This window comes from Homo sapiens, chromosome 9, assembly GCF_000001405.40.
Source record: "Homo sapiens chromosome 9, GRCh38.p14 Primary Assembly".
NCBI classification, from domain to species: Eukaryota; Metazoa; Chordata; class Mammalia; order Primates; family Hominidae; genus Homo; species Homo sapiens.
The window spans coordinates 103,670,409-103,742,497 of NC_000009.12; the positions used below are offsets into that span (position 1 = coordinate 103,670,409).

General features: G+C 36.1%; 1 pseudogene, besides 1 other annotated feature; it reads right to left on the minus strand.

Annotated features, from left to right (window-relative positions):
- On the minus strand, positions 19,065-19,169 carry RNA5SP291 (RNA, 5S ribosomal pseudogene 291; annotated as a pseudogene).
- Positions 44,373-44,962: an enhancer, noted in NCBI's record as "OCT4-NANOG hESC enhancer chr9:106477063-106477652 (GRCh37/hg19 assembly coordinates)". NCBI's record gives its function as "activates a minimal SCP1, AML or CMV promoter by ChIP-STARR-seq in primed H9 embryonic stem cells {active_cell/tissue: H9 hESC(primed)}" and the evidence as "EXISTENCE:reporter gene assay evidence [ECO:0000049][PMID:30033119]".

Genomic DNA, 72,089 nt, shown 5'->3' on the forward strand with positions numbered 1-72,089 from the left:
TATATATATATATATATACATAAACATGTATATGGCATTCTGTAAATGCATATAAGGATGTTTTCAACTCTAATTCCGAAACTTAAAAAATCAAGTACATAAAGTTTCTTAAAGTAACTACAATATAGCTTATAACCCTCCATTTTGTATAAGTGAAAGCAGTTACTAGTTGAGGCTATATACTTTCTAGCCTCCTTTTCTGATAATAATCATGATCCTTATATCAAGTAACACTTATTGACGACTTTCAATGCCACAGACACTTAGACATTCTAAGCATTTAACATGCATTAACTCTATTATTCTGTATAACAAAGCTACAAATTAGAAACTACAATTTTCCTTCATTTTATAGATGAAAGATCCGATATATGAAGTGGCCAAGTAACTTATCCAAGATTACACAGCAAGTGACAGGGCCAGGATATCCAACCCCCCAAAATAATTCCAGAGTATTATGGTAACAACCTGTTTTTATTTAAAAATAAATAAAAAATCAAAAACAAAAAAACTTTATTTTAAATATTCACTACAGATATAGTAATTGGTTTATTTAATCTAAAACCAATGTATGCTATGGCCTGTAATGCTATTATGAAAAGGAAAAAGGAGAATAAATAGGCAAATGGAATAAGGTTTATATTTCTCGATAAAGTATCCATGCAGCAAGCACATAGAGAAAAGAAAATGCGAGTGTTTGGGAGCAAATTTTTTAGATACAGACATTATTTTAAATTTAGTAAAGTATTTCTAATCATTTTCTGCTTTGTGTTGTATATATTTATAATCCTTTATTGCACTGATGTATTATTATAAGATATGGAAAAAAATTCTTTAGATGCTTCTTTACTTTTTTTTCTATCGATAGAATTCCAAAATCTATCTTACATTTTGGTCTGTTAGTATGTCGCAAGGTAAAAATATTTATAGTCATGTAAGCAATTATACTTCTCCTGATCTGGTTAATCTGTTCTGTATCTTTTTTTTTTTAATAAATTTCTTATTTTTCACTTTCTGGTCTTTTTCCTTTCTTCATCAAGTCCCGTGCCTTGTATTTAATTTCATAATTGGAAGTCAAATTCCAAGGGCATTTTCCACCACAAAATAAGCTCCTAAAAGATATTAGTTATTGTTTCATAATTGTTTTGGCCTGAAAAGGAAAACATTGGGTAACAAGGGTAACTGCTGGATCAGTTCTCTAAATTGCAACTAGAGAACGCTAAATATGTTTTGTGCATGTTGATAATTGACACATTGTAGGCAGGTGTAGCTAAGGAGCCGGAAGGGAAGAAGCAAAATGAGGAAACAGTGAGAGCACAACTGGGGTGCAGAATGACAGTGCCAGGAAGCAACAAGGAAGCATTATTGGGGAGAATCTGTTTTATGGGCCAATTTGTAGTTGTCAAAAATAGAGCCGCGTATTAGTAATAGCAGAGCATAACAAAAGGACTCTGGCTTCCTGGAATAAAGCCTGCCTCCTTTCTCTCCATTTTGAAAACAGTGATTCAGACAATGTTAATGAGATTTTGAAGACTTTTAGCCTGGGTGCATGATCTATGAGCTTTAATGTTTGCTCAGTATCAGCTGTATTGAATTATTCTTCTTGCTTCAACTTTATCCAACAAAATAATACAAATTCCTAGGGGTGCTAGACATGCTCTGCCCCCCCCCCAAAAAAGCACATTTTTCTAAGCAATAGAGACCTTTCATCAACAGGAATGTTCATAATTACCTATGAATTCCCATGTACAAAAAAATATTTTCAAGAAATGGTCACTCGGCCACTGTTATTTCCTCTACCATCCTGTAGTACAGAAGAAACAAGTTGCCTTACAGTAGTGCTTTTCAACTTATTAAAGACTTATTCTTGTAATCCCAGGACTTTGGGAGGCCGAGGTGGGTGGATCACTTGAGGTCAGGAGTTCAAGACCAGCCTGGCCAACATGGCGAAACCCCGTCTCTACTAAAAATACAAAAATTAGCCAGGCATAGTGGCGTGCACCTGTAATCCCAGCTACTAGGAAGGCTGAGGCAGGAGAATCGCTTGAACCAGGGAGGTGGAGGGTTCAGTGAGCCAAGATCGCACCACTGCACTCCAGCCTGGGCAACAGAGCAATACTCTGTCTCAAGAAAAGAAAAAAAACGTATTATTACATCACAATTGGTGGGGCCACTCCTGGAGTTTCTGATTCAGGAAGTCTGGGATAGAGCCTGAGAATTTACATGTTAACAAGTTTCTAGGTAATAGCAATGATGATGCTAGTCACTGGATCATATGTTTTGCATCACTGCCCTGCAGGCTGTTCTGTGACAAGCAGTTCAATCAATTAAAGCAGCAGTCTGATGAAGCTTAATCACAGGTTTCTAAAAATCATCGGGGAGCAGGAATTCTAAATCTTGTTCTTTATTTAACAGATGAGGGTCATTGGTTATAAAGTTGAGCTACAGAGTGTGGCAGACAATTATCAGTCAATAACCATTATTTTAAAAAGGACTCAGAGCACATGCTCTATAATTATGAATCAATTGTATCATCTTCACATAGAAAAGGTTGCACATTATAGTGAATGAACCCCATGGGGCACTAATGCCCAATTGTTGGCTGAACTATTATGGTTTATTTTTCAATTATTTTTCCCTAATCTTGGAAAAAGAAATATTTTCTTTCTCCATATTAAGGAAAAGGGCTTTGACATTTTGGCATTTCCGTATTTTCTGTATCACTGTGCTTTCTCCACTTTAATTAAAATAATCTAAAAGTATTCATAGTATACCTTATAAATTTTTCACAATCATAAATCTCACTTATATTCTTAGCAAGTATTTAATAAGTTCATATAATTATCTTGAAAACTAGGTGGTTGTTTTTGTCATTATTTAATGGTAGGTTTTACCGTGTCTCTCTTTCCTTGTTTCCCCAACACACAAGCCCAGAGTTCAGTTTAATCTTATTTATTCTATATTCTAGACTGTTGTCAGGTCCTATTTATCCTTTTTCAGTTGATCTATAATATTTTATTTTTCTTCTATTTTCTCCAAACCTTCTCACTCTTATCTAAAATTGTGCATATTGGAACTCCTTTACCCAATTCTTGATAAGTTTAGCAACAAAATAAAAATAAAGATGGTACCAGTGTTTCATGTTCCCCCAGATTTGATCTTTGGTAGAGAGAAATGCCTATCACATTATTAATTAGTTTCATGTAGCAAACAGATTTTTTTGGCCTTTCATTTTAACCTTTTTTTGGCTGACATTGAGAATACAACTGTTTCTTTAGTTGGATTGAATTGGCCAATCCATTTGCAAGTAAAATTGTGCATAAGAAGGCAAAACCTTATTCCAGTGCTAAATCATTGAAACATGTTTTCATTTCCAGTTGTCTAGGGTAAACTTCAAGCTATGACTTCTACATTTTAAATGTTAACTCTTTGATTCTAGTAACAACTATTTCAAAATATAGTTTTTAATCACAAAGCCCAGAAGCTAAAACAAGATAGTTCATACATATACACATTTATCTTTATTTTACTGCCTAGAAATCTGCCCCATGGAAAGCAATATTTGCTGATTTATTTTATCATTTTGTTATAAAAAATTGCCTGGTTTATCCAATCTGTCTTATGAATACTTTATCCCAAAAAATACAAAAGTAATGAAATACCACAGAAGTTATTTTTAATAAAGCAGTAGGTTATTGTATTAACTTGTTTTTATAATTTATTTTGAAATAATTTCAAAGATTCAGAATAATTTTAAGAACTGCACACATTTTCCCATATGTCTCTAAGTTCCCTAATTGTTAATATGTTACCGTCTCTCTCCCCTCATTCCCATTATTGAGCTGTAAATATATTGTCCATTTGTTCACAAGCACACTGAAATGTATCTCCCATAAACAAGGACACTCTTATTTGTTACATCTCTTCAGTGATACCAATCAGGACATCATCTTCAATAGCCACACTGCCATCCAGATCAGGAAAGCCAATTAAAGTCACCAACTGTCATGCATTCTATCAGGTTGTCATGTCTCTTCAGTCTAGTCTCCTTCAATCCTGAACAGATCTTCAGCCTTTTCCTGTCTTTCATAATGTAGACAGTTGTGAAGAATACAGACATTTAATTATGTAAGATGATCATCAATCAGGGTCTATCCAATACTGCCTTATGACCAGGCTCAGGCTGTGTCTTGGACTGGAGCATCATTGAAGTGGTATGTTCTCAGGACATCACATCAGGAGGCAAATTATATTGAACCATCCCCTTGCTGGTTATGTTAACCTTGATCGTCTGGTCAAGTTATTCTTTGCCAGGTTTCTCTAAAGTGGCTGTTTCCCTTTTTAATTATTTTGTGAGGTAATACTGTAAAACTATGTCAATATTCTGTTCTTAATTATATCCATCCTCCAGTCCTAGCATCTGCTAGCAACTCCTGCATATCATCACAATCATGGTTGGCAAATGGTAAAGCGCATTTTGATGGTCAAATTTCCCCAGATTTGACCAGTGGATTCTCTTCAAAACGGCTCCTATGTTGTTCTGGCATGTTCTCATCTTCTTTGAACATTTCCTTATGTTTGCCACAAAATGCTCCAGGCTCATCCTGTACTTTTCTTAACCCGGCTCTGGAGTCAACCACTTTTCTAAGGAGCTCTGGTTTTTTTCAGTGGAGGATGGTATTTAGAAACAAAGATCTTAATACTCAGTGTGCTCATTCCTACTACAGCAATATTACTACTAGGCCATATCAGTAGAGAGAAGTAAGGAAAAAATTTTATATATATATATATATATATATATATATTTATATTTATATATATAATACATAATTTTATATATATGTATATAAGAGTGATGAATTCCATTGTATCCATGAATATGTACTAAAAAAAATCTGTTCACGCCTTTTCCTCCAATTCCAATTCACTACTTCAGTGTTATTTCTGTACTTGTAAATCTACTCCTGATATCCATGATTCTCAATGTATTTACTCGTTTATCTCCTGCCATCCCACTGACACCTACTTTCTTGTTAAGTACTCTGCAGACTTTCTTGACCCTACCCCCACCTCCACTGCCATCAGACCTGCAGCCAACTCTGCTGCCATTTTCTTGTTTTTAGGACATGTTGTCACCTCCCCCCATAGCCATCCTTCACCCCACCCTATCACTGCTTTCTCAGACATTAGGATGCCATCATCTCTGTGTACCCCTCCCCTCATCCTTTTTAATGACTTGACAGCCACTGTTTTAATCTTCTGTATAGGAAAGAATACTCACTTACTGTGAAAAATAAGCTTACATTATGAGTATTGCCAAGGCAGATGTTACTTCAGTAGCCTGAGAAATTAAAGATGACTTAAAGATGATAACATTTCAGATGATAAGATTTCAAATGAAATTGGAAACTTTAGGACATTTGGTTTCTGCCGCTAACATCTCCAAAGTTAGCAATTATCTTGTTACTCTATTTCATGTGCATACTTCGTTGATTGCCTGTCAACAGCATTCAACAGTGCTAACCACTCTTCCATGGGAAAATACCTTTCTATTGCCTTTTATGCTACTACTTTTGACGAGTAAAGAAAAAAAGATTTTTTCCACCACATTACAGCATCACGAGGAAGGTGGCAGCATGCTGCAGATGATAAAGTGATTCACATTAACTTAATTAATCCCAAAGACGCAGGAACTTGAAGTCAGAGAGAATAAGGGAAGACATATCCTTCAAGATTTTATTTGATAGATTTGGAGAAACTCTATGCATATGATTGTGATTTTTGTCAATTTAATTTGATATCTTTTTTGTTTTTAACTTTATGTCTGTAAAGTGTATTTCTTGTAAATAACAGATATTGGGCTCATCTTCTACCAAATTTGATCATCTTTGCTTTTTACTTAAGGTGCTTAGTCCATTTGCATTTAATATAGCTATTCATATGTTTAAATTTAAGTCTACCCTCTTGGAGTTTAATTTATGTTAACCACTGTCTTTGTCCCTTTTCTCCTTTCCTCACCGTTTTCAGTAATTTTTTTTTTTTTGTAATTCTACTCTTATCTCCTATTAACTTTGTAGTTACATCACTTTATGGGATTCATTAGTGATTGCTCAACAGACTGCAAAACATACCTTTAAGTTATTACTATCTGTCTTTAACAGTGTTATACCTGTTCAAAGCAATGTAAGAAACTTATAACACTACACATCCAAATACCATCCTCCCACCATTTGAAATCTTGTCACATATTTTATATTTTGAAATCTTGTACTATTTTGTTTATAGCTTACCTTTGTGTACTATAAACTACACTAAGCATCATATTTTCTTCCTCTTTCAGGTTTCTCATATTTCTTTTGAGCATAAAAATATGATATAACATTAGAGGTTGAAGTAAATAACATTTATGCCCAGAGGCAGATGCGCCTCTTTTTCTAGGCTGTAAATGGTATCTGTGTATGGCAGGGAGCAAGGAGGTGGGGTAGATAATTTATTCTGGTTTGCATAGAGCTGGTAGTGAGCTTTGTGATAGCTTTAGTTAAGTTCAATTTACAATAAACTTCAAACTTTTTGATGACAAAATCAGAACCTTTCCCGTGACAGGGATTGGGTTCTGGGTGCCTTGAGGGATTTTTTTTTTTTATTTCTCCTACTTTTCTCTCAGTCTTCACCAGATCTGTGTGCTTACTCCTTGGAAATATCTCTATCAGTTATCTTGACTGCTCCACCCCAAACTTGCTGCCCTCGCCCCCACCCCACCACAACAGAAATAGCCAGCTGTTGCCTCATATTATACAAGATATGGAATGCTTGGAGAATTTCTCTAAACTCTCTTACTCTGCCCTCTGACTTATTCAGGCCTCTATTAGTTTACTAGTGCTCCTAAAGAAAAACAACAACAAAAACTACCACAATCTTAAGTGGCTTAAAATAATACAAATTTAATATTTTACAGTTTGAAGGTCATAAACAAGTGAATCTCTGCATAGGTCTTACTGGGCTAAAATTAAGGTGTCAACAGGACTACATTCCTTCTTGGGGCACCAAGGGAAAACCACATTTCTTTTTTCAGCTTCTAGAGGCCACCTGCATTCCTTAGCTCATAATCCCCTTCCATCTTCAGACCCCAAAATTGCATCAACACAAACCTCTGCTTGTCTTATCTCCTCAGACTCTGACATTTCCTGCCTCCATCTTTCACTTATTAGGACTCTTGTGATGACGTTGGACATGAGTGAACATAATACAGGACACTTTCTCAGTCTCAATATTCTTAACCTAATTACATCCGCAAAGTCTCTTTTCCTATGTAAGATAGTATATTCATAGGTTCTGAAGATTAGGACTTGGACAGCTTTAGGAGACCATTATTCTGCCAACCACCGTCCCTCTGTGCCTACACTTCAGGAAGATCTCGCTCAGCTTTCTGGCTCTTCCCCAAGTTACAGAAGTCCTGCTGCAACATATTCACTGTAAATATCAAGGTGCCTATGCGTTTTCTCAATTATCATGCCTGACTTTAGATTCTAGTAAGTTCCACATACCTGTGCCTCAAAGGGTTCTTACTCAATTCCCTGCCAGTCTTCACCTGCACATAACCACTGCCTCATATTCAGCGTAAAATCCACAAATGCTTCTAAGTTTCTTCTCCATTTAACTGTGCAAGTTTCAGACATCACAGGCAGTGTGTTTCTGGGCCACACCGGGGAGTTCCTGACAGCTCCTCTGTCACATCATCAGCCACAGGTGACCACCGTTTTACTCTCTCTCAGGGCCCAGAGAGCTCGTGGAGTTCTATTCATTCAGCTCCAACTTCAGCCCATCTGATACACATGTGCCGTAGAGAGTTAGAAATTTAAAAATTTAAATATCAGAAATGTAAAAATTTCTCTAATGAAATTTTTTAAATTGTCATTTTTTAGGTTTTCCTAGTGTATCTCATCAGTAGAGTTGGGGCAATAATCTGCTTTGTCTATACACACATTATAAGTAGAAGCATAAGTCTTTCCATTTAAATGGAACCTTGAAAGGCAGAATAAACCCATCTAACAAATCATATCATATATATATTATATATATATATGTATATCTGAGAAAGAACCCTTGGAGGAGGATAGACTTCCACTGTAGCTATACCAGTGAAGGAATGATAAGACTTTCCTGCCTTCAGTATTTTATATGTGTACTTAGTTAAGGCCCACTGGAAAGAGTTACAGGTATATAGAGATTCTCCTTGCTCTTTGGCATGGTTCACAGACATGCCAGCACACACCCAATCTTTCAAAAAGTTCTTCTGTCATCTTCTTGCCTTTACAATAGCAGCACGCTTGTCCCCCTGCCTTTTCACCAATGATGAAAGCAGTATGCATCTAATTTTTCCCAAAGCGTGTCCACACCTCTGAATTTTAGTTTATTAGGTTTCTTTGTAAGCTCAGTTGTCTAAAGAAATTTTTTAAATTGTAATTTTTTAGGTTTTCCTAATGTGTGTCATCAGTAGAGTGGGGGCAATAATCTGCTTTGTCTATACACACATTATAAGTAGAAGCATTAGTTTTTCGGTTTAAATGGAACCTAAGAAAGCAGAAAAAAAACTGTCTAACATGTGAGTTACAAATTGGGCTTGTCCAGGATTAGTTTAAACTCCCAATGTTAAATCCATCTGCATCTCAGTCTAAATTACTACCTAATATTTGATTCAATATTTTATCCTCAAAAATCACTGTTAAATTATGGCACGATAGGTGAAGGAAAGACTAAATTTACACAATATGGATTGTACTGATCCACTGAATAATACCACAAAATCAAAAGAAAGTTTTTGCTTTCTTAGCTGGGCCTTAAAGCTCTTATCTTTGCTGTTCTCGATCAGAAGTTCCTTAAAGCCTTTTTCTTTGCTATTCTTGATAGGAAGTTCCAGATGGAAAGCCTGCTAGTATTTATAGTTGCTTAGAGTAATTGTAATTAATTCCAAAAATTTCCTAAAATAGAAGAAGAAAGAACTATGAAACCTGATATAAAAGTATTATTCATTGACACAGACTTTTTCTTAAAATCAAAGTGTTTGCAGGAAGGGGATGTAAAGTCTTTGATCAGGACTTCGGGCCTGTTCAGAGATACATATTTTTATTTATCTGAGAAAGAACCCCTGGAGGAGGATACACTTCTATTGCAGCTAAACCAGCGAATCAACTATGAGACTACTGGGAGAGACCACATGCCATCTGAAACTGAGGATAATCTTAGCAACTGCATTGCCAGAAAATAATGGCTGAACCATGCCACACCTCAGGGATGTTGTGATACTGAGCAGACTATGAGTTAGAACAGTAAAAAAGGCTGGCAAGGAGCCTCTCTCGGGTCTTAGATGCTGTTTGTAGCATTAAAACAGCAAATGCTTCAGGGTGTGGGGCTAGCTGCTGAACAGCAACCAAATGAGCATGCAGTAACGTGGAGAGCAGCTGGTGTGTACACAAATTTTAACCCACAGAAGAAAAAAAAAAATCTTCATAGGTATTAAAAATGTGAGAGGTGTTTGCAAAGAGCTGTGTACAGAGCTGCCGTGGCGAAAAGTGGGTTTGACAAGAACAAACAATGAGACTATTTAGAGTAAAACCCTGCTGGAAATCTCAGCACTTTGATAGGCCAAGGCAGGTGGATCACCTGAGGTCAGGAATTCAAGACCAGCCTGGCCAACATGGCGAAACCCTGTCTCTACTAAAAATACAAAAATTAGCTGGGCAGGTGGTGCAGGCCTGTGGTCCCAGCGACTTGGGAGGCTGAGGTGGGAGGATCACTTGAGCTTGGGAGGCGGAGGTTGCAGTGAACCGAGATTGTGCCACTGCATTCCAGCCTGGGTGACAAATTGAGACCCTGTTGAAGGGAAGGGAAGGGAAGAAGGAAAGGGAAGGGAGGGAAGGAAAGAAGGAAAAGGAAGGGAAGGGAAGGGAAGGGAAGAGAAGGGAAGGGAAACCTGCTACAAAACCTCATTTGGCGTAGGAGATCTGCAGGAATCCATCTAACCTTCAATTCTACCTGTTTGTAGGGAAAGGAAGAGAAAGAGGTAGCACTGGCTGCTTTTAAGGAACAGTCCAGGACAGAAGAACCCTTTAAGATAGATCCAACTCAGAACTAGAGCATGGAAGTGAATGCCTATATGACATAATTCAAATATGTTATGTTTAAAACTTCAGAGGAGTAAAGACAGGAGCCTCCCTCCTAGAAAAGCTCCCAGAGAAGACATGCAGCTCTGACAGGAAATTAATTCTACTAATGTGCTACTGAGGTGGCAGATGGTCACAAACAAGATAGCTGTAACAAATCAACAAATTATCTCCTGGGACATCAAATTTAGCATGCCTGAAGCTGACCCAGGAAAAAGTTCTAGCAATGTGACTCTGCTGCCAAGGACCAAATGATTTGAGCATGATCCCAGATACAACTGAGGATGTCTCCTAGCAGAGAGGCTAGATAGTGCTTGATACAAAATGCTCATGGGACTGGACTACATTCTCAGCATACTATAAAATACATTCTCAGCATACTCAGTTTACAATTACTCAATAAAGTGTTGCCTATGGGAAAATGGATGTTACTTGTCAAATTTCACTAGGAGCTGCAGTGATGGGCTAATTAAGAAATGCTTGGAAAGGATTGAAAAAATTAAGAGATAAACCTTTCTAAACATATGTTGCCCACTCGCATCTGATAAGGAGAGACTCCGGAGTCAGAGGATGAGAGAGTATGCAGGATTAGGGAAACTAACATCACCTGGGATTCAGAAGGTGGAAAAAATGTGACAGAGCAGTGATTCTCAAACGTTAATATTTATGTGAATCACCTGAGGATCTTGTTAAAAATGTAGATTCTGATTTTGCGTTTCTCACATGTTTTCAAGTGAGGCAGATGCTGCTATCTCGGGACAACATTACAAGGAACATGACAATGGAGTTTCAGGCAGAGAAAATAATCTTATGCTCCTAGCTAAACCTGAGCCTCACACTGCGAATTTTTGGTTTTGTTTTGTTTTGTTCTTAAGGAAAGCAATCTCTTTAAAGAAACAAACTGATATGATTTAGCTCTGTGTCCCCACCCAAATCTCATCTCCAATTGTAATCCCCACGTGTCAGGGGAGGGGTCTGCTGGGAGGTGATTGAATCATGGGGGTGGATTTCCCTGCTTTGTTCTCGTGATAGTAGTGAATGAGTTCTCATGCGATCTGGTTGCCTGAGAGTGTGTGGCACCTCCCTCTTCACTCTCGCTCCTGCTCCGCCCTGGTAAAGATGTGCTTGCTTCCCCTTCTGTCATGATTGTACGTTTCCTGAGGCCTCCCAGTCATGGTTCCTGTTATGCCTGCAGAACTGTGAGTCAATTAAACCTCTTTTCTTCATAAATTACCAAGTCTCAGATAGTGCTTTATAGCAGTGTTGGAATGAACTAATGCACAAACAAAAAACCCATTTTGAAAGAAAAGAATCATCTCCTTGATTCCCTCATGGTTTATTTTCTGCTGATACTCTTCCTCTGCTGTCTTTAGTGCTCTTGGAACACAAACAGCCAGGTTCTTCATTCCCACCCGGCATCCCTAGCACTAAAGTTTCCCTAAGACTATAATAAGAAGAGATATAGAACCGTGAACAGGAATAGATGAGACTTGAACCTCTCTGTTATCACTATGAGGTTGTGACAAAAGTCTTATATTCTGAGTGCTGACTTATGTGGGTTTTTGCAAACAGATCATATTGATAAACATCATATATTAAAATGTTTATTCTTACTCTTATTATATTCATGAAGCCATGTCTTCCTAAATGGTGACAATTTTAATATGAAAACTTGATAAGAAAATAGCATATGAGATGTGATATATTCCTCCATAAGACTGAATTTGTACAAAATGGAAAGTTGATGCTGACCTGACGTATTATGTAGATATATGGTAAACTGTCATAGATGCCAACATCTATCTGAATGTAAAGGTGGCTCCTCCAGATGCTACTTTCAGCAGGTGCATCAAAAAGGCTGCAGGTTTTCCCCAGACTATTCCTTGAGCAGGTGTTATTATACAACATCTGCTATTTTCCTGCTCATAAACCTTTAATTGAAGTCCTCTCCACACTAACAGTCTAGTTATCTGATACTTATTTGGGTCAGGTTTGTTTGAAGCCCTTAAAAAAAGGCGGGGGGGCATACACCATCTTAAGATTCATAGCCATTCCTCCTGAGAAATGGTGAGTAACCAGGCAACTATTATAAATTGCTACCTTTAGAGAAGATGTCCTTCTTTGGTTTTGGGATTTGTTTGTCTCATTTGCAGTCAAATAATCTTTTTAAACTAGTCTTCGGTGCAAAAATGGAGAGGCAGGCTTATGATGTGTAATATAGGCTGAAATATTAGTAAGTTTTTCTCACTCATTTTTTAAATTATCTGTAACTTAGGTTACAGCAAGATTCCCAGACTTTAGAATTTATGGATCAATATAATTTTAAAATAAATAAAAATTGAGGAACTAGGATAGGGCTGCAGCATTCATGTTGCCAATTAAGTGTTTCTAAAGAAGGAAAAAGTAGTCTCAACCACTATCTGCTATGAGCACAATTTCATAAAATGAAAACTACATGAACCATGAGATAGAGTAAATAGGAGGGATAGTCTTTCAGAATAAAAGCAATTTTAAGCCAAATAAACTTAGCTTTACGGAAATTTCACTTTCTATTGTATTTCTTCTTTCTGTTGTGAATTCTTCACTTATGTTAACTCTCACGCCATATTTCTCTTTTGCCTCCTTGCTCATATGTACCACACATATTTTAAATCTGAGCATTTATCTAATGGTTATCCACTAATAGAGGGTGAATTCAAACCTAGGACTATTTGATTTTAACTTTGCCATATAACCTCCTGGTAACAACCTCAAAGCAAACCCCTCTCTTCCATATTTTTGTTATTTTTCTCTTCAGTTTGATTTTTTCCCTCTGTCCTGAAAAAATATTGGCAAATTATTGCTTCTCGGTTATTCTAATTTAAGTCAAATGCTCATCGTTTCTAATCTGTTATCTTAAAATTGTCCTATAATTTGCTTCTATAAACTCAGTCTGTATTTGAATATGTATTAGTCAAGATTCTCCAGAGAATCCATATCTGTGTCTATATCTACCTATTGACACAGATATGGATATAAATATACAAATGGAGCTTTATTGTGGGAATTCACTCATGCAATTAGAGAGGTCAGTAAGTCACCTGATATGTTGTCTGTAAGACAGAGAACCAGGAAAGTCAATGGTGTAATTCAGTCTGACTTTGAAGGTGTGAGAACCAGGAGCTCCAATATCTGAAGTCAGGAGTTGTTTCGGCTCAAGAAGAGAGAGAAGACACACACCTGGCCTACTTCATTCAGCCCTTTTGTTCTATTTGGGCCCTCAATGGGCTGGATAATACCCATTCTCATTGTCGAGGGTGGATATTGTTTTACAGTCCACTGATTGAAATGCTAGTCTCTTCCAGAAACACCTTCACACACACCTCAAAATAATGTTTTACCAGCCATCTGGGTATCTTTTAACCCAGTCAAGTTAACAAATAAATCTAACTATCACAGAGTCCCGAAATGGAAAATTAGATATTATATCAATCCCTTTCTTTAAAACTGATCTGAAAGTTTTCCTTTGTCTTCAGATGATACATGTTTTCCAAAGATGGCCTGTTCCACATCCCCACAATTTTATACTCATTTTCTTATTTCTACTCCTGTCCACATACCTTACACTTTGCCTGTTTATGCATCTGAGCCTTACGCTGGAAATCCTATCTGCCTGTAAGATCCATTCTTACTGTTTCAAGTAGGTAACTCCTGTTCATCTTTTAAGACTAAGTTCATATTTTTCCTTCCCCGGGAATCATTTTTTGACCTCTTAGCCAGGCAGGTGCTCCTTCTGTAATCTGTTTTGTTACCCCTGTATAACACTGAGAGATGATGTAGAAAAAAAGCAAGTTCATGGGCACTTGAATCAGAAAATTTGAAATCCCAACTCTTTTCATTTTACTAGCTTAATCACCTGGGTAAGTTACTTAAGCTGTTTGAAACTGTACTTCCATATTTATAAAATGGTAACAATATCAACCACAGCATTTATTGAGATATAAAGAATGCCACTTACAGTAACTGGCTCAAAGAAAACAAATGACAGTTAAGTTTCAATGGTCAATTTCATTGTGAATATTCAAAATTTTGATTACATGCAGTTACTGTATTAAACCAAAAATGTTCTGTTATTTGACTACCTTCCCCACTAGACTGTTCTTTGAAGTAGAGACTGTGTTTTTTATGTATCTCTAGAGAACAGCTCAGCAAATTGCATTGTGTTGGTTGAATTAATGAACAATCTTGTACCTTAAAACATTGTGACTTACAGGAAATTAACTTATATGAAAAAGACACCTGAAACAGAGCCAGTAGTCATTGTATGCATTTTTAGTTTTCTCTGGGGATCACCTTATGAGAAGGCAAGCATGATACTCAGAGAACGCTCTCTGGGGCACACTCTTTCCTCAAGTCAGAGTTTCAAAGTAATCTTATGTTGTTTCATGATATCACACCCAAGTAGACTTTTCTAGGCTCTTATTAGAGAACTAATACAGTTCTGTACTTTGTTTTATGGCCACTAAAAGCAAATATTGCAGCTCGGTATTTTCATAGAATTCCATTTCTGATCATCTTGCTAAATATATCAATTATTGTCGGTACAAAAATCTTGCTTTCAAATATTTGATAACAAAGAGCTTAAGCATAAACTATTATTTCTTAGTTGTTTATAGAGATTTGAACTAAAAATAAGATTTGATATCTCAAAATGGCATACTAGTAAGCAGGTAAAATATTTAAAGGCAAAAGCACAGCTGCAATGTGAATAAGATATTATTAGACATGTCCTTGATCTTTAGCTTTATTACAAGTTGGAGACTGTTAATTTTTAATATAATTCATTTCAAATGACAGATAAGATAGATTGTTTCCAATGGTAGTTCACATCAAAGAAATGATGTAACATGCCTGACTACCAAACATAATGGTTTGATTAATTCATTGAATTAATTACTTCTTTTGTTGCATATTCATGTATTTTATTGAGGAAGGAAATCCCTCAAGATTGCTTATCTGTGGAGAAACATGTTGAATATAAAATGAACAAGATGTTTAAATTTAAAAAAGAAATTAGAAGATAGTACTAGTTGCCCACCCAAATGATGCTGTTTGGGCATATGATTTACAAATTGGTTAAAGGGTTAAGTATTTGTTTAGTGTAAAGGAGAGGGGGTTACAAATATGATTATCACATTGTTATTGAACTTGACAGAACATAAATATTGCAACCAGTCACCATTCCATTTGGTAAAGTAATTTCCTTTTGGTTTATTAAGAATTCTAGCATAGGCTTTTAGGTTATGATAGTAGTTCTTTACCAATTTGTTGTTTTCCCCCATTTAGCTATTGAAATCACTCACAAAAACATTGATTAAAACACACAAATACAATAGCATTAGGACATGATCATATTGATTAATTATGTGCCAGAACCAAGGAGAACTGTTTACTAATCAAAGTGGGAGCTAAGCTCTGAAGCAGAACTAGCACTTTCAGGAAAAGCATGATAAGACATTTTCATTCACACTCAGTATACCATTCTTGCTCAGATACAAACTTATCAGAAGGACAAAGTCATGCATTCCTAACTGACTGAAAGGTGATTTTTTGTTTGTTTTATTCAGTCAGGGATTTGTTTAGCTTTCTTAATATTTCATGTCATTGTAACCCTCATTCCAGTGGAAAAAATACTCTACATGGATTTGGAGACCATGACACCCAACAATGCAATTTAATTAAAGCAGATGAAAGCAAGTAATGATAGATTATTTGCAAAATAAAAAGTAATCAATGGAAACATCTATGAGAGAAGTTAGGTGTGTACCTTGGTTTCTATACTTTTACTCATTTTTCATTGTCCAGTATGGTAGATACTAGTCATATGTTGAAAGTCAGCCCTTAAAATGTGACTAAATTGAGATGTGTTTTAAGTGTCAAATACACACCAGATTGTGAGGAGTTCATATTAAAATGTAAAATATTTTATAAATATATTTTATATGGATTTTATATTTTAGGTATATTGGTTTAAATAAAATATCTACCTATTTTAATTTTTAATGTGGTTACTACAAAAAAATTCAGTTATATGTGTGGCTCACACTTGTGGCTTGCATTCTGTTTATATTTGACAACCCTAGTTTAAAAACTTCCTCCCCGAGAGCTCTTATAATGATGCAGAACTATATTTTTGCATATATAATTGCACAAATAGACAGTAGAATCAGTGTTTTTTTTTCTTTTGTCAGTAAGACAAGTCTAAAGAATACCAAACAGTTAATAGTGGTGGATGTCTAATTTTACCACACTTCCAATCCTAAACTGCTTAAAAATGGAAAGTTCTAGTAGCAAAAAAACATATAGTGAGGGAGACTAGAAAAACATTGTTCACTCTGCTAGTGGACACAAATAAGTTGTCGACATTCTATTATTATTCAGTCTATGAACAAATACAGAAATCTTTACAACAATAACAAAACGTGGGCCTATAAAAATATTTTCTGGCCGGGTGCAGTGGCTCACGCCTATAATCCCACCACTTTAAGAGGCCGAGGTGGGCGGATCACAAGGTCAGAAGTTCGAGACCAGCCTGACCAACATGGTGAAACCCCGACTCTACTAAAAATACAAAAATTAGCCGGACATGGTGGCATGTGCCTGTAATCCCAGCTATTCGGGAGGCTGAGGCAGGAGAATCGCTTGAACCCAGAAGGTGGAGGTTGCAGTGAACCAAGATTGTGCCATTGCACTCCAGCCTGGGTGACAGAGTGAGACTCCATCTCAAAAAAAAAAAAAAAAAAAATTCTATTATAATAGACTCCAACCTTTCATTGTACTATCGAGTGGGGAATTATCTCAGGAGTAAGAAGGTCATTTTAGGAGACTTTTGATTGTATTCTTAAAAAAATTCAAGAAGGCATGATTTTATAAAACAAGATGGCAAATTAAATTGCTTAGAAAATAGACTAAAATACAAATACAGTTGATTGTAGAAGACAGAATAAATAGGACAAAATTTCAAAGAAAATGACATGTGAATAGAAGCATCCAATATCTTATTATACTCATTTCTCATTAAGCTAACCAATTAAATGTTAAAGTCACAGAGAAACTAGGAACAATGACAACCTCATTCCGGAAATTCCCAGCAGTATTTAGATATAATGCAGGTGGGATCAGATAGAAATCAGTCATCAAGAACCAACTCTAAAAATCCATTTATATCAAGAATTTAGTACAAGAAAATCTGCTTAAACCCTACTAACATTGCCTAACTTGTAAAGATAAGAGTTGTACTAAAAAATGTGCCATGAGTCAGTCAAACGCCAAGTAAAGGTAATTTTCAAGAAGAAAAAGAGAAGCAAAAAGAGAAAAAGGAAAATGAGGTCTGACATTCCATATTTTACCATAAATGTAATTTTCAAGAAGAAAAAAGCAAAAAGAAAAAAAGGAAAATGAGGTCTGACATTCCATATTTTATAATGAGGTCTGACATTCCATATTTTACCACAAAATCTAGAACTTTTGGAGTGTTTTCACGAATTGTTTCATGTTCCACTAGCATTTCTTCCAAAGTTTTAGTGTAGTTCTGTAGAGATCACCTGTAATTATTTTCCAAACAAGCTTCTCATTGTTTTCCTGTTTACACTTTATGACTCTTCATCTTTTAAATTCCCTTTGCATATATTTTGATTGAAAACCATTGACATTTCTTTCTTTTTTTAAATTTTCCTTTCTTTTCCTTTCCCTCCCTTCCTCCCTCCCTCCCTCTCCCTCTCTCTCTCTCTCTCTCTCTCTCTCTCTCTCTCTCTTTCTTTCTTTCTTTCACACAGAGTCTCGCTCTGTTGCCCTGGCTGGAGTACAGTGGCACGATCTCGGCTCACTGCAACCTCTGCCTCCCAGGTTCAAGCGATTCTTGTGCCTCAGCCTCCCGAGTAGCTGGAATTACAGGCATGTGCCACCACGTCAGGTTAACCTGTATTTTTACTAGAGATGAGGTTTTGCCATGTTGGCCAGGCTAGTCTTGAACTCCTGGCCTCAATAGATCTGCCAGCCTCGGCCTCCCAAAGTGCTAGGATTACAGGCATGAACCACTATGCCTGATGAAAATCACTGACATTTCTGGCCTTTGTGTGTCATTCTTCTTTAATTTCTATTGTTATGTCTTGAAATATTTATTGCAAACGTTTTTTAAATTGAAGAAAATGTAGAATTCATGTAATGAATAAGACTTTAGAGAATACTGCTACTTTTAAATGAAAGCAAGCACTAAGGGAGAGGGGAAATCTGAAACGTAAAAAGAGAGAAAGAGAATGAAAAACTCATTCTGAAACTGAATTGCCAAATTCAGAACTTCAAAAACATTGTTGAACAGAAGTCTGGATAATGCAAAAATTCAAATCAGAGGAAAAATTACAAGCTTCAGAAGACAATTAAGAGATATCAAGAGCAGATGAAGAAGAATAAAGTATAAAGAGGAATTAAGTAATATTGTCAAAAAAAGTGTTAAAGTGTTGATGAGGTGAAGAAGTGAAAACAGAGCTTACAGCTCTTTCCTGCTTCTGGTTTTTGCACTGCTTGTCTTGATCATAGTGCTCTATACATATTAGTTTGTTAGCTTGGTTAATTCTCACAACAACCCCAAGGCTGTGATTACCATCTGCATTTACAGATAGGAACCCAGAGCAATTGCCTGAAGTTGACTGTGTCAAATTATAGTTGCTATGTGACAGAGCCAGGATTCAGTTTGAGACTTAGACTCTGCATTATGTGTGTTTAGCCAATTTAGTACATCACCTCTCAAGAAAGATGAGCATCCATAACTAAGAACATGACAAGATTAATTTAAACACAGCTACATTTGATAACACTTGGTTTAAGCAAATTATATGTACATATAAATATATGTGTGCAGAAATATATATTTTTCAAGTATTGATTCCTAAGCAGTCTCCCACAAGCACTAACAAGGTCCGACCCTGCTTAGCTTCCAGGATCAGGTGCATTCTGGGTGGTATGGGTGTCAACAATACCTCAAGTATTTATGATAATCTGGCAAGAAAAGACAGAATATCTATAAAAAATGTCTATAGATATCTGGAAGCATCTCTGTGGCAATAGCCAGAGCTAAAAGATAATGGATCCTTTTCTATGGAGCTGAAAAAGAACAGATACTGTTATAAATAAATCTTTAACAGAGCCAAATAACTCTTTATATATTCATAACACCAGGAGAACATCCTTAGGTATATTAGGTATTGAACAGCATACCATGTATAAACATTCAGGAAGTTATACAACAACACATAAACACTAAAAAGGCAAATTCATCAAAATTAGGAATTTTTCCATTGAGAAATTGTAGTAGCATAATTGACAGTAGCCATAATAAAGAATTTTTAAATTGAGGAATTCTAGTACAATAATTGACAGTAGCCATAAAGTGTTTTTGATGTGTTTACTTATCCCCTCTCCATTGGCAATCAGTTTTTTAAATGGTATAGTTCAATAAGGTTGCAAAAAAAGCTGTTTGTACAGTCAGCCCTCTGTAATTGCTAGTTCTGCATCTGTAGATTCAAGTAACCACAGATGCCAACCAACTGCAGATTGAAAATACTCAAACACAGACGAAATAAAAATAATACAATAATAAAAATTATATACATAAAAACAATACGGTAAAACTATTTACATAGCAGGGTGGCGCAGTGGTTCTCACTTGTAATCCCAGCACTTTGGGAAGCCAAGGTGGGTGGATCACCTGAGGTTGTGAGTTCGAGACCAGCCTGACCAGCATGGAGAAACCCTGTCTCTACTGAAAATACAAAAAAATTAGCCGGGTGTGGTAGCTCATGCCTGTAATCCCAGCTACTCGGGAGGCTGAGGCAGGAGAACTGCTTGAACCTGGGAGGTGAAGGTGGTGGTAGTGAGCCGAGATCGTGCCATTGCACTCCAGCCTGGGCAACAACAGCAAAACTCTGTCTCAAAAAAAAAAAAACAGCTAACTATTTACATAGCAATTACATTGTATTTGGTATTAAAGTAACCAAGTATACTGGAGAATTATATAGGTTATAGGCACTATGCCACCTTATGTAAGAAATGAGCATCCACCGATTTGGGTATCCACAGGGGTTCCTGGAACCAGTCCCCCTTGGATATTGAGGGACAGTATCTATGTTTATGTACTTGTATGTAAATATATATTTATACATACATCATGTATATGCACATATATACACACATTACAAATATACACATATCATCTTATTTAGTAATCAAACTAATATTTAGTAAGCATTTTGTAAAAGAACTGCCTTCTGATGTTCATGTCCTGCTAATTATTCACGACTGCCATTCTACACCCACCAGATAAGTGGCAATTAGCAATCATTTGTGTTTGCTCCCAAGACTGATTTTGCCAGCTGCACTTGTTATTTTGATGATAAAATGTAATAAATTATTATGTAATCTGATAAAATATTAATGCGAAAATCTTGCGTTCTTAAAAGCTCTAGGTCAAATGTTTTACAAAGTCCCAAGAAATCAAATTTAAAAACTATTATAAGCAATTGTAGACCTTTTTTAAAGAGTCAAAGAAATAATAAAAACCTAGAATGTAGGATTCTGCACTAATATTGCTTTATAAAATATCTTTAACTTTTCTCTCCATCTTAAAACCTAAAATTGAGGTTCTAGAGGATGTACTATGAGTGCAGATTATGGAAAAACAGAATAAAATTTCACCTGGTTGACTCAGATTTCATTAATATCCATTAGCTCTACATCAAAATGTGACCAGATTGATGAACATGTATGTCTGAACTTAATCTGAAATAAAGTTATTTTTGTCATTATCTGATAAAACTAACTTTTAAAAATTTGTCTATTTAAAGCTTGCCTCAATCCTACAAGAAAGTGTTTCTTTGTCATCTATCATCTCAACACACACACGCACACACACAGAAAATCATCAATAAAGGTATAAACTGTGTTATCAGAGGAAAAAAGTATCTCCTATTAAATATATTTTCTATTTATAAATGAATATTATTAATTATTAAATAAAAATACCAGTTTGAAAACATAGCTTTGTATAAATCCTTAAGAAAAATTATCTCCTATGTCTATGATTAGTCTATTCATTTATAATTTGAAAAACCTCTTATGGTTTTGAAATAATCAATTTTGAAATAATAAAATATTGATGGAAAAAGTCATCTATAAGTCTTATAGATGGTAAAGTGGAGGAAATAGTTTGTAAATTGTGTAATACTTCACATATTCCAGGCTTAACAACTATGAAAAAATTTGACTTCAAATTTGTGCCAATCTTGCTTATTATACCTGAAAAAAATTTGCCTACAATTTTGTTATAGTATATATAGTATTTCACATTAAAAATATATGCTAAGAAATCACAATTTTTTTCAGTCCATATATTTAACACTCACTGTAAAAAGGATATACAATGCAAAATATTGAAATTTCCATGTCTACAAAGAAAAGAAGGACATAATATTTATAGTATAACTTATTGTTTTGCAAATGTTGTTGTGTTTTTATACATGTTATGTTAGTTTAAAAAAATCTCAAAACAATCCTTTTTTTGGCATTATATTCCCCCTTTCACAAATGAGAAAATTAGGTTTGAATAGTATTTTTCTGCACTGATAAGGGATAAAATCTGGTTTTTAACCTGTCATTGTCTGTCCCCCAAAGAAGCTTCTCTTTCAATGGTTGACAGAGCATGTAGTCCCTAGACTAGCAGCATCTTTTTGGAAATGCGGGTTTTTTTAGCCAAACTGCAGACCACCTGAAATCAGAAACTCTAGGGACGGTACTCATCAATCTTCTTTAGCTCTCCAGGTGATTCTGAGGCACGTTCTATCTGAGAACCATTGAGCTACATCACTGATTAGAAAAGAACTAAAGATTGAAAAATAAACAGAAGTTTCCAGAATCATTTAAAATGAGTCTTTCTTTTTTCTATCTTCTACCCCCTTTCTGCTTAAAATCCACAGGACTCTGGAGGATTTCTAAATAAAATGTTGAATTTTATATGTAAAATATAACAATATTTGTTGCTAAGGTCATACTTATCTCTTTATTCTGTGCATGACTATTGTGTTCATCTTGTTCTGAGATAAAGAAAGGTCTTTGATTTTTATTTACCTAAAATTACAATTTTAACCTCTGAAATGTGGTGTTTTAAAAAGTGACACTAAAAAGTTAAGGCAAAGGAAATAATGGATCTGGGAACTATTATGCTATCTTTTCCACCTTTTCCTGGGTTCCATAGAATTTATGCCTTAGAAATATCACTTCGTTTATTTATCCTATGGCATCTCTTCTCTATTCCCTTAAATCTGTTACAATGGGACATATCTGTTGTGGATGACAAACATGATCTTCCTCTCATTTAATAAGTTGTTTGTTGTTGCCATTGCTTATATTATTTGTAATGTTATCCACTCATTCTTCTGTGTGCAAATCCAGGTCTGCAGCTTGATCACCAGAACAGTTTCTGTAGGAATCCAAATCTCCCTCAAAAATATAAAAGACAGATGCATTTGGGAGATTTCTTCAGGTTATTTTGATGGTCTATCTTTAGTCAACATAGCAGGAATTAAGAGAAAAAGTAAGAATCCATAGCATGCACTGAGCTCCATCTTCCAAGCACCTGGGGGTTTTGATGGTGGTAGCATTCTAAACTTTATGGAGACAAAGATACCAATCTTTTTCATTAGTCTCATACTTTAATCTACCTTGTAAATGTCAGTTATATATTCACTCATATTTCTAAAAGAATTTTTTTTCCTTTTTAATGTATTTATCTAATTTACCTGGAATTATTGATAAGATGTGGTTCTGATTAGATTTTTTCCCTCAAATATCTGTCAGAGCTCCTAGTATTATTTTATTCTTCTTTCTCTCATTCTTTTTTTTTTTTTTTTTTTTTTTTTTTTTTTTTTTTTTTTTTGAGATGGAGCTTCTCTCTTGTTGCCCAGCCTGGAGTACAATGGTGTGATCTCAGCTCACTGCAACCTCCGCCTCCTGGGTTCAAGTGATTCTCCTGCCTCAGCCTCCCGAGTAGCTGGGATTACAGGCACGTACCACCACGCCTGGCTGGTTTTTGTATTTTTTTAGTAGAGATGGGGTTTCACCATGTTGGCCAGGCTGGTCTTGAACTCCTAACCTCAGCTGATCCATCAGCCTCAGCCTCCCAAAGTGCTGCAATTACAGCTGTGAGCCACCATGCCTGGCCATTTCTCTCATTCCTATGAAATACTTCCTTTACCAGACACAAAAATCACATGTAGACCAACATCTAGTTTTGAGTTATCTACTGTTACTAAAATTTGAAATAACTTGAATAATTTATGCCTATATCACCCACTGTCTGCCGACTTTAAAAATATTCTTAAGATTATTCTCAATTTTAATTGGCTGACTTTAGAATCATTGCCATTTGTTTTGAGTTAAACCTATATACTAATGTAAGAAATAAAAACGTGTCTCCTGTCTAAAATTGGGTGTGATTTTACAATTATTCAAATTTTATTTTATGTTTCTTCTTATAATTTAAAAACTCTCTCTGCTAAGGCCTGAGATTTTACTTGTTATGAAATATTTATGGAATAATCTCTCATTTTATGCTTTAGTATTGTATGATTTGTGTGGCTCTTGTTAATTTAAAAAGGTGATCAAATTCCCTCCATATTTCACAACTAATTGTATATACATGAAACATTTGTACATTTTTAATTCTCACTTTTGCAAAACTTTATTATTTCTCTCTAGTTATACCATTTTCCTTTTTGACAATATAGCACACAATTTAGCAAAATATCTAATACCCTTAGGAAGGGTGCTATGATTGATTTCCAATGTAAGGAATTCCACAGGACACTGAAATTCTTTGTTAGCCTGTAACTAGAAACAGAATGATCTATACTCTTCAAGGAACAGATATAAATAAAAACTAGTGAGAGAAAGTGGTTTTGCAGGTTAGATTAAATCAATGTCTGTAAATTAGAATTCTAATAGTCCAAATTCACATTTCTGGGTAAATCCCATGAAAGCTCCAGACTATTTCTTTTGGGTACAAAAAATTACACAGTAATGCAACCAAGAACAATTTGATATGGAGATATTTTATACATTTTCTTCATTTTCCTTTTCATGAAATTTGTGAATAAACTAGAATTTAATACTAGCATTTGATTCTCAACTCCCATTTGGTGAACAGCATAATTATCTTAGGTGGAAGAGCTAATGCAATGCCTTAAGCTAAGGATTGTTTTTCCTCTTGCTCTAAACCTGAAGCTTTCATACTTGAGATAATCTATCACTTTGCCTTGCCGCTATGGAAACAATAGTGGATATGACTAATTAAATTAAAACTTGCCCATTTATTGTAATACAGACAGAGCACAAATCTTAAAATTATACCTTACTGGACCTTCATCTGTAAACTGTGGAATAATAACAATGGAAAATGGACTGGAAAATATTAAAGTGTCTCATAAATATTTGTATGATAATATACAAATACTATTTTATTCCTCTATTTTATATAGAAATATTAAAGCCACCAATTACTGAGTTATATTATTCATTTTCTTCTTATTTCCAGCACGAAATCACTAAAACAATATTTAATAAATCTCTAAATATGCCTGGAGCTATGCTAATAGGCAATTTACAGATCAATTTTTACCACCTATTAAAGGCTTAAATTTAATTAAAAATTATAATCCAGAACTTGGTTGGTGTTTTTTTAAAATATGCAGAAAGTTATAAGAAAATGTTTCCTTAGTCAGCATGAAATATTTGTGGACACGAAATTCGTTGTTAGAGATTTTAAACAATGTATGGATTAAACAATTATAGGCACTTATTAATAAATAATAGACCCTTACCACTCATTTATGATGGATTATAAAGTGTTATCTTTTGAAAAAGTGATTTTTCTTTATTTTAATTATTACATTTCATGCATGGAAAGCAACATAGGAACTGTTATTAAATCCTACCTAGATAGAAATAAAATGGCTTGAGCTACAAATTTAGAGGCTGTTTCTACATGACAGCAAGACATTTCAACAATTAAGTCAGTTCAGTAAATATCAGACAAATATTGTTTCACTGAATTGCTACATTGAACTCACTTTAGTTGCTTCACTGAACTGACAGTTTTTTTTGTCTGGTTGGTTGATATAAAAATAGTTATTAGTAAAAGGAAAGTGTGCATTTTGTAAAAACTATGACAATGATATTTAATTTCCTTTTGAATATTATTAATTTAAATATGTGGCATATATTGTCCAAAGAGTCTTAAAGCATAAAATTGAGTAATCTTTTATGGTAGAACACACACACACACACACACACACACACACACACCCTCTTTTGGTGCATTTGCATTACAAAAAATTGGAAGAAAGTATTACCTCTTTGTAAAACCTTTTCATTCAACAGTTTTATGAATCAGAAATTAATTTTGTTTCTGTCCTTGAATTTTTCTTTTTTTTTTTTTTGAGATGGATTCTCACTCTGTCACTCAGGCTGGACTGCAGTGGCATGACCTCGGCTCACTGCAACCTCCGACTCCTGGGTTCAAGCAATTCTCCTTCCTCAGCCTCCCAAATAGCTGGGACTACAGGCACGTGCCACCACACCCAGCTAATTTTTGTATTTTTAGTGGAGACGGGGTTTCACCATGTTGGCCAGGGTGGTCTCAATCTCCTGACCTCGTGATCCTCCCACCTCGGCCTCCCAAAGTGCTGGGATTATAGGCGTGAGCCACCACACCCGGCCAAGGAGAACACTTCTTTTTTTTTGGAAGGAATTTCACTGTTGTTGCCCAGGCTGGAGTACAATGGCACGATCTGGGCTCACTGCAACCTCCGCCTCCAGGGTTCAAGTGATTCTTCTGCCTCAGCCTCCCAAGTAACTGGGATTACAGGTATGTGCCACCATGCCCGGCTAATTTTTGTATTTTTAGTAGAGATGGGGTTTCTCCACGTTGGCCAGGCTGGTCTCGAACTCCTGACCTCAGGTGATCCTCCCGCCTCAGCCTCCCAAAGTGTTGAGATTACAGGTGTGAGCCACCATGCCCAGCTGAATTTTTTTTTTAACTCAAACAGATTCTGATAGACAAAATCTATTTCTGAGTATTGCTAATATTCTGTAACTTAATCTGGGTGCTGGTTACACAGTATATTCCATTTGTGAAAATTGAGTATGCTATACACTTATACTATAAGCATTTTTTTCTGTATGTATGTTTTACTTCAATAAAAGTTTTGTAAAACTGTCCAGTTCCATATATTAATCAAAAAGTATTTAAGTCTCTCTTTCATCATTTGGATCCTTTAATTTGTGAGAAGCTAATAAAAGCAAGTGGTCCTTCTTCCATTTCTAATGCTTCCATTCCATCTTGCTAACCAGAGTTTCTGACAACTCCATGGTCAGGTGAAGAAAGGATACAGGTTAGAGGGTTACATTAGTTAGGATTGTCCAGAGAAACATAATTAATGAAATGCATGTATAGGTATGGAAATAAATTTATTTTAAAAAATTGGTTCAGATTATTGTAGGGACTGGGAGGTCTGGCAGGCTAAAGACCCAGAGAAGAGTTGATGTTGCTGTCAGAGTTTAATGGCAGTCTTGAGGCAGAATGTCCTCTTCCTTGGGGGACCTGGGTGTTTTTCTCCTAAAACCTTCAACTGATTGGATGTGGTCCACATGCATTATGGGAGGTTTTTTGCTTTACTCAAAGTCTACTGATTTGAATGTTAATCTCATCTAAAAAATTTGCATGATATCCAGACTGGTGTTTGTCCAAATATCTGGGCAATGAGGCCAAGTTGATATGTAAAGTTAACCATCACAGAGGTCATGAGGTTCTTGTTTTACTTTACTTTTTCAAGTTGATGATGTACCTCTGGGCAGAACAGATCATAAAAAATGACTTTTTTATGGCTTTATCTCTTTGATACTTCCCAGATTCCTGAAATGACTACTAGAAACAACTGACTGCACTTCTGTGACCTGGGTAATGTACTCCCTTTTGCTGACCAGTCTAACTCGGCTTGTTACTATTGTTGCTGTGTATTTGTATGTTTTAAGTATACCTTATTCTCTCTTTGATTATGTTTTCCTCTTCCAGAAGTAATTGGGGGCAAGATTTTAAATGGTTCTGGTCTGGCTCACGCTCTCATTTGGTGATATTTGATCCACAGAGAGTGAAGATTGATCCCAACACAGCTACCTCTATTTCTGCATACTGTGTAGCAGAAAGCTAGCCTATCTCTTGTGTTTTACATGTCCTGGTAGGCATTCTATACAGGCCACTAACCACAAACTGCAGAAGATACATATTAACCTTTCTGAGTAGTATCCTTGAAAAACCTCTTACAAGGTTTTGGGTTAGAGGTGGACATACTCCACCCCTCAATTTTAGCTTTAAGGAAGTAACACTCAGAGCTCAGCTCTTTACAGAGAAATTCAGTCTAAAATCCTCTGTTAATCTACTACAAGCCAAATCTTTACAAAGCAGGTATAAATGAGGGTTTAAGATCCATATAGCATGTGTTTTTTTTCTTTTAATAACTCCATTCTTTTAGGGTGGCCTGACAAATTACTTTGGGACCTAATAATTATTGTCTTGTTGTCCCGGCTAAAACTTATCTTAACAGTCCATTGAATAAGTTTACAAATTGAATATTTGACTTGTGATATCAGATCCAACACCCCTTGATGTATTTATGAAGAACAGTGTTTTCACACAGACATGCATACCCATATAAAGTCCATAAATTGATGAAGCAGAAAGATAGCCTACGTTTTGTTAAAATTTTTTTGGATGGTATGCTATGTCTTCCTTTGGCAGGGAAGACTAACCATGATGCTTTTTTCTTTGACAGACATACTGTTAGAATACCAGGAGAGATTATGATACAAGAAAAAATGTGTTATATATTATAATTGATTACATAGAAGAGTGGAAGGCGTCAATGGCAGAACAAGAGGCAGGAGTAAAAGGGGAAAGGACAGAGAACAGTAATACATGCTCAGCAGGCATGGCAAATACAGAAGATATAAAGCCAGTCATGGTTAATAGCAGTTGAGTCAAAAAAGATAAGTTCAAATCCAAGAATTATCACAGAGTGAGTGTGTTGTGACCAGTGGAGGGGGAAGGGCCAAAGTAACAGGAGATGATATTCAGAGATACAGGAAGACAGAAGTTTGTTACCAATTGTAAAGTCTGAAATTCAGATGTGAGACCTCAGGTGTAGATTTGAGAATTTCCATGGACAGAATTTCATCCCCAAGGAAAGGTTTTTAAGTGAGAACAACTCATAAAGTACCCTTACTCTCGGTAAAGATGTTAAGGCATCCTATTCATATGGTAGGTGTATTATCAGAGAAAAGGATGTGTTTTGTTTACTTGTTCCCATGACCTAACAAATGCCTAAAAAATAAAACCAGTGTACAAGTTCAAAGCCATCCTACCAGCAAAAGGATGCCAATTTAACTAGCTCATCATTAGGCTAGCAATTCAGATCCCCAGGGTAATGATCATTATTTTTCCATAGTTTCATTGTACTAGTCAGCATTTATTTTGTTGCAAATGCAGATCAACTGAAGAAAATAAGGCAAACAAAACCAACTAGGATTTGCATGAAGCCAGGGTCTAAAAGCTATTAATCTATCACCAGGTCCTTCTTACTCTCTCATTCTCTTGAGTCCATTTCTCTTTACGGACTGGTATCATTCCTTTTGAAATAGAAGACTCATGTTGTTGATATTAGCAAAAAAGAAAAATATAAAAACTTATTCTCATAAAAAGATCAATAATGAAAAAACAGGAATGACCTCTAATACATAATTGTAGGCCGAATCTGGATATTTCGTCAATAAGCATGTTGTGAGTTGATCATATCGTAAAATCTGAATCTAGACTTGAGGTTCTACTAGACCTATAACTTAGATAAGTTAATAAACTTCACTCAGATTTAGTTCCTTCATATATAAAATGAATATAGAGGTACTTTGAAAAGTTGTTAGCATTAATGAAATAAAGTATAAGTGACATACTGTGGACACACAGTAGTTGCTCAATAAATAGTTGAAAGGATCAATTAGTACATATAACAGTATTCCCAGGCCACACCAAAAAGGGTTAACAATTGTAACGGTATTTATTCTGATCCCTCAATCAGTATTTCAGAAACTAGAACCACAACTCACTGAGAACTTTCCTTTTGTAATGGGTCTTTGCAAGCTTATTTTCGTTTTATGCCTTTGTCAACTGCTCCTTTTGGTAATGCAGATATCAAGAATGGCACACAGGCTCCTTTCTGCCACTGTAGTACTATTGGCTCTTCTCACTGCAGCCAATGCTGGTGTTTCAAAGCAGGTTTCTCCCTAAGTTATTACAATTCTCATACATTACAAAAAGAAGTCTTCCTTTTTTGTTTCCTAGTTTTATCTTTCTTACAACTTGAAAAATGTTTCACAGGAACTGGGGCAGAATTAAGAAACTCCCTTTTGTGGCAGAATCAGGAATTTTTGTCCTCACCAATAGTCAGTGTCTTGAACTAAAGTATATGAATCTTGGCTACCTCTTATTTCTGAGTGTATTCCCTACTTTCTACGAGTGTATCGCTAATGTTTAAAAATGATGTGGCCACTTTATGACTTTCAAGTCTGTTGTCCCTGAGTATAATAGCTTCTCACAGTTGCTCCCAGGAAGACAAGAAAGGCCAGATGCCAACAGGACCCTGTCAGCCATCTTCCATACCTTCAGTCTTAGATGTGATTATACAGATGGCATTAGAATAGGGTTCATCACTAACAGAAAACAAAACAGATGCACAGAGGGATCATTCAAAAGTGGCAACAGTACTTTAGATTCCCTGTCTGCTAATTTAATGTAGATTACAAGCTGCAAAGACAATGAGCCAATGCTTTTATTTTGTAGTTCAGAGACTTTGTCTTAGCCAGGGTCCTGGAAGGAAACAACACATCAAAGAGTTTAATTAAAGAGAGTTCAGTAAAAGGACAATTTACAGAGATGAATCAGAGTTGATGGAAATGACACAAGAGATCATCTGGTGTACGGGAATTTGCAATAGTGGGAGGCTGCTACTATCCATTGTTCTATAGCTGAAAGGAATGGAATGTATGAGAAATCCTAGAGGGAGCTATAAGCATAGAAGAGGGGCTCAGAGACCAGCTGTGGCTGCAGAAAAATACAGCCACTGCTAAAACTATAGCCCAACAGAGAGGCAATAGGAATAAATATCCCATCTCTCACTCCTCTTACCCTATTGATACTCCAATTGGTGAAACCCAAATAGTAGCTAGACAACAAAGACATCTGGTGACACAGCCTGTAGAAGTCAGCCTTCTAAAGCACAGAACAGTGGAGAGAAGGTCAAGTAATGTATCTAAAGGTAAAAATGGGGAGTGGCCAGCCAGTCTACCCCTTTTGTCATTCAGATTCCATTCTCATCCTTTTATTTAGAGAAAGTCTAGCATTTGAAGCACAAACTCATAAATGTCAATTTGCTATTGTCCTACCAATGACTTGTTCTCCATCCAGTACCACCAATGGTGATTATAATATTTGTTGCCACTACATGACCATCAATTACCAACCACAAGGGGATTGTCTGTGTACCCATCCAGTAAATACAACAAAATCCAGAAATCCATTTGAGAGTTTGGGTCTTATGTCCAAACCTGATACAAATTATTTTATCTTTCATTATCATAAATTCATATTCAAAAATTTAAAGAGACAACAGGTTGAAGATTCCTTATCCAAAAAACTTGGAATCAAGTTTCAGATTTCAAATTTTGAATTTTGGAATATTTGCATATACACAATGAGATATTTTGAGACTCGGACTCCAGTCTAAACACAAAACTTATTTGTTTTATATACACCTTACACATACAGGCTGAAACTAATTTTATGTAATATTTAAAATATTTTTTGCGCATAAAACAAAGTTTTGACTGTGTTTCGACTACAACCTATCACGTAAGGTCAGGTGTGGAATTTTCCACTTGTGTCTTCACTTCAGCACTCAAAAAGTTTAGGATTTTGGTGCATTTTGGAATTTTAGATTAGGTATGTTTAACTTGTGTAACAAAAGGACAATTTTCAGATGTGTGGACATGGCTAAGGAGCTGATGAGGAACAATAAAGGTCTCAGGGTCTAGGAACTTCATGACTTTTAGTAAAACTCTTCCTAATGGGCGAGGGGAAGAAACAGTGATTCAGAGTGTGATGTGACTGGAAACTCTCACAAAGACTAAGTCTTAGGTAGATGAAACAGCCACCAACAAAAGTGTGATCTGATATAGAGGGAGCAAGGAAGATAAATACCCAACCTCTCTACTTTCCCACCTTTTGTCAGTGCATATTACTGACCAAACCAAAAGGAAGCCAGAAGTCAAGAGAGCCTGTATATTGCCTTTTAATAGAATTTATTCTCACACGATGCAGAGAAGAGCAGAAAAGAATGGACAATAAAATCAAGATTGTCATAAGGTGAAAACTAGCACTGTCATTAATTTGGGTCTCTTCTACGTTAGAAGTTAATCAGTGATGTCTCTAATAGGAAGTTAAAAATCATTATAAACGTTTGGAACAGGAAAATCTTATCACATAATTAGATAGCACACTGGGTCCCAAGGGACATTGATGAGGTTTCTCTTTTCTTTCAAATATAAAATTGCCTGATTTCCAATGCCTCTATTTCATTGAGACTCCATGATGCAAATCAAAATGAGTTAAAATATGGTTATCTATTTAGTCATTAGATATACATTTAATAAATTTCTTCTGTGTAACTGACACAATAAAGGCATTTAAAATTATATTTTGTAATTATTTAATAGCAAAGTTTTAATATTTCTCTTATGTCAAAGAGAAGGGAACAAAATGTTGGAGAATAAAAAAGTTGGGAAGGAATTAGAAAGGCTATTATCCAAAAATAAATCAGAGCATTCAAAATTGCATAAAAGAAAAATCTCATTTGTTTGCAGAATGACAAATCTATTCTACTTCAGTAATGGCTACAAAAGTCAGATGCTTGCTTTACTCCAGCAGGGAAACATATCCATCATGAGGCTTAACGTGCTCTTGTGTACTTTCTCGAATGCTTTGCTAACACCTGCTGATTTACCTGCAATACATTTTCCAGAAACTGTTGAGTAAAATGACAACATATATATTGAGTTTCACACTTCAGTCTCTCCAATTAACAGTGTTTGCAGTACCAGCTGTGAGCCCAGGAGAGGATTTAATGTTAAGTACAGCGGTCTAGTTAACAACAACAAAAAAGCTGAGCCATGAATATGCCGAATGTTTGTTTCTTATCATTTGTTTCTGAGAAATAGCTCTCTATTGCAGTTATTCAAACTTGCTCACAGAACTAGCTCCTGACATTATATACAGGAGTGGCATGAGACAGGCTGCTGTGGTAGGCACAATTAAAATGTATAGTTACTAAGAAACCTTAGCAGAGCCCCTGTCCTCACCTGTTCACTTATCAAAACAATACAAGTCCTTCTGTGCTCAGTTTCAATGACTATAAAGTGAGATTAAAGAGTTTTGAAAACAGCGGTCATATACAACACCAAGCCATGCAAAAAGGAAGAAGAAAAATAAATTTACTTACATACAAAGAGAACTAACCTTGTAGATTTTCTCTTTTTAACTCAATATCTAGGCAATAATTGAATATTTACTGCTATTTAGGGGACTGTAGCTGTAGGCAAAAGATAGGAACAGGGACAGTACTATTAATAGGTTTGTATCAACTTAAAGATACCAAAAGAGTGTATAAAGTCTAGTCTTATTTAAGAGGTGATTAGAAAATTATTTATTCTAATATAGACCAGTGAGATGGGGCTGCAGTGAGCTGAGATCATGCCACTGTACTCCAACCTGGGCCACAGAGTGAGACCCTTTCTCAAAAAAAGAAAAAAAATTTAAAACTATAAAAACCCTAGGAAAAAAACCTTAGGAAGAACCCTTCTTGGCACTGGCCTGGACAAATAATTTCTAACTAAGACCTGAAAAGCAAATGCAACAAAACCAAAAATAGACAAATGGGACCTAATTAAACTAAACAGCTTTTTGCACAGCAAAAGAATCAACAGAATAAATGAACAACCTACAGAATGGGAGAAAATATTTGAAAACTATGCATTGGACAAAGGACTAATATCCAGCATCTATAAGGAACTTAAGTCAATAGGATAAAAACAAATAATCCCATTAAAAAGTGGGCAAAGTGCATGAACAGACACTTCTCAAAAGAAGACTTACAACCAGCCAACAAACATGAAAAAATGTTTAACGTCACTAATGATCAGAAATGCAAAGTAAAACCACAGTGACATACCATCTTATACCAGTTAGAATGGCTATTAAAAAGTCAAGAAATAATATATGTTGGTGAGGATATGGAGAAAAGGGAATGCTTATATGCTGTTGGTGAGAATATTAATTAGTTCAATCCCTATGGAAATCAGTATAAAGATTTCTCAGAGAACTAAAATTAGAACTAACATTCACCCAGCAATCCCACTATTTAGGAAAATAGATCCTTTTATCAAAAAGACACTTGTATTCACACGTCTATTGCTCGACTATACACAATAGCAAAGTCACGGAATCAACCTAAGTGTTGATCAGTGTTCAATCGGGTAAAGAGAATATTGTATGTATACACCATAGAATACTACACAGCAATAAAAAAGAATGAAATCTTGTCATTTGCAGCAACGTGGTTGGAGCCGGAGGCCATTATCCTAAGGAAAATAACTCAGAAACAGGAAATCAAATGCTGCATGTTCTCACTTATAAGTGGGAGCTAAAAAATGGGTACACATGGATAAAAAGATGGAAATAATAGACATTGGGGACTCCAAAATGGGGGAGGATGGAGGATGTGGGCAGCAGTTGAAATACTTCACAATGGGTACTATGTTCACTGTTTCTGTAATAGGTTCACTGGAATCCCAAATCTCAGCATTCTGCAATATATCCATATAACCAACTTGCATATGTACCCCCAAACGTAAAATGAAACAAATAGTCTTACAAACCAAATCAACAACAACAAAAGCCAAACAAATTACAAGGAAAAAAACCCCACAAAGCTGTAGTTATGGCTTATAGAACAGGAGGTAAGTGAGTCAGTGTCTTGCAGTGGATGAGCTGCAATTATTTTACTATTCCTTATCTCGAGGCCAGTGCTTGTTTAGCTGCCAGAGAAAAAGAAAAATCATCGGGCCAGTTAGAACATAGTTTATCCTTTAAGTGCAGGGGTGTATGACTTAACCCTTGCCTGGCATAATCTTAAGTCTTGTTTATAATTTGGTATCTTATTGCCACAAAGACTCCATTCTGTCAGTCTTTTGGTCTCTATTTGAACACGAATGCTGGTCACTGTTGTGTCTAAACCATAATGGACATATGTCCGACCTTGAGACGTATGAAGGAGGATAATGGAGTACGTCTGACCTCCCAACTTGTCATGCCCAGGAATTTAGTTTTTAAGATCTCTCTGGAGCACACTTGGCCAAGAAATTGTCCATTCAGTTAGTTGGGTGGCTTAGGATTTTAGTTTTAGCTCTCACCCCTAAATGTTAACATATATACCTCAGTAGGAAGGTGGCAGGGTAAGAGCTAGAGAATCTATGCCACTCTGTAACAAGGGAAACTTCCTGGTCAGGGAAGGGGCCTTGCTATGCGTGGTGAGACTCCAGTGCCCAATGTGGTCTCTAAATCCATTCTTTTGCTGAGATAACTCATATCTGTTAAGTTAGAAAAAGTCTTTGGGCCAATTTTAGAATACATGTATTTCCTACAAAATTCTCTTTCAGGATTTTACTTTATTAGTAGCACAGAATTGAACAATTCTTTTCATGCATTGGAAGACTCAATATTCTAAAGATGTCAAGTAGCCCCAAATTGATCTTTAGATTAAATGCAAAACCAAGTAAAATCTCAGAATTATCGTATAGAAAATGACGAGCAAATTCTAAATTTTAAGAAAATGGAAGGATCAATGATATCCAAGGCAATCATAAATTTTAAAAGTTGGGGACGTACACTAACACTTGTTGATTTATATTTCAAAGCCATAGATATTAAGGCATTGTGATATTGACACAGCGCAGACGAATAGATCCATGGAGCATTATAAAGGTTCTAGAAATAGGCATACATATATTGCCAAGGAATAATTTATGACAAGCATATCACTGCAGTGTAATATAAAAAGTCCATTCTTCTTAGTAAATGGCACCAGATAGTCATTTTGAAAACAATGTATGTTGCCACTATCTCATAAAATACAAGAAATTAAACTCCAGATACAGTATATATCTAAATTTAAAGGTGAAATAATAAAGCTTTTTGAAGTAAATACAGGTGACTAGCTTCATTGCACTGGACTAGACAAAGACACTATAAATAGGATACAGCAATCACTAACCATAAAGAAAAAAAATTCCAAAAGTTGAAAAAACAAGCCAGAGTAGAAGACATTTTCAATACGTATATCTAATAAAAGACTTGTGATTGTTCCTTCCTGCCTGTTCTACAGATTTCAGACTTCTTCAGCCAGCCCCCCAAATTACAAAATCATATCCTACTGATTCTGCTTCTCTAGCTGAACCTTGAATGATACAGAATTAGTTGTCTATTGCTATGTAAAAAATTACCACATATGCAGTAACTTTAAACAACACCCATTTACTATCTCACAGTTTCCATGGTTCAGAATCCCAGGCACAGTCTCATTGGGTCCTCTGCTCAGGATCTCACAAGGCTGTAATCAAGGTGTTGGCTAGGCTGCATGCCCTTACAGACCTCAGGGTTCTCTTCTAAGATCACCTGGTTGTTAGCAGAATTCAGTTATTGAATTTGTAAGATGGAGGTCCCTATCTCTTTGCTACCTATCAGCTGAGGCTCCTCTCAGTAGCTTGAGGCCACCCTTAGTTCCCTGCCACATGACTCTCTCTCAGGTCCTGGACAGCATGGTAACTTACTCCTTTAAGACCAATAGGAAAATCTCTGACCTCTAGACCCTCTTTTAAGGAATCACTTGATTGGGTCAAGCCCACCCGAAATAATATTTCTTTAAATTAACTTTATATCTGAAAAAATTCCTTGAGGTCACTGTATAATGTAACCTAATAATGAGAGTGATATCCATCATATTCACAGATATTGCCCATATTCAAGGGATAGTATTATATATAGTTTTTATGCCAGGGAGTGGAAATCTTAGGAGCCATCTTAGAGCTTTGCTGGCAACAGTCCACTCCATAGCTCTTAATAAATCACTTCCTTCACACTTGCAAAATACATTCATATTTTCCAAAGATTCCTAAGAATTTTATGCCATTCAGCATCAGCTCAAAGTCCAAAATCTCATCATTTAAATCAGATACAAGTGAGCAAGAGGCTCCCAGATGTGAACTGTTAAGTACACCACCTGGAACTCAATTTCTGTCCATATGTACACCTGTGAAACTAAAGCACTACGTTATTTACCCTCCATGTACTTAACATAAAAAGGTAGGACAGGCATATGACGGTAGTTACAAACATTCCAGTTCAAGAGAGGGGAAAAATGGAAGGTAGAAAGGACCCACTTGTCCATAACAGTTCTGAAATCCAGCTAGAGTTCCTTGATTGGGTTTCAAAGCCTGAGAATAATTCTCCTTGGCTTTCAGTTCCTTCCTCAATCAATGCCCTTGGTTCTGCCCACTGAGTCATTCCTTTTATAGGAAAGGATGTTTTTTCAGCTGAGTACAGTAGTTTTATTAGCCTACTTCCTGCCAGTAGAATCTTGGGATTCTGACAGCCTTCTTTCATTTTATATTCTCTATCCCGTTTAGTTCAACTTGGCAGCATTTCTGCTGAAATAATTTTCTCAAGAATGGTGAGAATCTTGCATGGATTTTATTGGGTTTCACCCCATTAGACAAAAGCCACACCTACCATGTTTTTTTCCAGATAATCTTTTATCTTTGGTTCCTAATGAGATGGCTGAGAGACAGTGCTCTTAAGTTTCCTACAGGCCCTCTGGTTTGATTGAGGGTGTCTGTAAGGCGCACAGTTAATTTCTGTGAAATGACCTTTTATGTGACTGAATATTCTGACCTTTTGATCTTTCAGAAGTTGTAGTAAAAGGTTGAACAGTTACATACTCAGCCATTTCTTTATGCCACATGTTCAGCTGTCATTTCTGACTTTTACCATCTTTTGCCACCTGGAGAGGCTGAGATTTTCAAAGTTATCTGGTCCTAGTTCTTTTTGTTTAGCAGTTCTCCCCTCAATTTCTCTCTCCCTTGTCACATTTCATTACAAGGAAGAAGCCAGGTAGCAGCCTTGAGTCTTTGTTTGGAAATTTCTTTAGCCACATAATCAACTTCGTTGTTTAGAAATTCTGTTTTCCATATAACTTCACTATGTTCTCTACCAGTACATTACAAGGATCTCTTTTCTTCCAGTTTTTAATTACATGTTCCTCACTTCTTTCTGAACTCTCACCAGCAGCATTCCTATGGTCAGTAATTCCAACACTACATTCAAGGCCATTGACACATTCTTCATCATGTTCTTCAAAATTATTCTAGCCTTAACTACTGTTTAGTACTAAAACCACACCTACATTTTAAGTATTTTTTTTTTACAGCATCATTCTACTTCCTGGTACCAAAATTTGTATTCATTATCTATTTCCGCTTAACAAATTTCTACAAAATTTGTGGCTGAAAACAGTATAGTTGTATTGCTTCATAGTTTCTGTAGCTCAAGAATTTGTGCCTGGCTTAACTGGTCTTCTGCTCAGTCTCATCAACCTGAAATTGGGGTGTCAGCTGGGGCTTTGATCCCATCTGAGGGTTGGAGCACTCTTCCAAACTCCTGTGGTTAGTGGCAGAATTCATTTCCTTACAGCTCTAGAATTTATGGCAGCTTGCTTCAAAATCAGCAACCCAGAGAAAGAGAAAATCTGCTCCTTCAAATCTCTGAACTCTAGAAACTCTTTTAAAGGGCTCATCTGGTTATGCCAGGCCTGCGTGTGATAATTTCCTCTTTGATCACCTTAAAGTGATTTGGAACCTTAATAAGATCTGCTTAAATCTCTTCACCTCTGCCATACAATGTAACCTAATCACAGAAGTGACATCAATTATGTTCACAAGCTCCATGCACACTCATAGAGAGATTGTACAGTATGTGTATGTTGGGGCAGGAGTGGGAATCTTAGGGGTTATTCTAGAAGTCTCCTACAACAGTTGAGAGGGGTGCAACATTAGGCATGTGAAGGAGATGTTGGATGGTGTTATTTTCAAGACAGGAATGAATCATTTCTATTTTTTTCAAACTTTCACCATTCTCTTAATTTTTTCCAGCTTTATTGTGTTAACAAATACACACATGGTGTACACTTTGACATTTATTTCAAGTATCTCACTTATATGTGGAATCTAGAATACACCAATTCATACAAGCAGAGAGTAGAATGGTGGTTTCTAGGGGTTGTAGGGAAGTAGAAACAGATGTTGGACGAGGAGTACAAAGTTTCAGTTATGCAAGATGAATAAGCTCTGGAAGTCTAATGTACAGCAATGTGACTATAGTTAATAATAGAACATTATATACGTACTTGAAATTTGCTGTAAGGGTAGATCCTGAGTTTTCTTCCTTGTTTTATTCACTGGTAACTATTGCCTTGTCTACTGGAAAAATGCCTTGGATTCTTAAAAGGTGGGAAAGGTTCTTGTAAGATTCCTTTTTTCATTTCTCAATCAGATATATCCCTCAATAACAGAAGCATCATTCCTAAGACCCTTGTAATGGTGAATCCAGAAAGACAAAATCAGGCAGAGCAGCATAATTGGAAAACTTCCTTGCAAACCTTTTTAAGCCTTGCCAAGGTTTGAATCCTTGCCATTTGTAACTAAAACAAGAGGAACTTGGTTTCAGTTTATATGAAATAATGGCATGAAATTTGAGGTGAGACATTAGGAAACTATTAAAATGAGAATCTTCCAATAAACCAAAAGAAGCTCCACAATTTGGGTAGAACTTAAACTCATGAGGGATTATGCTTTAACAACTGCTAGTGGGAATAAGGAGCTCCACATGCATGTAAAGTTCCAATTATATAACTGACTCTTCATAAACTATTGCAACATTACAGATTCCTGTCCTGCTGTGGAGAACAGTTGTCTACTATGACCAAAAGAGAGCAAGGTTAATGACATTGACCTCAAAAATGACAAAATTTCACTAGCACAAGAAGCTGAATTTAGTCTTCACAGAAAAACTGCTAATCATTTTAAATATTTTCCTTTGCTAAATAATCTTTCCAACTTCATAGCCATTCTTAGGTTCCATAGTTGAGATTGCCAGTTAAGACTTACATAAAAATTTGTTTCAGAATCACTGGTTATTTTTCTTTTAAAAAAATAATATCTCATTGTTCAATTCCCACCTATGAGTGAGAATATGCAGTGTTTGGTTTTTTGTTCTTGCGATAGTTTACTGAGAATGATGATTTCCAATTTCATCCATGTCCCTACAAAGGACATGAACTCATCATTTTTTATGGCTGCATAGTATTCCATGGTGTGTATGTGCCACATTTTCTTAATCCAGTCTATCATTGTTGGACATTTGGGTTGGTTCCAAGTCTTCGCTATTGTGAATAATGCCGCAATAAACATACGTGTGCGTGTGTCTTTATAGCAGCATGATTTATAGTCCTTTGGGTATATACCCAGTAATGAGATGGCTGGGTCAAATGGTATTTCCAGTTCTAGATCCCTGAGGAATTGCCACACTGACTTCCACAATGGTTGAACTAGTTTACACACATGGACACAGGAAGGGGAACATCACACTCTGGGGACTGTTGTGGGGTGGGGGGAGGCGGGAGGGATAGCACTGGGAGATATACCTAATGCTAGATGACGAGTTAGTGGGTGCAGCGCACCAGCATGGCACATGTATACATATGTAACTAACCTGCACAATGTGCACATGTACCCTAAAACTTAAAAGTATAATAATAAAAAAAAAAGAAAGAAAAAAAAATTTCAACTTTTATTTTAGATTCAGGGGGTACATGTGCAGGTTTGTTACATGGGTATATTGTATGATGCTGAGATTTAGGGTATGAAATATCCCTTTACCCAGGTAGTGAGCATAGTGCCCAATAGGCAGTTTTTCAGCCTTGCCTCCCTTCCTTTTTCCTTCCTCTAGTAGTCTCCAGTGTTTATTATTCCCATCTTTATGTCGATTTGTACCCAATGCTTAGCTCCCACTTCTAAGTGAGAACATAGAGTATTTGGTTTTCTGTTTCAGTGTGAATTTGCTTAGGATGATGACCTCTGGCTCCATCTATGTCACTGCAAAGGACATGATTTCATTCTTTGTTGTGGCTGCATATAATTCTGTGATGTATATGTAGCATATTTCCTTTATCCAGTCCATCATTAATGGGCACCTAAGTTGATACACTCATATACCCATTGCAGTACTAGTCACTGCAGTGGACATACGATTGCATGGGTCTTTTTTGTAGAACAATTTATTTTCTTCTGGATATGTACCCAGTAATGGGATTGCTGGATCAAATGGTAGTTATGTTTTAAATTATTTGAGAAACCTCCAGACTGCTCTTCTCAGAGGCCAAACTACTTTACATTCCCATCAAGAGTGTGTAAGGGTTCCTTTTCTCCACTGCCCCACCAGCATCTGTTATTTTTTTTTCTTTTAGTAGTAGCCATTCTGACTGGTATGAGATAGTATTTTATTACAGTTTTGATTTGTACTTTTCTTATGATTATCACTATTGAGCATTTTTTCATAGGTGTTTTGGTTGCTTGTATGTCTTCTTTTGAGAAATGTTTTTCATGTCCTTTTCCTCTTTTTATATTAGGTTACTTGTTTTTCTTATTGAATTAAGTTCCTTATAGATTCTGGATATTAGACCCTTGTTGGATACATAGTTTGCAAATATTTTCTCCCATTGTGTGGGTTGTCTGTTTATTCTGTTGACAGTTTCTTTTGCTGTGCAAAAAGTTATTTAGTTTAATTAGCACCCACTTGTCAATTTTTTGTTGACATTGCTTTTGAGGAGTTAGTCATAAATTATTTGCTAAGCCCCGTGTCCAGAATGGTATTTCCTAGGTTAGCTTCTAGGAATTTTATAGTTTGATATCTCAGATTTAAATCTTCAATCCATCTTGAGTTGATTTTTCTACGTGGTAAAAGGTAGGGGTCCAGTTTCATTCTTCTGTATATGGCTAGCCAGTTATCCCAGCATAATTTATTGAATAGAGAGTCTATTCCCCATTGCTCTTTTTGTCATCTTTGTCAAAGATTAGATGGTTGTAGGTGTGTGGATTTGTTTTGGGATTCTCCATTTTATTCCATTTGTCTATATGTCTGTTTTTGTACCAATGCCATATTGTTTTGGTTACTGTAGCCTTACAGTATAGTTTGAAGTTGGGTAATGTGATTCCTCAACTTTGTTCTTTTTGCTTAGGATTGCTTTGGTGATTTGGATTTTTTTTTTTTTGCTCTATATGAATTCTAGATTAGTTTTTTCTAATTCTATGAAAAATAACACTGGTAATTTGACAGGAATTGTGTTGAATCTGTAAATTGCTTTGAGCGACATGACAATTTTAATGATATTGATCGTACCAATCCATGAGCATGAAATGTTTTTCCATTTGTTTGTGTCATGTCTGATGTATTTCAGCAGTGTTCTGTAGTGCTCCTTGTAAATATTTTTCATCTCCTTGGTTAGATATATTCCTAGGCATTGTATTTTTTGTGGCTATTGTAAACAAGATTGTATTCTTGATTTGGCTCTCAGCTAGAAAGTTATTGGTGTATAGAAATACTACTGATTTTTGTACATTGATTTTGTAGCCTGAAACTTTACTGTAGTGTTTATGAGGTCTAGGAGCATTTTGGCAGAGTATTTAGGGTTTTTTAGGTATGGAACCTTATTGTCAGCAAGATAAATAATTTGACTTCTTTTCCTATTTGGATGCCGTTTATTTCTTTATCTTGCCTGATCACTCTGGCTAGGACTTTCTGATTATTTTTCTTAAATGCCCATGTTTACTCTTGTCTCCATACCATATTTGTATATGTGTGCATGTGTGTATTACATATATAATATATATACACACATATATGTAATGCATGTCTGTGTGTATATATGTATTATACATATATGTGTGTGTGTGTGTATATATATTATATATATATATTTTTTTTTCACTGAATCATCCTATATTTCTCTGAAACATTGGAAATGCTATGGTTATCCACTTTTCCACAAGTCATGATGGTATAATTTTAGAACACTAGTTAAGACTATGGTATTAAGTTAAGATATGTGTATTTTTCTGCATGTGTGTTACACGTTCCATAAAAGTTTTCTAAAATCACACAAAAAAAGAATAGGCTAGCAATATGGCATGGCATAAAGCCTCCCCCCAGCCCCCACCATTACCCCCAGCTCACACACGCACATACTGTAAACAGAGAAAAGTAAGCCCTGTGTCAAATGTCATACTTTCTCAGAAGGCTGGCCAAAGGAATTGGCTTAACAGACAAGGTGTTCAGCAAAAGTGTGGCTCTAAGACTGAGCCAGTGACAAAACAAATAAATGAGAAAATAATGTGGAATCAATTTTCTATGTCCAGGCAGTATAAACCTGCAATGCCTGACCCTGGAAATAATTACATCAACCTTAGTGCCTGGTGTTCAGGGATTTGGCATGGTTCTTTCTAATTCCCAGAGTGTAACTAACTAGTGCCAAGTCAACTTCCAGTTATAAAATGCAATGAGAGAACCAGTTAATTTACTAGAACAGAAATTCAAATTAGAAATTAAAAACAAAACTATACCTTGTGGACTAATAACCCTAATCATTACAAAAAAACACTTTCTATGTTAAGTATTTTCATAGCCATTATTTTATTCAGTCCTCATAAGATTCTTTGTGGTAGACAGCTTTTGAGATGACTTACAAAGATCTTCATTTCCTTATGCCTTTGTGCTATTCCTCCCTTGTGTGTGGACGAGACCTAGTGACTTTCTCCTAACAAGTAGAATATGGCAATAGCAATTCCAAAATTAGACTACAAAAGGCTGTGACTTTTATCTTATGGCATTCTTTCTGACTCATCTCATGCACTCGCTGTGATGAAACAAAATGCCATGTTTTGAGCTACCCTATGGAGAGGCTCATGTGGCAAGGAGCTAAGAGTGGATGTCAGCCAATAGCCAGTAAGAAAGTAAAGCTCTCAATCCACATATCCTTGAGAATATCAATTTATCAAGAACCATGCGCATAATTTTGGAAACATTCAAACCTTCAAAGAAAACCATGGTCTTAACTATACATCAGTTGCAGTCTTATAAAAGACCCTGAAGCAGAAGACTCATTAAGCCATTCCCAGAGTCTAGACCTACAGAAACTGCAAGAGAATAATGTGTGTTGTTCTAAGCTCCTAAATTTTGGGGTGATTTATTATGTAACCATAGATAACATAGAGTATGTGAGTTGTTAGGTCAGTGATACCCCTGAATTTGAGCTGTTATACTTTATTGTAGGCAGTACTATTCAGGACGTACACACAGGCAATGATTTCATGACAAAGATGCCAAAAGCAATTACAACAAAGCAAAATTGACAAATGGGATCTAATTAAGGAGCTTCTACACAGCAAATGAAACTATCAATAGAGTACACAGACAACCAACAAAATGGGAGAAAATTTTTGCAAACTATGTATCTGGCAAAGGTCTAATATCCAGCATCTATAAGGAACTTACAAAACAAAAACAAAAACCAACAACTCCATTAAAAAGTGGGCAAAGGACATGAACAAGACACTTCTCAAAAGAAGACATAAATGCAGCCAACTACCATATGAAAAGCTCAAGATCACTGGTCATTAGACAAATGCAAATCAAAACCAAATGAGATACCATCTCCCACCAGTCAGAATGGCTATTATTAAAAAGTCAAAACATAACAGATGCTGGTAAGGTTATGGAGAAAAAGAAATGGTTTTACGCCGTTGGTAGGAATGTAAATTAGTTCAACTACGGTGGAAGACTGCAGACTGCTTTTAATTTGTATAATTCATTGCAACCAACCCAGATTTCCACCAATGAAAGCTATTAGTGTTCTTTATGTCAGTTATCAACAAATTGCCTCTTAGCGACAAATCCATCCTTTATTGCCTGCTTTGTGATACTGGATCCACATCCTGTAAACATAGGTCTTTTGCCAGCTGGTGTGATGTTAAACTGTAATTGTTGGTAGAGGATGCTGGAGGGACACTACAGAGGAAGGGGCTTCTCTTTCTGGTTTCGCTGTATTCCTCTTTTCTTACTGCTGCAGTGCTGATCTCTATGCAGGGCACCTGGTGATGTTTACCTCTCTGTGAGTTGCCCTGAAACCCCATAGATCTGTCAGCATCCTAGGGGGCTTTTTAGGGAGGTCAGTCTAATTTCAGCAGGTAGCTTTCTCAACAAATTCCACAAATACCACAGCCAGTTTCCCAGGAAATTTAGTGCAAATTCCACAGTAGGATTTCCAGCAAGCTCCACCAGCACCACAGCTGGCTTCCCAGCTGTCTCAGAGTTGCCCTAGTGGCAGCTTGCTAGTGACTTTCAGTGCCCTAGAAGGCAGCCTCCTGGAAAGTTTTGTCAGCACTCCAATGGGCAGTCTCCTGCTTACCAGCCTCAGCCTGTGGTGCCTCCACATAATACTCAACTATCCAGTAGGCTACAGTCACTCCTTCTCCAATGACATCTGGATCCCTACCTTAGAGTAGGGAGTGTATCTTCTAAATTTTTTTCTTCCTTGTGTGAACCCTGAAAATTTGAAACAGGTGTCAATTAATTCAGACAGTTAATTTTGCCAAGGTTGAGAACACATACTCGTGACACAGCCTCAGGAGGTCCTGAAGACATGTGCCCAAGGTGGTCAGAGCACAGCTTGGTTTTATACATTTTAGGGAGACATAAGACATCAATCAATATGTGTAAAATGAACATTGGTTTGGTCCAGAAAGGTCCAAGGGGAGGGGACTTCCAGGTCACAGGTAGGTGAGAGAAAAATGGTTGCATTCTTTTGAGCTTCTGATTAGCCTTTGCAAAGAAGGCAATCAGATATGCATTTATTTCAGTGAGCAGAAAGATGGCTTTGAGTTCTCAACTAGAATTTTCCTTTTAGCATAGTGATTTGGGGGCCCAAGATATTTTCCTTTCACACTTGGGTACTCTGCATCAGCCCTAAGTATAAGTTGGCTCCCCATATCTGCTTTTCCTATGATTTTTAGAACTATCTTTAACACTTACTAGTTAATCGTGAGTTAGTGCTGAGATAATTGATTAATAATTCTTTTTTTATTATTATTTTTTGAGGCAAAGTTTCACTCTTGTTGCCCAGGCTGGAGGGCAATGGTGCGATCTCAGCTCACCACAACCTCCGCCTCCCAGTTTCAAGCGATTCTCCTGCCTCAGCCTCCCGAGTAGCTGGGATTACAGGTGCCTGCCACCACGCCCAGCTAATTTTTTGTATTTTTAGTAAAGATGGGGTTTCACTATGTTGGCCAGGCTCATTCTTTACATAAAATGTTCTGTTCAAATTAATTTGTGGTCTCTGTTTCCTGCCTAAACCCCAAATGATACAACATTCAATTTATTTATTTATTTATTTATTTATTTATTTTTATTTTATTATTATTATACTTTAAGTTTTAGGGTACATGTGCACAATATGCAGGTTTGTTACATATGTATACATGTGCCATGCTGGTGTGCTGCACCCATTAACTCGTCATTTAGCATTAGGCATATCTCCTAATGCTATCCCTCCCCCCTCCCTCCACCCCACAACAGTCCCCAGAGTGTGATGTTCCCCTTCCTGTGTCCATGTGATCTCATTGTTCAATTCCCACGTATGAGTGAGAATATGCGGTGTTTGGTTTTTTGTTCTTGCGATAGTTTACTGAGAATGATGATTTCCAATTTCATCCATGTCCCTACAAAGGACATGAACTCATCATTTTTTATGGCTGCATAGTATTCCATGGTGTATATGTGCCACATTTTCTTAATCCAGTCTATCGTTGTTGGACATTTGGGTTGGTTCCAAGTCTTTGCTATTGTGAATAGTGCCGCAATAAACATACGTGTGCATGTGTTTTTACAGCAGCATGATTTATAGTCCTTTGGGTATATACCCAGTAATGGGATGGCTGGGTCAAATGATATTTCTAGTTCTAGATCCCTCAGGAATGGCCACACTGACTTCCACAATGGTTGAACTAGTTTACAGTCCCACCAACAGTGTAAAAGTGTTCCTATTTCTCCACATCCTCTCCAGCACCTGTTGTTTCCTGACTTTTTAATGATTGCCATTCTAACTGGTGTGAGATGGTATCTCATTGTGGTTTTGATTTACATTTCTCTGATGGCCAGTGATGATGAGCATTTTTTCATGTGTCTTTTGGCTGCATAAATGTCTTCTTTTGAGAAGTGTCTGTTCATGTCCTTTGCCCACTTTTTGATGGGGTTGTTTGTTTTTTTCTTGTAAATTTGTTTGAGTTCATTGTAGATTCTGGATATTAGCCCTTTATCAGATGAGTAGGTTGTGAAAATCTTCTCCCATTTTGTAGGATGCCTGTTCACTCTGATGGTAGTTTCTTTTGCTGTGCAGAAGCTCTTTAGTTTAATTAGATCCCATTTGTCAATTTTGTCTTTTATTGCCATTGCTTTTGGTGTTTTAGACATGAAGTCCTTGCCCATGCCTATGTCCTGAATGGTAATGCCTAGGTTTTCTTCTAGGGTTTTTATGGTTTTAGGTCTAACATGTAAGTCTTTAATCCATCTTGAATTAATTTTTGTATAAGGTGTAAGGAAGGGATTCAGTTTCAGCTTTCTACATATGGCTAGCCAGTTTTCCCAGCACCATTTATTAAATAGGGAATCCTTTCCCCATTGCTTGTTTTTCTCAGGTTTGTCAAAGATCAGATAGTTGTAGATACGCGGCGTTATTTCTGAGGGCTCTGTTCTGTTCCATTGACTATATCTCTGTTTTGGTACCAGTACCATGCTGTTTTGGTTACTGTAGCCTTGTAGTATAGTTTGAAGTCAGGTAGTGTGATGCCTCCAGCTTTGTTCTTTTGGCTTAGGATTGACTTGGTGATGCGGGCTCTTTTTTGGTTCCATATGAACTTTAAAGTAGTTTTTTCCAATTCTGTGAAGAAAGTCATTGGTAGCTTGATGGGGATGGCATTGAATCTATAAATTACCTTGGGCAGAATGGCCATTTCCACGATATTGATTCTTCCTACCCATGAGCATGGAATGGTCTTCCATTTGTTTGTATCCTCTTTTATTTCATTGAGTAGTGCTTTGTAGTTCTCCTTGAAGAAGTCCTTCACGTCCCTTGTAAGTTGGATTCCTAAGTATTTTATTCTCTTTGAAGCAATTGTGAATGGGAGTTCACTCATGATTGGGCTCTCTGTTTGTCTGTTATTGGTGTATAAGAATTCTTGTGATTTTTGTACATTGATTTTGTATCCTGAGACTTTGCTGAAGTTGCTTATCAGCTTAAGGAGATTTTGGGCTGAGACAATGGGGTTTTCTCGATATACAATCATGTCATCTGCAAAGAGGGACAATTTGACTTCCTCTTTTCCTAATTGAATACCCTTTATTTCCTTCTCCTGCCTAATTGCCCTGGCCAGAACTTCCAACACTATGTTGAATAGGAGTGGTGAGAGAGGGTATCCCTGTCTTGTGCCAGTTTTCAATTTAAAAAGTTGTAAAAATAGTTTTGTTAACAATGTGGTGTATTTCATCCATGTATTTAAAAATCTGATTTTTTTTTATTTTATTTAAGAATGTTTCTTAACAAATTGCTGAGGACACATCTACTTGTTATACGACCAACAGGTTCATGTGTCCACTGCACAGTAACAGACCACTGACACAGACAGCAGGGATGCAGCAGAGACAGAGTTTAATTTTTGCAGGGCGCCAAGCAAGGAGATGGGAGGACATCCTCAAACCCATCTCCTCGAGGAGTTCTTGGCTGGGATTTTTAAGGGGATCATTGAGGGTGAAGGATTGGAAAATTGGGGTTGTTGATTGGTCAGGGCAAGGAGGGTGATATCATCACGATATAGAAACTGCATTCTTTAGTGAGTCCACTTCTCGTGGGGACCCTCAGATCAGCTGAGTCAGTGGTATCCTTCAGACCAGCTGGCACCACTGGGGTCTTACAGACAAGCTGGTGTAGTAATTCCATCAGTATGCAGGACCTGAAAAAATATATCAAAGGGAAAACTTAATGTTTCATAATTTTCAAGTTGTTGTCTATAGAGCAGTTAAGGAGAAGTAGAGGGGCTACATGATGCTGGGATAACAGGTACCACACAACTATGAGGAAGCAGGTCAGAGTGAGCTGACTTCATGATTCATGCTGAATGCGCTGCAAGTTTGGTTTATTTCCATTTTTCCCCATCGCTTCTTCCCTGATTCATTTTATAAAGTTTATGGGGTGTTTTAAAATTTGTTTGGCTAAAATTCTGCCCAAATTATTTGTGTAAATTTAAGGGAAAAAAAAGAATCTGTAAAAAGTAAGTCTTATTAAAAGAAAAGAAGCAGGTAAAACTTTTATTTTCACTTTGAGGACAGTAGCAGTATAATACATATTAATGTACTTCCTATAAAAAGATAATTTTAAAGTAATTAGGCATGATGCTTCCCTTGCTGCAATGATCTTTACCAAGAAGATGTTGAAAGCAAGAATAAGATTAATTATATATTTCAAGAAAGGCTGTTTATTTTTGAAATATACTTTTAAAATCTTAATTTGTTATTCTATACATTACCTCTGGGCCATAGCTGTTTCCCCACACCCCCAAATTAGAAGAATGGGATGCAGCATCTGGCTCCTACTAGGCACTCAGCAAATCTTTGTGAACTGCATGCTTGATGCATTTCTATTGTCTGTTGGTTAGTTTGGTAACTGATATTTGAACTGAAAGTACAAGTAATCTGCTTGTCGTGATTTTGACAATTTTATCCTGGCATAAGTAGGATTTGAAACAGAAAGGCCATGTGGTAGTGTAGAGCAGTATTTACTGCCAATTATGCTCCCTGGATATCTGTGCTTTTTATACTTCCTATCCTCTCTCTCTCCTTCTAGTTTAGAATACTGCCTGGGTGATAACTGTCCCAGAAACTACACCTGTAGATTTAATGGGAAGATCCATTCTGTACGGACTATGTCCTAGGTGTTTCACATGTTCTCTAATTTTACCTGCACTTCCTGGTGGACAGATATCATTGCCATCATTTTACAGATGAAAGAAATGAAGCCCAGTGAGAGTACATGACTTATTCAAAGTCGCATTCCTAATTAATAACAGAGCTAGGAACTGATGACAGCTCTTTTGACTCAAAATCTAATAATCTTTTCCATTGGTCTGCACTGACTCTAATTGAACCGTGGAAACTGGAATCCAACATGTGGGACTTTGGGGGTTTACTTATGTATTTATTTTTAATATGTCCAACCCAGCCATCCACCTAATAAAGAAATACTGTCTGCAGTATTCCTGACTAGTAGCCTCTCTTTGAACTTCCCAGGGATGAAGGAGACTATTATTTCACAAGTTTACTTTTTATACCCTTGAAATGATCAGGAAGTTCTTATATACAGATATAAGAACAGATATAAATACAGATACACATACACACACACACAGAGAGAGAGAGAGAGAGAGAGAGAGAGAGATTCACAATCTTTCTTCTTACTAACTTCAACTCATTTGTTGTGACTGTGTTCTCCAGAGACACACAGAACAAGTATGCTCTCTCTTCCACAGAGGGCTTCAGCAGAAAGGAATATTTTGTTAATTAAAATTTAGATTGGTGCAAAAGCAATTGCAGTTTTTTCCATTGAAAGTGATGGCCAAAACTGCAATGACTTTTGCACCAACCTAATATTTATGACATTTGTTAAAGAGATAAGAAAGATTTTATTCAAGGGGACTACTACAGTGAAGTTTAGTAGTAGAGAAGAGATCAGGGTCAACACAGAATACAACAAGGAAAAGTAGGAATTTATAGCCAAAGAGTAGAGCTGAAGTCGTTGGAAGAAAAATTACTCAGGGTTACTCAGGGGAAACGTCAGGGGTAAGGATTCTGGCTAAATTGACCAAATAATATTCTTACTGAAGCTAGGCCAGAGTGACAGACATCACCTAGGGGATAAGGTGAGGTGAGGAATCTGATTAGATATTGAAGGTGGTCACTTACCAATAGGATTCAGGATTTTAACTAAACTGACTTAGCAGGATTCTTGCTAAAATTGGTCAGTGTAGAAATGAACATGGGGGCCCAGATGTCAGGATCTGCTTGAGAAGAGACTTCAGAAAAAGACTGATTCAAATTTGGTCAAGGAGCGAATCTTTGTTAGTCCCTCCATCTTATTCAAAGAAAGAATATATATTTTTCTTTTCTGTGAAGAATATAAGCCCATTTTTTCATTCAGTCACCTCCAGTTTATTAAGAAGTAGATGAATCATCTGATAGGAATTGGTAATAAAGGTACTTGCTGGATGGCATGAGCAGTCAGGCATTTAATGAGGAAAGTTTCTATGAAAATTTAAAAAAAAAAAAGATTAATACTTAGAAACGCAGTTTCTGAGGCCAGAGGGAAGCCAGTCTAGATTTCTATTGATAGGTGATGGGCTGGAAGCCTCTTTAGATGGTGGAGTGAGGATGGAAGAGGTAACCCACTGAATTTCCTGGTTTGTAGTTCGAATGTCCTTGGTGATGCCATTGGAGGTTCCAGTGAACTTTTTAAATGGTCCACACAGCAACAGGCACCAAGGTTGCCCATCTATGATCTATCATGATGATTTCTATGGAGTTTATTTCATTTCAAGTCAATCAGCTTCAACTTTCAAGGCTTAAGGAAAAAGGAAATTTTAGTTCTCAGGGTTGCCAAATCAGGACGGTAGGAAAAAAAATTGGAAGTGTTAGTTTGAAGAGTCGTAGCCAGATATTGGAGGAAACTAGAAGAATTGAGACTTCACAGTGGTATGGTATAGTTTCTGCTGGGGGAAAAATTCTCTGTCTGGTGTCCCTCCTTTTTGATCAACTATAACCAAAGTAAGATTCTTTTTATTTACAAATAAGTCTGATCTCATTAGATGTAGCCTAATTATTGACATAAGGATGATAAGAATGGTAATTGCCCACATAGGCCTTCTGAATTTGCTTTGCTAGAAATTTTCATAAAGAATCTCACATTAGCCTTTTAGAAACCACTTAAATTTAAGAAGCCAAGCCAAGAACTTATCACCAGATTTCACTTGCAGTACCTATAGATCTGGATAAATTCCTCCCTTCTCAAGGTCCTCAAGACATTCTGAGTATCCTTGTCTTGCCAGGAAGTGACCTTCATTACTCATCTGTAAGGCTGAGAACCCTATAAGCCAGTTATTAGTCTGGTTTTCCAAGAGAACTTTGTATATTTTGGCTCCATAAAGTCAACTTTAGTTCCTTAAATCAGATTCTATGCACATTCTCATTCTCAAATGTGACATTCCTGTCAAAAGCCTTCGTTATATAATCAGTGTTTCCAATTATGTCCTGCTATAAGGAGAATATGTTCTTATTGTGCTTATGCAACTAACTATATTGCCATGAAAATAAAAATATTCAAAAACAGTTTCTAAATTTTGGAGGGATAAGATGGGAAGAAAAAAATAAACATTTCCTTTTTGACTGCAAGCACTTTTGGAAAGCGTCAGAATAAATAAAACAAAAACTATTTGTGAATGCCAAAAAAGTCTTAAAATGGCCATGGCTTAAAATTTTATAGAGTTTATTTAACAAGAAAATGTGGTTGTTTCTGTGAAATATAATATCTTAAAGTAATAACCAGATTTGTGACTGATAGCATGATATTGAATGTATCTTAACAACAAGAGTGCTGACAAATTTCCCTAAACTTCAGACAATTTCTGAAATACTTATTTTAATAGTGCTTATCCATACAAATGAACATAGGGAAGATTAAACATCTTTTCTCATTTGCCGATGCCTTTTATGCAATTTAACGTATCAAATAAAGTGAATCGTTTTTAACATTTTTCTGAAAAGTGAAAGAATAAATCCACTGAAGACCTATGGGAAATTTCAAAGTCCGTTCAAGAACAAGAGGATTTCATTTAAGATTTGATTTTAGGAAGGCAATATATTCAAAAATATTTTCAAAAAACTTTACTGCTTTAAAAAGTATGAAGTCTCAGCCTTCTCAACTAAGGACATGATAAAGGTTAACATAAAGCACAGGAAATTATTCTAATAAGACACAGAATCTTGGTTTCCTAAGCAAGTTACTAAAAATGGAAAAACCCTTTTACAGTCTCTTATTAAGAGACCAATAATCAAAGAAAACATTTTCATTTTAACAAAGAGAAAAACAAATCCGGGTTTTGCATTAGTATACTTTTGATGTCAAGACTCATTCAGAAAAAAAGACATAAATCCAAATCTTAGCTAGCTTGACTACTTGAGATCTCTTTTCTGTAAATTTTTTACAACTTTCTTATATCCATCCAGGTGATTTTGTTTGTGTGTGTTTGTTTACTACATTTTCCTCTTTCTTGTTCTGGTTCTACTTTAGGTTCTACTGGGTTCTACTTTCATGTAAAATTACTTTTTTTTTCTTGAACAAAAGCACATTCTTCAAACCTCATACTTTTCCTGCAAAGTTTATTTTCACCCTTATTATTTCTAATAGCTTTAATTAAATATGTTGATTAAATTTCTTTTTTTTTTTTTTTTTTTTTTTTTTTGAGACGGAGTCTCGCTGTCGCCCAGGCTGGAGTGCAGTGGCGCAATCTCGGCTCACTGCAGGCTCCGCCCCCTGGGGTTCACGCCATTCTCCTGCCTCAGCCTCCCGAGTAGCTAGGACTACAGGCGCCCGCCACCTTGCCCGGCTAATTTTTTGTATTTTTAGTAGAGACGGGGTTTCACCGTGTTAGCCAGGATGGTCTCGATCTCCTGACCTCGTGATCCGCCCGCCTCGGCCTCCCAAAGTGCTGGGATTACAGGCGTGAGCCACCGCGCCCGGCGTTGATTAAATTTCTTAACCATCACTAACTTTTACAGAAAAAACTAGGAAGGAGACCATTTTGAATTATCTCTCACATACCAGTGTTCTGTAGCAGGCTAGAAAATTTTATGAATATGTCATTTCACAATTTTATAAGTACCTTCTACTTTGTATGCAATATTTCAATGTGGCAAAAAGAACGTGTAGTAACAGACTCAAATGAATTTTGTGTCTCTATATCATATAAAAATAAGATGCCCAAAGTCTATAAACTTAAACTGGTGCTTACTAGTGAATGTTTCCATAGTTTATCTTACTTAGAAATTATTAACCAATGTCTATTACTTTGCTTAGCCTAGCATAACTAAGGTTCCTGAAAACTAAAAATGGTTTTGAAAACTGTTTTCAGGCAGACATACTATAGCACCAAACAATGCTAACCATTGTCTCAAGTTATTTTCCTTTTTTAACCTTATTTGTCTAGTAAACCCAAATAGACTATAAATGCATGCTTGTATTATACTTAGTTCTAATAACTCAGAAGACATAGCTATTTTTTAAACAACAATATGAAATTAATCCTACTTACCAAAGTTATACTCAACCCATGCACATTTGGAAAACACCTAGTTTATTCCTGTATTTCTGAGAGTTTAAGAAATTTTTATGTAAGTGTTCATCTCTAAGCCAATTTGAATAGAACTCCATTAAGTGATTTTATAATTTGAAAACATCATCCAGAGGTAGGAAAAGTATCACGTGTACATAACATACATACAGATACATACAGATGAGTGCAAACAGAGATAGCTTGTATTCTAAAATTTTATCCATGAATCAAGTGACACTTGTTTATCTATACCTTACATTTTATATGAATTGTATGAATTTTATATGTATATGAATTACATTTCTGACAAAAAATGGGACAAGTTTACCTACTCAATAATGGATAAAGCCTGTTTATCTTTTTAAACTGATATCCATGGAGAAGGCTTTTAAGATTTTCTTTTGCCCAGATACATATTCATATAGATGCTATAGGCTATTGAAGAGACAAAAAACAACTGTCTAGAGGTCTTCAAAGCCCATCTGAGTTCACAAAATACCCGGTTCATTTATAATTAGCCTTTTTCCTTTTCAGCCTCAGGTAGCTGCCTTTGAGGATACCCTGAGCCTCTTGAGAGTTTCTGATGAGGTCAAGGGACCTAATGTTCAAGTGACTGGAGGAAGCTTAGGAAAGGAAAAGCCTAACAGGTGTGGACAGAAGTTTGAGGAGTAGGGACTTGAAGTGGGACATGTCAGAGGTATCAAGGAAACTGAAAAGAAGAGAGAAGGTGGTAAGAGGAGGAGGGAGGAGAGGAGGTGATGATAAGGGAGAGGTTTCAGAGGAGCCAATTTGGCAAGATCTTAGGTTTCTCAAAGAGGCCATTGAAATACCAAATTATCAAGAGCAAAATTATGCCAACAAGAAAGTGAGCAGATTGGCAGAGTACATAGTCAGCAGGAGTTTGTGGGCAGGGGGGCAGTTATTTTACCAAGAAGTTTCCATAGTAGAGGCAGGATCAAAGAGAGAAAATAGAGAGGACTCAGAAACAGCCTCTCTATTCTATATTCTAAAAAATTCTCCATCCCAGAAGTCAGGGAATGGATCATTCCAATTTTAAATGAGGTTTCAGAAAGGATGAATTTCCAGATCAGAAGATACTTTCAAACAAAGAAAACCAGGCCTCCAACCCAGCTTCAGAGAGTATACTGAGAATCTTAAGAATTAAAATCTGACCTTCCCAGTTCCATCAGATGTTTATCCAGAGCTATGGTTCAGGAATCTGACTCACTCAATGGATCCCTAATCAATTGATCACAAGAAGACGAAGGCTTCAGTGAGAATGTACACTTAAGGTCCCGAGTGACAGGTTCTGTGGGTCCATTCTGATGCTATTCAAGTTGTAGCACCATAACTGTTAAAGAAAAAATTATTCATGACACTTGTTAAAGAAAGTAGGGAAGACTTTTTTTCAAGAGTGAGGAGGACTACCATGGGTTTTTGTGGTAGAAAAGAGAAATCAGGCTAAACTCTGAATACAACAAGGAATAGTGGGAATTTATAGCTAAGAAGTAGGGTGAGGGTCAGTGGATGGAAATTACTAAGAGGAAACATCAAGGTAAGGAGAGATTCTGGCTAAAATAACAAGATTCTTGCTGAAGACCGATCAGCGTGATCAGGCATGACCTAGGGGATGATGGGGATAAGGAATTTAATCAGGTTCAGGGATTGATCAGATATCAAGGATGGGGTATTCTGGCTAAATCGGCTTAGTGGAATTCTTGCTAAAATTGAGCAAGGCAGAGACAAACACCTAAGCCCAAAACTCAGGGCCTAGTTAAGAAGAGAGTTCAGAGGATCCTGATTAGAGGTTGGTCAAAGAGTGAGTCTTTGTCAGTTTCTCTGTGTCTGGTATGACCTGCTCTCCACTTTATTTAATTCGGATTTAAAGAAGACTCTCGTGCTCTCAGTAGTCATCAATATTAGTTATTATTGCTGCTGGGAGGTGTATAAGCCTTCTAATCCTCATTCTTTGCCTGAAAATACTACACATTTATACATTATGTTATGTGCTTCACTGAAAATAGATGATGATTATTGATTCACTGGAAACCCCCACCACAGAACTCTTTCATCTAGGCTCATAAACATCAGTGTGTTCTTACCTGGCTATGTTTCCAGGCAGCACTGAAAGGATCGGAGGTGAACAGAAGTCATCATGGAACCTTTCCATAAAACCAACTGGGGGTTTTATTCCCTAGCCAAACAATGGAGTAATAGCATGTTTGTCAAACCTGAATGTTTCACTTGTATTCAAACAGAGATAAAACAAAATATTCCACTCATTCTAAGAATATATTGGTGAAAAAGAAGTTTCTACTCAAATTAGCCAACAATCTCAATGAAGTTACTTCAGAAGAAAAAGAAAACTGCCATGTTGGAACATTAGTAAAATGTCTTTGGTACCGTGAGTGATAAAGGACTTATTGTGGACTAAGAGTACTGTATGAAAATATCCCACTCTGATACTTTAAGTGTTGTCCTGAAGGGAGATCATAGATTTTATAACAGCTTCTAATTTCTAAACTGAAGTCAATGAGAGTTTATTCTGGGCAAAGTTTATCAGGTTAAGCTGAAGGACAGTTTCCACAACTGGGAACAATATGATTTTCTTACCTGATGAAGAGATATCCATAAAATATAAAGGAAGGTGGTTTCAGTGATAAATATCAGAAATCAGCTGCTATGGGATTGCCTGAATCTTTTACCTCTTTAATTCAATTGCCAGAAGCCCATGTTTTCCATTAGGGACAGATACATTAGAAAGTAGAGTCCTAGGGGTTTCTCACCCTGCTGTACTTATTTCATTACAATCTGGTTTCTAAAACTGTTATTCCAGGTACGTTCCCACCAAATGTCCCCTCGGTTTTCATAACTGAGGTTTCTTCATTCACTTTCTTTCTTACCATATAGTAACTAGAAGGAAATCTATAGGGTTTCTTAAGTCTTTCTCTTAGACATGAAAATTATCCTCTTGGGAATGTGTTGGTTTTGACAGCAATGTTCTTCTTTCTCCTTTGGAGTATAAACTCAGACTGCTTCCTTCTCTTCATTTCATTTACCCTCCCTACCTTATCTTTTGACCCTGTTCTTAACCAAAACTGCTTCCAGAGCGAAATGCTCCTGTCTCCCAGCATCTTCTTACTTTGTGACCTGAAAATAATTACAAAAATGTATTCATTTTAGGGTTTTATTGATGAGCAGAGTGGTGAAATGGATTGGGAAAATCAGCCAAGAAAAATGATAAAGCAACATTTTGAGAATTATATAAGACCTATCGCTCAGAATCCTTGAACTTTGATTTTTATTCTTGATATGGTTTGGCTGTGTCCCCACCCAAATCTCATTTTGAATTGTAGCTCCCATAATTCCCACGTGTTGTGGGAGGGACCCAGTGTGAGGTAATTGAATCAAGGGGGTGGGTCTTTCCTGTGCTGTTCTCATGATAGTGAATAAGACTCATGAAATCTGATGGTTTTATAAAGAGCAGTTCCCCTGCACACCCTCTCTTGTCTGCCACCATGTAAGACATAACTTTTCTCTTTATTTGCCTTCTGCCATGATTGTGAGGCCTCTCCAGCCATGTGGAACTGTGAGTCAATTAAACTCTTTCCTTATAAATTACCCAGTCTCAGGTGTGTCTTTATTAGCAGCATGACAACAGATTAGTATGATTCCTTTCAGAGATGGTAAGCAGAAGCCCTTATATTATTTTGCCCTCATCTTTTGTTCTTTAAAACCAGGGTTCACATTCTTGCAGTCCCTCTCCCAGCCCCCACCCTGCCCCCTTCCCACTCTTCCTTTTTATCCATTCATGGCCCTTTTATTTTTTTATTTAAATATTTTTCAGAAAGTACTTATTCCATGACCATCCTATAAGTGGATTACTTATAATTCTAAATCTCCAGTGTAGATCTGTCTTCTAAGCTGCAGTGTCCATGTATCTACCAGATACCTCCACCATAATATCCCAATAACACATCAAGCTAAGCTTTTTCTGATCTGAGCTTTACTCCATCACCCTCCTGTTCCCTCTCTGAATATATAGATAGTACAACTAACTCAAGGTAGAAACATGGTGTCACCCTTGACTCCTGTTTGTTTATTTTTTTTGGAATACTGCTCCTGCTTCTATCCCAGCCTCTCTAAAATATAGTTCATCTATCCTCTCCCTTCCACCCCCACCACCACTGCTTTAGTTCAAGCCCTCATCATTTCTTGTCTAGATTAGCATAATTGTCTCTATTTTTGTTTCTCTGATTCAAGTCTTCCTCTGCTGTAATTCATTTTCCATACACTAAACAGATGGAACTTTCTTAAAACACATCTAATATTGTCACTAAACTGCCAAACAATTCTTTATTGGCTCATGTTTGCCTTTAAGATAAAAGCTAAACTCTTCAGCTTGATTCACAATTAATAAATTGTGTGTATTGTTACATCTTTGTTATTCCTCATGCCCTAAATGTGATCATTAATTTTATATGTCAACTTTACTGGGCCACAGGATGCCCGTATATTTGGTTAAACTTGTCTGCACGGGAATTTCTGAATGAGATTAAAATTTGATTCGGTAAACTGAGTGAAGCAAATTGTTCTCCCTAATGTGAGTGGGGAATCTAATCCCTTGGAGGCCTACACAGAACAAAAGGCAGGGTGAGAGATAATGTATTCTCCCTCCCTGACCCTTTTTGAGCTGGGACATTGGTCTTCTCCTGCACTCAGACTGGAATTTATATCATCAGCTCTCCTGGGTCTACAGCTTGCAGATTGTGGGATTAGCCTTTATAATCAAATGAGCCAATACTTATAAATAAATAAATAAATGTCTATTTATCTGCAGAAACCTAACACACTGTACTCTACCAAACTTTAAATTTCAGCTAAACTGAACTGTTTTCAGTTTCCCCAGAATATCTTCTTCTCACACATCTCTGAGCTTCAAACATTCTTTTCTTGTTGTTATTGCAGCCTTTGAAACATTAACACACACATGCACATGCATATATACCTCTTTATTTGGCTAATATTCAACTTAACATCCCCACACTCCCACTCTCCTAAATTATAAGCCGCAAATGTGCACGAATCTCCCCCAAAGTTGTCGTTTTATTTTAAATTTAGCATATTTTCAGACTAAGCTCCAGGATAGGTAATAAAAAATTATGTTTTATTCAACAAATATGATAATGGTGATGATTGTGATGATAATAACCAATGATAATGTCTGTTATTTACTGAGTGCTCACTATATGGAAGGTTTTCTGCTAAGTATTCTCTCTGCATCATTTATTTTAACCTGCCCAAGCATTTCAAAGAATATTATTCCATTATTTTTAGATGTGAAAACTAAGAATTAATATGTTTAAATATCTTGCTCAAAAATATGCAGCTAATAAATGGTAAAGATGGAGCTGAAATCTAGGTCTAATATCATCTTTGTTGTTTCTCTGAACCATTTTATATACTGTTGCTTTCTCACATAAAACTCAAGTTTTTAAGTGGCTATTAAGTGTCTTGCCATTTATATGGTAATTCTTGCCCATTCTTCCATATGTATTCAGTTTGAAATTACAATGTAAACATGGAAACCATGATAAATGTAATAAAAATCAAACTGGTAATCCAATTTATAGATAAATGTTTGGGGTAATCTTCGCAGGTACATGACAGGGTCTACTTTTAATTCAATGTAAACCCCATACAACACTTACCTCAAGGCAAGGGAGAAAACTTGATCTAATTATCTTGGAATTTCATTTTCTAAAGGGTTCTCAGGAAGATTCTGAAAACCAATTGCAGTTTCTCTGGGTTTCCAGGAATTTTCCTGATAATTCCTTACTTATTGTGCTAAAATAAGCTGATGTTCTCAGTAGTGACTTTCTTGATCTCTGCTTTTGTAGCCATTTTAAATGTTGCACAAACTAATTCTCTCTTTTAAATATCTTGCTCTACTCGAAATACTTAACATGGCATCTGTATTCCTAACTTAATGCTCAGTAAGTTTTTTGGTATCAATGTACTATACCTTATGTTGTAATTTAAAGAAAACATTTAATAATACTACACAAAGAATACACTAACGATTTGGCTTTACATTATTTCATTAACAAAAGGAAAAAAATATCCAGTATCCAATTCTAAAGTAGAGGGTTTAGCAGCATCATATTAGATGAGGTTCTCTGTTTATCTTCAGCATCTGAAACACCAGGACAACAAGTTAAATCCCAAGGAAATCTCACCATACTGGTATTTAGATGTGGTACTTTTAAGTCACTGAAGCACTTTGTGGAATAAATGTGATTCTCATCCCCAAATTGCTCCAGGTGAAAAAGCGAGGTAAAGGGGGTTGATGTTGAAGCTGTTTCTTGTATAGTTTTGCCAGTCTCATTTTGTCACTCATGTATCTTGCACATGTTTCTCTCCTACTTACCAGACTTAGTTTCGTTGTTTACTTGCCTATTTCTCCTATTAGATAATAAGATACTTAAATGTAAGGGCCTTGTATTAATCACCTTTTTGTTGCCAACCCTACCAAGTGTCTGGTAAATAGTTAAGCATAAAGTAGGTGTTTGCTAATGAACCAAATCAAGTTTCTGAAAGTCAAAAGTACACACGGAGAGTGGCGGAAGGGATCCAGATTCTACTTAGATTTCTGATCTGCCTCACAGGCTCCTGGGAATCCTATAATAATCTCAGAATTCTGGAAAACCATCTGGCATAACAAGGAACTTTCTAAAGCAGCCTTAGAGATTTTAAACTTTCCTAAGCATCCTAACTAGGAGTTTCCCTGGAGTACCTTATTTAAAGATATTCAATATGTTACATACATAAAAACGGCAAGGAACTTAATAAATCAATCATCTTAACTCATTTTGTAGAAACGATGCCTTTTCAGTTGCTAAAGTTCTTTAAGAATCATGAAACAATAAGGGATTTGCTCTTTAATCTTTTATATTTATCCTTAGGTAAAAAAATTTATTGTAAGACTTGGAAAGATATGTCCTTGTTGGACCACAAGCAGTTAGCTCAATAATTAATTATTCAGAAGGCTATTTGAGGTGCTTAAAACCCCAGAGTACAGTAAGTTTACCAAAGCATTGGTACATGCAATATAACGTGAGAGCTCATTATCATAGATAATACACAGCTTAGTGGAAAAATTTATAAAGTACTAGAAAATGAAGTCTATTGTATTTCTCTAAAGGCATAAGAACTCACTATAAAGTACAGACATTTACAAAGCCTGCTACTAAGTCAGTTAATTCACAGTTCTGAAGGCATTTTCAGATAAGAAATCATAAAAACTTGGAGACAGTATGAGAATTAACAATAGACTAGGAATGCAGTCCCGAGTACTAGTTTCAGTTTCACCACATACTGTCCTTTTCATGACAGGCTGACCACAATAACTTTAAGGGCCATGCAATTATCCATCAGATAAAGATGTTAAAACTGCCTGCACACATTACAAGGCTGATGTGTAGGTTGAATCAACACGTATATAGATGTTATATACATATATACATATTATAACATATGTAACATATAGATGTTACAATTTAAAAATAACTTTTAAATTGTTATTATAACAGATGTTATTATAACATCTATATGTTACATATGTTATAATAACAATTTAAAAGTTATTTTTAAATTGTAAAATGCCATACAAATACAGAGCATCAAAACAATAAAGTAGATTTTCTGGATAGACACACAATTAATGAATAAAGATGAGTTCTATTATCTTTTAAAAAGTCTTCCTAGAAACTTATTAAAGATTATTTAAGTCCCCTTTTAAAAGTACTTCACATTTTTTAAACATTCACAATTGGAAGGTATATTTAAACTTTGGGAAATTAGAATATAATCTGATTAACAATGCAAGTTATCAGCAAAGTGATGAATTACTTAGGAGGAAAAAAGGGAGATACAGGTAAAATAATGATTTTTGTGAGTGAGTCTTCAAGACTGTTCCAAACAAAAAAAAGTCAAAAAAGTATTTGAGTAATGGAAGCAGCTTTGGATATGATTTTTTCAAGATGAAAATTTAGACATCTGGCATTCATGTAAAGATGTAAATTTTAAGACATTTGCTTTAGAGGGAAAGCATATTATTTGTGCCACAAATATAAAACCTCTCTTGTTTAAAGAAATAAAAGTCTAAAAATTAGCAAAATACATCAGCTTTTTGGAAGATATCACACAGATGGGTGTCTTCTTAAATTAAACATGCTTTATGTATCAAAAAACAAACTGAAGACTAAGATAAAAAGAAACGTGATGAGTATTTATATTACATAAATACCCTCTGATTCTCAAGTAGATCTCTTTAAAGTTTGAGATGCTTCTATATTTTTAAATATCAGTCAAACTAACAGTGTCAAAGAAAGTAGATACAAATAATAAATGACCCAGTAATTCAAGTTTTGTCATTGATTTTAAAATTACTTGAGGAAATATATCTGAGAAAAAAATTTTAAGAAGCAAAATATAGTTATATAACAATAGAAAATGATTAAATTAAATATTTTGCTTGTGGGGGTACTGTTATTAGAAAATATTCTTATTAAGATTGATATTTTTCCTAATTATTGAATTATTGGCAAATTGACATGTTTTAGGAATCTAGAAGAGGAAAAGTCTCCCTCTGCCTAAGGAAATCAGACAGACTTCATGAAAGTGGATGCGTTTAAATTCATTCTCGAAATATGAATTTGCCAGGCAAAGAGAACAAGAAATTTGCAGACATAGAGGAAAAAATGAGTATGTGCAAAATTGTGACAGCAAGAAAGAACATAAAATATGTGTGTAATGGTGAGATCTTGATTTGACTGGAGAAGAGAATACATAGAAGATAACTAGGGAAGTGAATTAAAGTTAGATTTGAAAGATTTAAATTTTACTATAATGGGCCTTCATCTTTATCATATGAAATTTGAACTTTACTTTCAGACAATGAAGCTAGTTCTCTGTTTTTTGAAAAGTGTATGCTACCATATTTGTGAATAATATAGAAAAATATGGATGACATGGATTGATGCTATGTCTTCCTTGATGCTGCAATTGCTTTAACTTGATTCTTTCCTTATTTACTTCTCATCATTAATTATAAATTCAAAAATGTATCTTAATGTGTCTGGTGTAACACTGGAAATCTAGTGTCATTTTAATAGATGTTTGAATGAGAGATAAAGAATAGTCAGAAAGAATGATTCTGACACTCTGCCATGGTTAGTTATTTAGTTAGTCCCAATAATGTGCCAGGCATTTTGCATACACTAATGAAGCATCAGTTTAATTGTCACATAAACCCTCAGAGATAAAGACTATCTTTGCTAATTTATACTTGAACAGACTTAAGATAAAGGCAGTTTGGTAAAGTTTCTCCACACCTCACGGATTATAATTTGAGGAGAAGAAATTTTGCCTGATTCTAAAGTCACAAAACTATGCAGTTCAACTTTATTATTTACTTCAATGATCATTTTTATGGTTTCTATCTTTACAGTTTCTTTCTAATTTGGTCTCGAGGTATCTGTTGACAGTGGCCATAAGCCATGATAGCCACACTCTAGGAGAGCTCTGATAGGATGAGGAGTGGGGGAGCAAGTTAGGTTCGAGTGTGTGGGTCAAGTGAGACACAAGGAGGAGGTGAAATCAAAATGCGTAACACAAAATAAATTTATCGCTCAGCATTCTCAGAGAGATTAGGGGTGCCAGAGGGAAGGCCGATGGGAAGTATGAAGGCAACATGGAGCTCAACTAGCTGGTGATGAATAGGAGAGTAAGTATCTCTAGGATCATGCCTTTAATAAGGGCCATGAGCCTTGTTTCTTAGGCTTTCCTGGGGGGGCTACGGGTTGGCTAGTTTAAAGAAAACATCCTTGAGGTAGGGGACTTATTTACATGACTCTGGTGTTGACCAGTAGTTTTTATTACGTTCAGCAGCTGTGGGATTTGTTGTGATTAGGGTCACTGGGATGAGAAAAACATTGGCTATATTGCAAATAACCACATGGGAGAGAAAGTTAAGGTGAGGAGATACAACTGGGTTTCAGACAACTTATTTCCAGCCTAAAAATGAATGCTGAGGCAGCAAACAAATTTATGACAATAATATAAGTGAAGTATCAATTTTATAAATAAAAAGAAAGAAGAGAGACAGAAGCTAACATAGCAGATGACAAAATCAGAGTTTGAAATTATCTTCACAGGCCAGGAAGTTGAGCCAAAATCAACAGGATGACAGCATATGTCTATATGCTGGCTTGTAGGTTCAGCAAACTGTTTACATAAGTTCGGTATTTTAAATAGTATTTTAAGTTCAGGACTCCAGTGAGTCCTCCTCACTAAAATGTGATCTGTTTATCTCAGTTCTTCACTGCTTACCACAGTACCTAGCAGTTAGGATGCTCAAAAAATGTTTAGTGAATGCAGGTAGAGATGCCTCTTATCCTGAATGCTATAGATCTCATGAAAAGGTAATCAATGCATGTAGATGCCACTATCCCTCTGCAGTTGCTGAGGATATAAGAACCCCATACCCACAACTGATGTTAGCATTCCAAATCAAATTCAGCAATTACAGTTTCCATACCTGATTGAAAATTTTACTTTAAGCATTTAATTAAGCAGTAGTAAATTCAATTAGCTACTGTAATTTCACAATTCTGAGTGTGACCTCCTTCTCAGAAAGAAAATGTAGCAGTTACTAGCTGAATAAAATGGTATTTGGGTCCATCACTTGCCACTATTGTTAGACTTATCAATTGTTTGGCACTACAGTGCTGTAATTTAATCTTTGATACCACCTCATGTCTTTATGTTTACCAGCTAAGTAATTTCCATGCATCTGGTTAAGTACTTCCTGTAAAATCTTATTTTTCTTCTGCTATATTTGTATCTCTTACTTTCTCTTTGTTAGTATGAAAACCTGAAACTGACCTTTTTTGAAAATTAACTATATGTTAATTACTTGACCCTAGGAATGATTTAATGCTCTTGCTCTTTTCTTCCTTGACCCTCTTCTCCCAGGAATATATCTATGTTTTCTATATAAATTCTCTTTCACTATTCTAATAACCATATAGAGAGCAATAATTGGATAACTTTAGCATTCATTATGTATAGAATAAGGGGTTTGTGCTGGGTAACACTTCATGCTCCCCACTTGAGCCTTCAGTTAACTCACTTTGATCCTAGATATAAGATCTGGTAGTGGTGTTGTGAAACCACAGGCTTAAAGCACATCCTAGTATGTGAGCAGCAATGGCTCTATGGAGTACCCTGGTCCATTGGATGAGTGAGACATTTTTCTGTCTGTCTTAGATTTCTATTGGATGCTGTCTTCTGATGGTTGTGGAATACACTTGTTTTCTGATATAATTTTTAGTCTGAAAAAAACATCGTGCCTTAATTTTCAATGGTGAAAATTTGGAGAATCTCTTTATCCTGGTACAATCCATAGAAGTCCACTGAATAGACACTGAGGCTCCACATAAAAACGTCGATGAAAGATTTGGGTTGACAAATGGGAGATGACTCACACCATAATAGGCAAGTAATGGTATTGTACAGAACCTGTGTGTTGCTTGTGTTATTTATTCATCTTTACATTATAATTTTTCTGTAAAAGTATCCAGCTCCACACTCTTCATTCTCCCCCAAGAACACCCTCATAAAAGACCATGCATGTGTACTAAGTAGAATGATCATGGCGCAATTGGCATTTCAGAATTGAGGGTTACATTTTTGCATACACGACATAGGTGCCTATTGATCAAGGGTGTACATTAAGATGTTAAAACTCCACACACGATTCTCAGCAAAAATTGTAAAGCATTTAAATTCATAGTTACCAATTGAGACCCACAGTGATCTTAACAATTTATATGATCCAAATATTAAATAACAAAAATCAGTGGATCAGCATGTGGATAGTGGTAGGTGTTTATGCCAATGCCAGTAGTTGCTCAGATATTTAAAACTGTTCAAGGAAAGTAACCTAAAGATATGCATAAGCTAAATATACTGCTAACTTAAAAAGTATTGAGTATATATTTTTTAAAGTAGGGGCTACTTGTTGCTTATGAAAGAGGAAAATGCACATAGGATGTCGGAAGAAATCAGTGGGGTAAAGTGGGTTTACTGTTGAAGAAGTCCTTTTTAATGGCTTTTCAGGCATGATAAGACCCACCTATTTCCAGCTTTTTTCTCTACCAGCCAATGACTTTGTGTGCTACTGAGGAAGACCAGAAAGTTGAGTGAAACCTAATTGTTGAACATTCCTCATGCTGCCTCAGCATTGTCTGAGAACATTCTAAACTAACAAAACCCAACCATAACGATGTAACTCATCAGATGCACAGACCAGCTTATCATTTGGATTCTGTCAGTTATACCATTGTCCTAAGAGTCCTTTTTTTAAAAAAAAATAGAGATGGAATCTCACTATGCTGCCCAGTCTGGTCTTGAAATTCTGGGCTCAAGTGATCCTCCCTCCTCAGCCTTATGAGTAGCTGGGATTGTAGGTATGCATTACCATGCCTGGACCCTAGGATTTTTAAGTTAACAGTCCAAAAAGAATTAAAGGGAGGCCAAGGCAGGTGAATTACCCGAGGTCAGGAGTTCAAGACCATCCTGGCCAACATGGTTAAACCTCATCTCTACTTAAAAAATACAAAAATTAGCCAGGCGTGGTCGTGGGTGCCTGTAATCCCAGCTACTTGGGAGGCTGAGGTGGGAGAATCACTTGAACCTGGGAGATGGAGGTTGCAGTGAGCCAAGATCATGCCATTGCACTCCAGCCTGGGTGATAGAGTGAGACGCCATCTTAAAAAAAAAAAAGAAAGAAAGAAAAACAAACTAGGCTAAGTAGCAAACTAGCAAACTGGGGCAAAACACCCATAAGTTATCTTTGGTAATGTGTAAATATGGCTGATCCCTTATTTCAATCTTATCAGACTCATAGGCTTCTGCACTTGCTTACAAGTAGCCAGGGAAAGGGATTGGTGATAGTACCTTGATAGCTGGTTATAATCTGTAGGTAGTGTAATAGTACATTTGTTTGATTAAATTTGGCCCCTGTTCTCACATCTTTACATTAACTCATTATCTCTTCTAATTTCTGTGATGATGGGAAACCATTCATCATGTCCTCACTAGACTCACATGAACACCAACAGGACTAGCAGAGATCATGCTGACATCCCAAGAGATGTTCCCAATTTCTATTCTGCTTCTTCTGCACATGAAGGGATGTAACAAAGTGATTTAGTCATTCCTTTGGAAAGATGACATCCCTGAAGCTCAATGTTACTACATCGAGTTATATTGTGATATTAACATTTTTAGAATAACTACAACTTTTACTTAGAAACAAACATTAATATTTATAGGTATTATATTCTCCAGGGATTTCTGGCTATGCTTACTCACAAACACACAGAATGAGGACTGCAGGATTTTTGTTTTATCATGTGTTATCACTAAGACCAGAGATAACAATTCAGTGTTCTCAAGTGTGAGCAATTTTTATCAATTGCGTAATGAGATTTCTTCCAGTGGCATGAACATGACAATCACTCTATCTCCCTAAAATCCTTCTTAAAAATTATGGAAAAACTAAAATAGTGAAATAAAAATCTGGACAAATGTGTGAACATCTCAAAGAGAATTTGGTGACAAAGTAATCCTGCAAACCTAGAATATGGGTGAACATGATCAATACTACCCCAAAATCATGAGCATTAATAGCAGCATTAATAACAATGAGAATTCACCCCAAAAGGAGATTGTAGATTGAGTGGAACTCTGAAGACAACTGGAAACATTTGGGAAAACTCTTTTATAAGTTCCAAGTTCAGAGTAAAGAGAAAAGAACAAAGAAAATCACTAAAGGGAGGTTGAGGAATCCAGATATTACCAAAGCAGTTTAGTTATCAAAGATCCTAGTAATATCAAACAAATATTCCCTTTGAAATGATAACACTTACTTTAAAATAAATGATATTTCAAGAGGCGATGAACACAAGTAGAAAACGTGACCATAGAAAAAGATGAAAACAGTAACCCAAGAGTTAAAATGAGCTAAAAGAATTAAGAATAAGATCTAAGTTTGAAAAGCAGCCAACAATGAAATCTGCACAGGTTCTAAGGCAGTGCTCACTGCTTTAATCATTGCATTTTGCAGTTGCTGTGCTTTCTGAGATATAACTCCTTTTTCTTACTGCCCACTCTTCAAACTGGCTCTTTTCCTGAGATGCACAGCATTATTCTTCTGCTGTATTTGAATTTTGCTTTCAGTAGATTTACTTCAAGACTATGAAATAATTAAAAGTTTACGTGTATAAAATAAAAACATGTTTGAAAATATGGACCTTGAGCTGATCCTAATCTTATAAGAAAGAAATATATTCAAATAACCAGAGAACTTGAAATATATATTGGATATTAAATGTTACCAGTTTTGTAATTATTTAGATGTGATAAGGCACAGTGGGTTTGTAAACTGCCTTTTTTGAGATGCGGATTGAATAATTTATGAAGTATTATGAAATACTGCAGCATAAGTAAAATAGCAAAAAGAATAGGTAAAATATGTATAGAAAGACACTGATGGATTCTAAAGCTAGGTGATGGTCATTGTACTATTTACTTCAGTATGCTTGGAAGTTTTCAAAATTAAAAAGTAAAAAAAGTGTATGAGAAATTAGGTTTGAGTATGTAGCAACACAGTTCATTAAACTGTTTATGACTTTGCTGAAATAATTATTATTGTGAAGTATTTCTAGATGGCCCCCTGTTTCTAACACTTCTGAGAATTTCCCTGTGATCAAGCACTTTCTCATGTGTTAGTTTTTTTTCTTTAAATGTAAATAAAAAATTGTATCACTTTCTAGTCATTGATAATCACAACCAATATTGTAACTCATCTTATAAGAAAATGTTTTTTTTTTAATTTTTATTTTTTTTATTTTTATTTTTTTTAGGCTTTCTCAGGCATGCACCTGAAAACTTTTCTTTTTTTTTTTTTTTTTATTATACTCTAAGTTTTAGGGTACATGTGCACATTGTGCAGGTTAGTTACATATGTATACATGTGCCATGCTGGTGCGCTGCACCCACTAATGTGTCATCTAGCATTAGGTATATCTCCCAATGCTATCCCTCCCCCCTCCCCCGACCCCACCACAGTCCCCAGAGTGTGATATTCCCCTTCCTGTGTCCATGTGATCTCATTGTTCAATTCCCACCTATGAGTGAGAATATGCGGTGTTTGGTTTTTTGTTCTTGCGATAGTTTACTGAGAATGATGGTTTCCAATTTCATCCATGTCCCTACAAAGGATATGAACTCATCATTTTTTAGGGCTGCATAGTATTCCATGGTGTATATGTGCCACATTTTCTTAATCCAGTCTATCATTGTTGGACATTTGGGTTGGTTCCAAGTCTTTGCTATTGTGAATAGTGCCGCAATAAACATACGTGTGCATGTGTCTTTATAGCAGCATGATTTATAGCCCTTTGGGTATATACCCAGTAATGGGATGGCTGGGTCAAATGGTATTTCTAGTTCTAGATCCCTGAGGAATCGCCACACTGACTTCCACAATGGTTGAACTAGTTTACAGTCCCACCAACAGTGTAAAAGTGTTCCTATTTCTCCACATCCTCTCCAGCACCTGTTGTTTCCTGACTTTTTAATGATTGCCATTCTAACTGGTGTGAGATGATATCTCATAGTGGTTTTGATTTGCATTTCTCTGATGGCCAGTGATGATGAGCATTTCTTCATGTGTTTTTTGGCTGCATAAATGTCTTCTTTTGAGAAGAAAATGTTTTTAAAAGCTTCCTTAGGTAGATGCAGTCTCCAGCACCAAGACAGTAAAGAGGGAGTAATACCTCTGCGTTATAAAATATGCAAATTGAGAGCTAACCAGACGAAACTTGGAAGGAGAGGGTGAGAAGAGGAGTGAGCAATAGTGGAAACTATCATACATGTGGCTACATCACTCAAAGGAGCCCCCTGCCTCCCAAACATCCACTTGATTCTTTGGCAATTCAGGGTCATTGTTTCTGGAGGAAAGTGAAACAATGAGCAAATAGGGCATCCTCCCACTGCCCCCTCTGTGTTACGGAATACAGAACATTTTGTGTGCCCTTTAAAAGATGTAAGAGACTCCATTCTTCACCTGGTACCCTTAAAAATCGAGAACTTTTCCTGTGCAGACATAAGAATTTGCCACCAGTCTCATCTCTGTCCATTTTTAAAAATTTTTTTCTAGGCCCAATTTAGGTTCAAATGAAGAAACAAGCTATACATTATCTCTCATTTCTATCCTGATGACAAGCACATCCCTCCCCTCCTCAAACCCTGTGATCTTTCTGTTGTTTTCAAAGGTATTGGCTGATCTTCACTGATACCTGTTTACATCAAAGGCACTAAATGCAGAGGGAAGAGAGTCCCAGGAACCCTTTTCCCTTTTCCCTTGAGGAAAAACAATTAACCCTTATGCTCATGGCCACTATATTAGTCTGTTTTCACGCTGCTGATAAAGACATATCTGAGATTGGGTAGTTTATAAAGAAAAAGAGGTTTAATGGACTCACAGTTTCACGTGGCCGGGGAAGCCTCACAATCAGGGCAGAAGGCAAGAGGCACATCTTACATGTCGGCAGACAAGAGAGAATGAGAGCCAAGTGAAAGCGGAAGCCACTTATAAAACCATCAGATCTCATGACACTTATTCACTACCACGAGAACACTATGGAGGAAACCACTGCCATGATTCAGTTATCTCTTACTGGGTCCCTCCCATAACACGTGGGAATTATGGGAGCTACAATTCATGATGAGATTTGGGTGACAACACAGCCAAAATTATCAGCCACTATAGGGCCTTTTCCCTTCTCTTTAAAACACTTTTTTTTTAAATTGTTCAAAGAGATACCTTTGAACCCCAGTTTTCTAATATTTCAGTTTTGTACATCTTTGTATTGAAATCCTATGTTTAGTATAAAAATCATAAAAAATGCTCTGTATATGAGTAAAAAGACAAAAATATGGAAAAAATAAACAGAGATTCAGCAAATCATTCATATCATAAATATTGTGAAATGTTACTTGTCCAAAATTAAGAATTTCTTTCACAATATTTATGGTATGAAGAATTTGCTGATTCTCTATGTGTATCTTTTCCATATTTTTGGTTTGCATTAAATCCTATGAATTGTAATCCCAGGAAAACCCGCAGATCTTCAACTATAAGCATATTGCCCTTACTTTGAAAACAATTAAATAGCAAAGTAGAAAAACCGGGATTGATGATGAAAGTGGGAGGCATGTTATTTTCTAAATAGAAATATGGGAAAGTATACACTGAAAACTCATAACAGAAAAATGGAAAATAACTCAAGCAGACTTTTCCGTAGGGGCAAACAACCCTCCATTTCCCATGTAATTCTAAAGGCATCATCAAACTGCTGCCTGCTCACCTTCAAGACAATGACACTGAGCTACCAAGGAAAAGATAGAATAAACATCAAATTCATCTTTAGTCCACTTTCTTCCAAGTGCTAAAATTGTAGATTTGAGTGGTCATGATATAAAAAATAAAAATGTATTATCTGGGAGTTTAGTAATATGGAATTAAATAAATTCCCAATGAATTTATTTAAATGAAGATTCTCTGGTAACATAAAATAATGGTAAATGTGAAATTCTTTCCTCTCTTCTCTAAACATATATTTTGAATCCTGACTCTGATAATTTATAGCTGTGTGACGTTATGAAAACAACTAATCTGTCTTAGCCTCAGTTTTCTTATCCATCAATCAGGAGTAGAATTCATTAATAGCTTCATAAAATATCCTGGCTAGGATTTGCCGAATTAGAAATACATATTTTTAATAGTATTTAAAAATTCTTTTTCTTCATCTTGTAAATTATTTTAAACAAATTTTAGAGCATGTGAGACTTCTTTTTATCCCAAAAAAGTTCCCTTATTCAATAGAATTTTCCTCAAAGACATGTTTAAATGTGTCTGCGAAATATAAAGATTTCTATTCTTGAAAAATAACTATT